The 72,089-nt window shown below is 39.1% G+C and overlaps 3 protein-coding genes across 3 annotated transcripts in view; 2 read left to right on the forward strand and 1 right to left on the reverse strand.

Moving 5' to 3' along the window:
• Window positions 1–406: 406 nt before the first annotated feature.
• On the forward strand, window positions 407–14,959 carry slc30a5 (solute carrier family 30 member 5). The gene is made up of 16 exons (XM_022204026.2): window positions 407–928; window positions 1,405–1,527; window positions 1,644–1,710; window positions 2,336–2,421; window positions 2,547–2,634; window positions 3,620–3,707; window positions 3,825–3,901; window positions 4,008–4,178; window positions 5,809–6,097; window positions 7,341–7,549; window positions 9,186–9,343; window positions 9,421–9,550; window positions 11,567–11,816; window positions 11,894–12,120; window positions 12,731–12,859; window positions 14,675–14,959. Exons 1-16 carry the CDS (start codon window positions 858–860, stop codon window positions 14,843–14,845), a joined length of 2,334 nt encoding a protein of 777 aa, XP_022059718.1. The 5' UTR covers window positions 407–857; the 3' UTR covers window positions 14,846–14,959.
• Window positions 14,960–15,243: 284 nt separating this feature from the next.
• Window positions 15,244–38,317, reverse strand: LOC110957820 (MAM domain-containing protein 2-like). Its single transcript, XM_022204025.2, has 15 exons — window positions 37,808–38,317; window positions 37,587–37,697; window positions 31,310–31,590; window positions 29,361–29,445; window positions 29,070–29,207; window positions 27,907–28,184; window positions 26,320–26,413; window positions 25,808–25,954; window positions 24,023–24,142; window positions 23,722–23,867; window positions 22,186–22,282; window positions 20,570–20,728; window positions 17,893–18,146; window positions 15,662–15,746; window positions 15,244–15,590 (listed from the first exon to the last, which is right to left on the reverse strand). The coding sequence occupies exons 1-15, from the start codon at window positions 37,836–37,838 to the stop codon at window positions 15,544–15,546; spliced, it is 2,073 nt and encodes a 690-aa protein (XP_022059717.2). The 5' UTR covers window positions 37,839–38,317; the 3' UTR covers window positions 15,244–15,543.
• Window positions 38,318–45,884: 7,567 nt separating this feature from the next.
• The window catches only part of LOC110957819 (amyloid-beta A4 precursor protein-binding family A member 1-like), a 32,457-nt gene continuing 6,252 nt past the window's right edge, over window positions 45,885–72,089 (forward strand). The window contains exons 1-9 of the mRNA XM_022204024.2: window positions 45,885–46,193; window positions 52,075–54,122; window positions 56,449–56,901; window positions 58,778–58,817; window positions 59,059–59,204; window positions 68,250–68,282; window positions 68,515–68,601; window positions 69,498–69,698; window positions 71,674–71,853. Of these exons, the coding sequence (XP_022059716.2) occupies window positions 52,155–54,122; window positions 56,449–56,901; window positions 58,778–58,817; window positions 59,059–59,204; window positions 68,250–68,282; window positions 68,515–68,601; window positions 69,498–69,698; window positions 71,674–71,853 (3,108 nt within the window). The 5' untranslated portion in view covers window positions 45,885–46,193; window positions 52,075–52,154. The remainder of the gene's footprint in view (window positions 46,194–52,074; window positions 54,123–56,448; window positions 56,902–58,777; window positions 58,818–59,058; window positions 59,205–68,249; window positions 68,283–68,514; window positions 68,602–69,497; window positions 69,699–71,673; window positions 71,854–72,089) is intronic.

The raw sequence follows: 72,089 nt of genomic DNA on the forward strand, positions 1-72,089 counted from the left end.
ATAAGCATAAACTACTTTTTGTAAGTCTTGCTTTGACATAAAGGGTCTAAGATGATTTGTTAGTATCCAGAATTAGGATTTAGTCACAGTTTTTGTGTGGTTACGTAAATCTAGATCCTCATCCTAAGATTTTTGACCTGGCTAACCCTAACCCTGGCTTAGTTTTCAGTGCCCTGAACTCAAAGGAAGTGTCATTAAATGCGTCAAAAAATAAATAGAAATAGCGAGGTAAAATACAACATTTTAAAATGATAAATGCGTGAAAGATGTTTAGTCGCCATAAACTGCATTTAAAGTCTATTTTAGTTATTTTTCACCGCAGCCATTTTCTTCCTCGTCTGCGCAGAAAACCGAACTGCGCAGGAGCAGCGCTCGCGAACACACGCCAGTGACGTGGACGGTTTACCGTGTCCGGAAGTGCCGTGGCTTCATGGACAGCTCGGGTGCATTATCTCCTCATTCCGGAGTTTTTCCTTCATTTTGATCAAATGAATTTAAACATAGAGATTTTTTTCTGGCTCTGACTAAGCGCCCATATGTTTTTCTTTGAGCCACACCGGATTCGGAGGACTAACGAAGCCGGAAACTTTGGATTTAATCCTAAATGGCATGTTTAGCTAGCCGGCTAACAGGCGAGGAAGGCTAGCAGCTGACTGCAGCTTTCTGATTGTGTCCAGTTTAGTTTAAAGACTAAAATAATCACTACAGGAGGATGAACAAGAGGCAGAATCGGCTTGTTTATATCCTCCAGCGGGGAATAGACTGCGGTTTGTTGTCACTATTTTGGGAATAGTGATGTAAAGGATTCTGGGAGCATAAATACTGTTGCTGGACTTTGAAGTTTTTGGGTCTTGAAAATGGAGGATAAATACAGCAGCAACGTCCTGTCTGGGGGGAAGCTGGGCATGGTGGAAGTGCCTGATTCCAGGTATATCTCTGTTCTCCTTGGATTAAGTTAATCTCATGTGATTGAGTCAGTTAAGTCTTGTCATTGTCGCCGCAGCACCAGCTGGAACTTCTCTGGTGTCACTGCTGAGTGTTTGATCAGTTTGTTGCTTAGTTGTTTGACTGTATAAATGTCCAAACCAGTTAAAATCACAATTACTCAGAGCCCGAGGACTTCATTCAGTTGTTTGTGTCCAATATATGCCATCAATCCTCACATTTGAGAAGCTTGACTGAATGAGTTTAATGATTAGTTTATTATCAGACGTGTCGATCATTATCTATTGACTTGATTAACTGGCTTATTGTCAACCCTTACATTGAAAAATACTGCAGCAGCTGACCTACACACAAATTGGATGCATAACCTTAAATAGGACTGTATGTTAGTATGTTTTTGCCCCTCTATCACCCACACAAGCGCTGATATATTCTTTTATTCTACTTTTTCTTCTGCAGGTTAACCAGGTACATTGTTCTGCTGGTCATCTCGAAGGTCCTCAAGGCTCTTGGGATCTTTGAGTCGTACGATATCCTCAAAGTTGTTCACATAGTTCAGTTCATCTTCATATTAAAATTAGGGTAAGTGCCTTGACTTTTCTTATGTGCAATTATTTAATTTCATCGACTATTTATAGTGATTGTTTTTGGATTTATAAACGTGACAACAAAATGATCCTTATCTCTTTTTTTTATAGGAGCGCTGTTATTCTGCTTTTCTTTCAAAAGCCGTTTTCATCTGGAAAGGTCATCTCAAAAAGACAGGTGTGTTGGATTAGTTTAGTTTGTGAAATTTTAAGCCTCCGTTTTATTTGAGCAAATAAATTCGTTCACTGTCAGGAAAATTCTCCAGTGGAGTCCTGACTTCTCCAAATTAATACTCAGTCGTCTCTCAAGTTAAAGCAAAGTTTTACTTAAGCAAAGAATCAACATGAACAGAGCAGAGTCTGAACAAGTGACTGGCGACGGTGGAAAATAGCAGAGCTTTTATACAGACACATAAACATGAAGTACACATCTTGGTATGTGTTATCTCTACAGACGGGCGGTTAGGACTGGTTTCTTATCCTTCAAACTCCTGTGCGAGCAGCTTGTCCTTGTTCCTCTTTTAGCACACATCACACAGTATTACAATAAATACGAACATTCAGTCATCAAATACAGTCATTTTCATAACATCCACACCTTTATGTGCCAGCTCAGCTTCATTCAACATTAGTGACACGCACGTTTGTTAAATCTAAAGTACGAAGATTGTCGTTCTTTTGCCTTTAGAGTTCAAAATATTTGAGCATTTAACTTTACTAAAGTAAAAGAAAGTGTTTAGTGCATAAACATCAACCTTTATAGTGATTAATCTGATTTATTTTTAATCTGTTTTCCTTTGTAGTGGATAAAATTACTAAAACACGCTGTTTTCAGCTGTGTCATTTCCCTCCTGGGCTTCTTCGGTCTAACTCTCTGTGGACCTCTGAGGTAAATAACTTGATGCTTCCTACAGTCTGAATACAACAACACTGCATGTGAGAATAGTGGTGTGCTTTTGGCTGTGGGTGTTTGTGTTTAGGATGTCATGAACATTCGAATCATGTCTTTCTCAGGACGTTATTGCTTTTTGAGCACAGTGATGTCGTGGTCATCGCTCTGCTTGGTGTTCTGTTCACAAACTCAGGAGGAGGACCTTCCAAGGTACGAGGCCACACACCCACACACCCGGTTTGAAATGATAAAACGATTTTACACTGCACTGTTCATTAAGTTTTTCAGTGTTAATGTAATATTGGCTTTATTAGAGGCATGTATTTACCTCAAAACAGATTTTTTTGCTTCATAAGCTGATGTTTGGAGTAGAGTTGAATGCAGCTTAGTTCACTAAAGCTGTTCCTGTTGTGTGTGCTCTGTGGTAAATTAGAAACCTGTAGTAGTCAGAGTTGGTTTCTATGTATTATAATGACATGTTGCATTTATATTAATCCACAGAGCTGTTTGACTAGAGTATGCAGGTAAAAGAGGTAAAAGTTCATTTTACCGTCATGCAACATGAGGCTACTTTTCTTTGCCCATATTCCTATCAGAACATTGTACTCGTCATTAACCAAATTAATTGATGAGATACTGGAAGATGGTTTCATAACTTAAAAGAAGCCTGACTTAACCGGAAACATGAGTAGTCAGGCAGTCAAAAAGTTTTGTAGACAAACTCGGAGATTAACGAAACGTATTGGAGAAAGGAAAGGAAGGCGAACTTTAAAAGAACAGCTCAAACTGTCAACAGTAAGCACCCACAGTCGTAGCATTTTTAGTGTGTTCTGTTTCAGCTTTAACTCCAAATAGCCCACTTTAGGTGATTTTACTTCCTTATAACCCCTCTGATTGTCAGCAGTTAGTTTGGTGACTAGAAATTCATCAGAAGTTATAGAAATAAGATCAATCCTGAAAGGAAGAAGTTGTAAATAACCAAAATTCTTGTTATTGAGAGCATTTTTTTTGGTTATCTCATGGATGAAAACAGTGTACGGAGGTCAGCCTTATAATTTAAACATTTGAAAGTATTTAAGCAAGAAAGTGGAGGTTACACTGCTTCATTAGGAGGTAATTTTGACCATATCTGGACTGAAGCGACCGTAAAATAACGCTGTGGTTGTTGTTTGTAAAATGCATTTCTGTTGTTTAGACCAGAGGTGCTGCTTTCTTCATCATCGCTGTGATCTGCCTCCTGCTGTTTGACAACGATGACCTGATGGCGAAGATGGCCGAGCACCGTATCCTTTGAGTCTCATAAAAGGCAATACTTTGATCTGTTTTCACTGTTTATTGATGGGATCTGTTTGTGCTGTGTTGTTTGGTTCTGCGTTTGCCTTGACTCATCCTGTAACCAGCTGAAGGACATCATGACAGCGCGCTCACTCACTTCCTCTACACTGCCATCGCATTTTTAGGAGTTGCAGATCACAAAGTAAGCAAAGCCGACACTCCAACTTTACATTTTCTCTTTAATGCTGCCTGCAGGAGCCCAGTAAAGTGTTGCCTGTGCTTTAAATCATTCCTCCCGTGCCTGTCAGGGTGGTGTTGTGCTGCTGGTGGCCTCTTTGTGTCTGAAAGTCGGCTTCCACACGGCGTCCAGGAAACTGTCAGTGGAAATCGGTGGCGCTAAACGTCTCTACGCCCTCGACAACCTGGTTTCTGCGATGGTGCTGCTGCCCTGGGTCATCGTGCTGTCAGCAACCACAGAAGTAAGTGACAACAGACCATGTGACCAAATGAGAAAATACTACATGCCTGTTACACATTTTGTCATTTTGGAGAATTGCTGGGCTCACGGAAGTGTACAAGATGTGAAAAAAAACTCAAATTAGAAAGATATCTGAGACACAAGAAGATGTTTTACGGCTTAAAATGAATCGGGGAGAACTTATTTTCATCAAACAGGATAAAAGACAAACCACAGGCACTGTTTCAAATCAAATTGCTCCATCAGACCTGTTATCTAAATTATTTCCCAGCTGGTGGCAAGATCTATACCTACTGATGCCACTCAGTGTTTTGGTCCTTCCAACACTTCAATATAAAGCAAGATATCATCACAACTACATTTCAACACATTTCCATGTAATTCAATGTCTATAATCCCTAAAAAATGTCTGTCAGTGATTTTAGTGAGCTTCTCCACATTGTGTGTTTACCCTCTGAATCACAAATCCACCTCTGACTGCTTTGAAAAGCTGAGATTTTTCTAAAAATCGACATTTGTCCACCATGTACCAGAGCATGATACGGTAAAAACAGGAAGAATTGTCAGATTTTCAGCTTTCTGCCCATCCTTGAAGGTGTTTCGCTTTCGGTTTTGTCAGATAGACTTCCTGAATCTGGAGTAAAATAAGGAAGATGCTGTTAAAGTCGTTTGTTTTACCTAAATGCTGTTTGCAGCAACCAGATTATGTAAAAGAACACATAATTCTGCGCTACTTGAAAAATTCGAGAAGCAATAAGTGACTGTTATATGACTGAAGTGCAGATTGTGTTTATAAAAAGCAGAGAGGAGACAAGTAGAAACAAACCAAAAGCTGGACACTACTGTTCAATAGTTTGGGTCACCGTCAAACATCCTTATTCTTGAAAGAAAAGGAGTTTTTTTTCATTGAAGATAACATAACAAATGAATCAGAAATCCAGTCTAGACATAGTTAATGTGGTAAATGACTATTCTAGCTGGAAACAGCTGATTTTTAATAGAATATCTCCATAGGGGTACAGAGGAATGTTTCCAACAACCATCACTCCTGTGTTCTAATGCTACATTGTGTTAGCTAATGGTGCTGAAAGGCTCATTGATTAGAAAACCCTTGTGCAGTTATGTTAGCACATGGATAAAAGTGTGAGTTTATGGAAAACATGAAATTGCCTGGGTGAATCCTAAACTTTTGAATGGTAGTGCATGTTGCAAACTATCCACAGTATGTAAAATACAAACTTTTTTCCACTGTTTGTAGCATGTGGGTGCTTTTTAAAAGTTACACATAGTGATTCTAGGTTTTCTTCTATTTTGTTAAATAAATGATAAAAGAAGTTACATTTTCAGATTTCTTTCTTTACAATTCATGGCACTAGAACTGTATGATGAGTTCTTTGTGCTTCTAGTCATGGCTGTTCTGTTTCCATAGAGGTGCAGGACTTTATATTCCAGTGAAAAATGAGGCTATAGTGAGTAAAAGTGTGACAGGAGCAAAAACTCCCACAAACTGCTTGTAGTTTAGAGGGTTAATTGCAAATGTGTGTTCATACTTTCTATATTTTTACTTCTATCTCTTTCACTAGACCTATTAATTTAACCCCAGTCACTGTTTTCCTCTCGTTGTCATCCAGAGTAAAGTAGAATCGTGGTCGTCCCTCGTCCTGCCGTTCGGGATGATCATCTTCTCCGTCATGATCCTGGAGTTTTACGTCGAGGCCGTCTGCTGCGCCAAGATGGAGACGCCGAGATGCGCCCGGTACGGCGCCATCGCCCTTTTCCTGAGCGCTCTGCTGCTGGCAAACTTCTGGACTCATCCGCTGACCGACCAGCTTCGCTCCATAGGAAAACCTCCCCAGCAGGTCAGCACTGAGCATGTGCTGTCTGGAGGAGTGCTGGTCAGCGCCATCTTCTTCATCATGTGTGAGTAACAGCTGTGGGAGTGGGCACAACTTTGGACTCTTTACCATTTGAAATTTAACAGCAAAAATAAAATACAAAGCAAGAACAGAAGGGCTAACATGCATTCATGAAATCAGAACAAACAAATATACGAATACTGTTTAATTAGACTATGATTACAATGGGGAAAATAACCTTAATTTCTGCACACTTTCTGCCTTTCTTCATCTATTTCTGCATCATCCAGTGTTCTCTTTTTTCTTTAATCTTGAAACATTTAACATTGAAGTTAGCTTCTGATAGTAGGGTTTTTTCTCCAGATATTTCCATATTTCTTGCATAATAAATGGTCAGATAAATGGTCAGCGACAGAAAAAGAAAACCAGTGGAACCAGTTTTACGTTTGTCTTGAAGGAGCTTTTCCACCTTGATAAAGATAAACCTTGACAGCTTTATTATCTTGGTTTACACGTGTTTAAGATAAAGGTTGTGCTAAGTTTAAACTTGTGTTATCAGACAGTGAGTAGAACTCAAACCTGTACAAACACAGAGAATACAAGAGCGGTTGTAAACATACACATTCACAGAATCATAATCTTACAGCTTTTTGCCTCAGTTTAGTCCAGCAATAGAGGTCATTTCTACACTTCGCTTGGTGTGGGCGCACTTACAGTATGGCTATCAGACATGACAGTTAACACTAGTAATAATAATAATAATATGACATCTGTCACAAAAAAACTGGACTTTCAGTGACTTCTACATGAAAACACACGATAGCTGTACATAAAAAAGGAATGAAAAGTTGCTATCTAGCACCTTTTATTTAGCATTAATGTAACTGTATGATGAGCAGCTTAAAAATTGACCTTTCTGCATCAATTTCAACCATATTTTTTCTTTTATCCAGTCAAATGGATGCATTTTACTGAAAGAGTCCATATTGTGCTCATTTAGAGGTTAATAATCTTAGTTTTGGAGTCTACTGGAATTATTTACATGCCTTAATCTTCAAAAGAAACATGATTTTACTCATATTGTATACTGCTGTAGCACCATTTTCAACCCAGTTTTAATTTGAATTAAACCCAGAAGAACATGTAACTTCCTGTAGAAGTTGCTACGTTACACATTTCACAGTGTTCTCATGCAATATCATCTCATATCTCTGGCCTCTTTACCCAAGATCAGAGCTAATTTTAAGTCGGTAGATTAGCCTTAATTTCTCTGCCCTTTCTGCCCATCTTCATCTTCATCTCTGCAGCCTCCAGTATTCTCTCGTCTCCATCGAAGAAAGGTCAGAAGGGCACCCTGGTGGGTTATTCCCCTGAAGGGACGCCGCTGTACAACTTCATGGGCGACGCCCTGCAGCACACGTCGCAGTCGCTCCCACGATTCATCAAAGATTCACTGAAGCAGATCCTGGAGGAGTACGACTCCAGACAGATCTTCTACTTCCTCTGTCTCAACCTGGTACGTACGAGTCAGAGGGACGGAGCAGCTCTTACACCAATAAACACGTTACAGAAAAGTAAGCTGCAATGGGGGACATGATTAGCACACTAATATATTTTCCAGAACAAATAATCTGAAATTTATTGATTTGCTTCAGTTTAAAACTGTGCAAAGTACAAAGTAAGAGGAAATTTTCATTGAAAAAACTGCACCATGAATATTGAATGTTTATCAGTTTAGGGGTGAACTTATGTCCCAGTCTGGACAACCTTAGAATGAGCACAGCTATGAAATAGTTTTATAGATTGTTTGTAAAATAGAATCATGTGAAAACAGTGCATTTGTTCTTGGAAGTTTGATGCAAACAGGAAACGGTAAGATATGAGACGTACAGGTATTTAGCAGGTAGAGTTAATAAGTTAAACTCATCCTGTTTGTTTCCAGACATTATTTTAGGTTCTAGATTTGGTTTGGTTGTTTTTTTGTGTGTTTTATTTTCTCTGTTGCCTCTATGATATTGTAGCATGTCTGAAATAAATGAGATCTTCTTATATTGATTTTAAATCCAAATTTTCATGTTAAAACACCACAAATGTATATAACTACAAGACCAACTAATTCTGAGATGTACAAGAATGTGGATGGGACAAAATTACTACTAAGACGACAAAAAAGTACTTTGAGAAACTGCAGTTCTGCTTTAACAAAGTATAAATGTCAGCTATTTAATAGAAACTGAGAATGTATTGCAGGGACTGTCCCATAAAATGTTCCTTCTCTGGTGTAACACCCTAATGATGCTGGTGTTTAAAGATGAAAAACAAAAAAAAGTCAAACCTGCCATTGTGACTATATGTGCTTTGTTTATTATTTCTGGGTAGAAACAGTAGTTTACAGACAGCAATTACACCAAAAATGTGCAGGATGGCTTTTAGAAGATAATGTTTCTGCTATTTTTTAAACATAATTTAAATTTAACATCTTTTGTAAATAAATCAGCGTCAAAATGGCCAATAACAAGACAAAAAAAGTAAGTAACGAAACTACAGTTCCGCTTTTACAAAGTATAAAGGTCAACTATTTAATACAGATTGAGAATGTACTGCAGGAACATTCCTAAAAAAATATTCCTTCTCTACTATAACACCATAATGATGCTGGTGTTTAAAGATAAAAAGAAAAAAAATCGTGTCAGTAGAGGTCAAAACTGCCATTGAGGCTGTGGTTATATTTCTTTTGTTATTTCTAGGTGGAAGAAGTGCTACAGTTACACAAAACATGTGCAGGATGGCTTTTATAAGATAATATTTCTGCTATTTTTTTTTCAAACTATTTCAATTTAAAAGCTTCTGTAAATAAATCAGGGACACAAAATTGAATTAAAATGCAGAAAAGATTAAGTTTATATTCCTTGAGGCATTTGTTCATGGATACATACAGTTATCTATTCTTAAAATACATCTCAACAGATTCAGGCCGACAAATTGCACAATAAAATGTGATTCAGATGATTATATCAGGAGAAAAATAATCAAATGTGATTTCAGTTCGCCTTCCAGATGCTCGTTAGATGTCAGCGTTGGTGAATAGACTTGGATTTGGCCTCATGTGTTCTGTTTTTATTTCATAAATCTCGTTGCCGTGCGTTCTTCAGGCCTTCACCTTCGTGGAGCTGTTTTACGGCGTTTGGACCAACAGTCTGGGATTAATCTCTGACGGCTTCCACATGCTGTTCGACTGCTCCGCTCTCGTCCTCGGCCTGTTCGCTGCCCTCATGACCCGCTGGAAAGCCACCAGGATCTTCTCCTACGGGTAAAATACCCGAAGAATAATGTCATGATAATGTGCTTCAGACTCAGCTGGATGTCTGATAAGTCGCTGTTTTACAGGTACGGTCGAGTTGAAATACTTTCCGGATTCATCAACGGCCTGTTTCTGATGGTCATCGCGTTCTTCGTCTTTATGGAGTCGGTCACGCGTTTGCTGGATCCTCCAAACATAAATACAGACATGCTGACGGTGAGTGAACTGCTTCTAAAACCTGAGATGTTTAATGTTAATATGAACATCCAGTAGGTAATACAGCTGCACGTTTCCTTGTCGGACACATTCCTTCTCCTTAAATGTAAATAAAAGAACAAACTCAACCAGCGGCTCAGTGTGGAAACTGTTGTATAACGTTTCATGTGGAGCTTTTTCCAGCCTGCTAAAAATAAACCTTGCTGTCAGTTTTATCTTGATGTACAAATGTTTAACTGAAAGGCTGTGCTGAGTTTAAAATAGTATATCAGACAGGGAGGATTTAATGGAAAGATGCTATCTGGCACCTTTTATTTAGCGTTATTGGAACTGTACGATCCACCTAAGCATCAGTTTGAACCGTTCTTTTCATCCTCTTTTCTTTCTCATCCAGTCAAATAAATGCTTTGTACCTAAAGAGCCACTATTATTCTCATTTACAGGTTCATTATTTCCGTTTTTGTGATCCACTATATTAAATTTACATGCTTTACTCCTCAAAAGGCGCGTTATTTTTCCCATACCGTATGTTTCCCCTCCTTACTCTCCATCTGAATCACTTTATTTTAGCTCCTGCCTCTTTATGGACTCCAAATAGCCCCGTTTGAACCTCCCAGAACTATTAAAGACTCCTGTAGAAGTTGCTGTGGGACAGAATCCACAATGTTTTCATAAAATGGCATCGTCCAGCATTACTATTTGGACAAAGCTCTGGCCTTGCAAAGCTAATGTTATGTGCTAACAGAAAGGATTTTCCTATTTTTGTGTTTATTTCCAACAAAAATAAAAATAATCCACTGACTTTTGCCAGGAGTGCATGATAGCTCTTGTGTTTGCTCCTGCAGCCGACAGTAGAACATTTGTCATGTTTATGGAGCTTGTAAAGACATTTTCGAGTTAGCAGAATTTGAGGAAATAATGGCAGACATGTCGGACTAGCTTCTATGGAACCGTCATGCAGGTATGTTCAGTGTTGATGTAGAAAAGTAATGGAACAAGAGCCTGGATTCCAAACTAGGTGTTTCACACCGATAAGGTCCTGTGGGAGATCATTTTACGTACACGAAAAGCACCTTAAAACATCTTAAAGGAAGAGGAACTCCCCAAAAAGCATAAAATGGAGAGAAGCACTTTCAGAATAAATTGAGAATTACTTAGATGTTGTTGAAGATCTTCAGCACAACTTAAATTACCCACAGACGTGAAGGAAAGTAGAGGTAACCGTGGAAAACACCAGGTACCATCCTTAGAAGCATAAAGTAACTGTTTGAATTGTGGAATAATTTAAGATTTAAAAAAAATCTTTCATGCTGTAGGCCATAATTATTAAAATTCATATAGAACAATGCTTGAAACTTTTAACTTTGTGTGCATTGAGTCTAGAATATATTAATAATATGGTGATTGTTAGAAAATATTCAACTTCAGTGCAATACATTTACCATGTTGAGATGCACTTATATTTAATGAAGCTTATCTCAAACAAAGAGGGATGTCCGGTACACATTGTCTGGAAAAGCTTAACTTGAAGATGCGATAAATGGAGAATAGAATCTGAAATGCTTTTCATCCTCAGCCTGATTCAAGTCAAATCCTTTAATGGCTCCTACAATAAAAACATTCAAACGCTCCAAAGCATAAACTAATTTAATATGATTTATTGAAAGTGGATATTTGTTCCTTTAAGGTTGCGACTCTACAAAGCAAAATGCCAAAACCAAGTGTAGTTTTTGTTTCTGGTGATATCTAGAAATATGCACTGATTAGTTTTGGTACACATTCCTCAAATTTACCTAGGACAGGCTTAATATTAATACATTTGAGATATTGGTTCATATCAGTAAAATGTCTTTCTGTTAAGTTTTAATCTTATTTCTCATCCTCTATCTTATCTCATTTTATTGTTATTTCAGTTGTGTGAAGGGAACTCACAAAGTAAGAATTTCATCACTCAGGGTGACCACCGTGTTTCTGCTGTGTTTGACAATAAAGTTCTTGAATCTTGAATCTCTGCAGCCGGTGTCTGTGGGAGGTTTACTGGTCAACCTGGTGGGAATCTGCGCCTTCAGTCACGCCCACTCCCACGGCGGCAAAAGCTGCTCGTCACAAGACCACGGTCACTCGCATCACGGCCACTCCCACGGCGAGCACAGCCACGGAGGTCACGGACACTCTCACGGAGGACACGGTCACGGTGGACATGGACACGGAGGACACGGACACTCCCACGGCTCAGGAGGTGGAGGAATGAACGCCAACATGAGAGGTTTGTGTTTTTGAGTCTCGGCACATGAAGTCACAGTTCCAACCCGACGGCATCCTGACGTTTTTTTGTCCTTCCAGGCGTTTTCCTTCACGTCCTCGCCGACACTCTGGGCAGCGTCGGCGTCATCATCTCCACCATCCTCATCCGTCAGTTTGGCTGGCTGATCGCCGACCCCATTTGCTCGCTCTTCATCGCCACGCTCATTTTCCTCAGCGTCATCCCGCTGCTGAAGGACGCCTGCGAGGTTCTTCTTCTACGAACTCCACCAGAACACGAGAAGGACCTGAACACTGCGCTGGAAAAGGTAAATGAGGACAAACTCACTGCAGATTTCTTTAACAGGTCGTGAACTTACTGCTCATTAAAATAACTGCGTATCTGTTACAGAAATATGCAGCCGTTAAGGGAAATGTTTTGTTTTGTACTTGTATTGACTGAATGATGGCAGATTATCCACTGCTGCATATTGATTACATTTAAAATCAGTTGCATGTGATGCTTTTTACCTCCACTGGTGAGATTATGTTATGGAGTCCTGTTTATTTGTTGGCATATTCACTCAAAAACAACACGACAGATGATTTTAATTTGGTTGAAAGTTAAACTATGAGCTAAAGAACAAGTTTCCAGTTCTTTTAAAGCATCTGCTCATAATTGAATAATGATGAGAATTGCGTGAGATTAGTTTCTACATTTTAGAGGTTCTTTTTTCTTGGAGAATATGCTACAAATTACCCACATTCTTAAAAAAAAGGCTAATTTCTTGAGATGGAGTCACTAATGGCATCAGAATGAGGTAACTCGCTCTTGGAAGTCCTTTGACAACCGTCATCTGCAAGACTTAAAACTTTATCACCGCACTGAATTAAAAAAAAAAAAACATTCTCTTGATGTTTATTTCCTTCCTGTTTCAGATAGAGAAGATTGAAGGAGTTTTGTCGTACAGAGACCCTCATTTCTGGAGGCATTCGGCCAACATGATCGCTGGAACCATCCACCTGCAGATCATGTCGGATGTGGTGGAGCAGAGGATCATACAGCAGGTGGGTGTCTTGTTCTGTATTTTGTGACAAGTTCTATGTTTGTTTGTTTTTTTTTTCAAACTGTGGAGTCACTACAGGCTCCAAATCTGAAGAATGTATTTATATAAAAGATGGACAAACCTCCAGAAACCTGTTCCATAAGGTTTTTTTTGCAAATAAACCAGGATTATATCAGTTAACCTGACTTACTTTGAAGTTATTTTAATTCCATAATGCAAATTCATGCTGAGAAACATAAAACACATTGAGAAAAGTAGGGATTACAGTCCAAAACCTGAATTTAATGTACCTAACAAATCATTCAGGGCGAAACTGGTTCCATAAAGGTCAGGTTAAGTTCATGGAGTCAGGCTAATTTAATACAGGTTCAAGCAATTGAGATAATTGTGGACTTTTCTTTAGTATATTTTCTTTAGTTTTAAGTTTTTGAACTTTAAAATATGGCAGCACATCAGAGTCAGCGGTAAAATCTCTTAAACCTTTTAGACTAACTATTGTTAAAATGACAATGAATTTAGCAACTGCACAGCTTATTTGTCACATCAGATGTTTTCAGAAATGTATTTTGCTGAACTATTGCGATAATAAAAGTTTTGGGGCAAGCCACCACGTTGGTCCGGCTTGAAATCCAGGAGCAGACGGCTGTCCGATCGGATGCAGCCAATGTTTGTGTGGCCATAAGTTTGTGAATCCTGTGTTGATTTCTGTTGAAGAGAAGATCATCTATCATGACACTGCCGAGTTGTGCACTCATCAAGTGTCCAGTGTTTTGGCACCATTAGTCAGACTAACTGTAATAAACCAAGGTAATTTAGTTAACTTGCTTTAAGTAACAGACTCCTGGTCTGCAAAGTGAAGCCAATGTGAAAGTGCCTTAAACCTGCATTCTTTCTTATGGCCAGCAGGGGGTGACTCCCTCTGGTTGCAAAGAGGAAATCAATTGTGTACAAGTCTATGAGAAAATGACCCAGCTTCTCACTGAATTTGCTACCTCAGTGAACATTTTCCCGTTAAGTTTATGGTCTCAGTCGCTGGTTTCAAGTCTCCTTTAATACAGAATGATGTTTAGTTTGTAAATTTTGGTCCCATTAAAAGTGAAGTCGACGATAAAGCACTGCATGCTTTAGGTTGTAGCTGCCTGATTAAGGAGTAATCGCTGCCATTTCGTAATGTCCTCAAGTTCTCAGGTGGATCCACTCTACTTGTCACATCTGGTTTTAAAAAGTAAAATGGCGATTCCAGAGGGGGCAAATTCCAATCTTGAGGCTTCAGAATGGTTGTCTACAAACCAATGGGTAACGTTTTGGTGTCTATGATCTAAAGGCTTAGCTTGATAGTAATGAATCATAATGTTTAGTGTCATCCAATCTTTTTTCAACCAAAGATTTTACTGTTTTCAAGAATCAAGGTCTTAATGGGCAGTTTAGGAATGCAGATAAATGCATATTACATGCGTTTAATAACTTATCAAAATACTACTTCAAAGAAAAAAAATTAAGGTTGCCTGCACAATTCCTCAATGCCACAAAAATGTTTTCTTGATCGACAATGTTTCAATCCCACTTAGAACTTCGTCAGGTCCAAGTTGGGGTTAAAATGTCCGTCAATAAAAATGTATTTTGTGCCATTTTATGCATGTAATCCACTACTTTTTATTACTTCTAATGTGCCCCTTGCCATGGAAGTTAACCATTTTTTTAAAAAGGCATTTGATTTCCGTAATCCGTCCAACTTTCTCCGGGGTTGTCAGGTTTGACAGAATGAACAGACCGTTGGCTCTGAGTTGAGTTTGACCATCTTCCTCCTCATTGGTAGGTGACGGCCATTTTGAAAGACGCGGGGGTGAATAATCTGTCGGTCCAGGTGGAGAAGGAGGCGTACTTCCAGCACATGTCTGGACTCAGCACCGGATTTCAAGAGGTTCTGGCAATGACACAGCAGATGGAGTCCATGAAGTATCTGAACGACGGGACGCGCATCATGTAACCCTTCGATCAGTGGGACCAAATGAAACTTTAAGGGCTCAACTCTGAGTCTCTTTTTCATTGAAATGTACAGTGTATGTATGTGGTTTAAATAAATCTGAATATATTGCTTTTATTTTCCTGTCGGCTCCAGTTTTTTTTTTAAATTGTAATTTAAAAATCAGGAAATCACCCTTTTGGTTGGAGCAGATTTTTGTACATTTGTCCAACTCATATTTCTTGGGTCTTGCTCAGTCATACCTGCAATATTGACCTTTTAATACCAATATCAACCTTTATTTTCTAAAAATTTTTTTCTGTTTTTCTAGTATGCTACACTGTATTCCCACTAGGTGACAGCAGTATCAAGTATTTCTTGTGTCCTGCAAATTATGAGTGAAAGAAAAACAAAAAGCCATGTTTGGAAGAACCTTCTCGCTTTATTAGAGCAATGAGCATTAATCTAATGCATATAAATGTTAAGAAAAACACAGTTTAACACGCTCTCTGTTGCTACAGTGCAGAGAGGAATGCCGACATCTGATATGTGCTGCTCCATAAAGAAAAACAAACTACATTAGAAGTTTCCGTTGTCTACATGTTCGGACTGACATGTAGGAGTCAGGAGTCGGCAACGCTTTGAGTTGCCTCTGTTGTGCAAAAACAAATGTAGGGAGGGGGTTCATGCATCCTACGCAGCTGGTTTCCATTCTCCCGTTTCTACTCGATCTCATTGGAGGTTCCCACGCTGGCCATGATCTCCATTTCTGCAGAGGAACAAACAGATCAGGACGCTGCTTTTCTTTAGCAGTGTTTTCAAAAGTAATCATTTGTTTACCTGGGCAGGGTCCACCTTCCAGGATAATGTCATCAATGGCGATGTCACTCCTGACTGAAGAACCCCTGATTGCCTCCAACACGATCTGGGACAGAAACACAAAGTTTTTTTAGCTGCTTAACAGTTTCAAGCCTTTTTGAGGGTGAGGTTAGCCTGAAGGTGGTGCTAAAATAAAAGTTATGCCGTCAAAATGAAGAGATTCGTCCACTTGCAAGCAAGAATGTGGAGAGCAACAGGGCCCTGCCTTATTTCTCAGTTTGTCAATTCCTCTCCTCAACTCTTCTCACTGCATTTAAAGTCCTTGATACCTGACAGATGAAAAGTTAATGAGTGGAGGCAACAGGCTTTTACCAAAATGAGACTCTCATTTTAAAGCAACGTCCTCACTAATGGCTTCTCCGAAAAGCCTCTTCTCTTCTTGAGTTGCATTTCAGGAACTGAGAAACCCTTCAGGGTAGAATGTTGAAATCAATTAGAGGTCATGAGGAGGCTCAGATTAGCAGAGAAGTGAGATGAGCTTTAACTGTGGTAGAACACCTGTAGAAGAGTGAGGTTTGGCCTGGTTGCTTCGCTGGAGGAAAGGTCATAGGGTCAATGAAATTAAAAGATTTGTTTGTTTTAGGAGCATGAATGTGCAGCACAAACTTTGGGTGAGCACACCTAGACAAGTTGTTTGGGAAAGTGACAAATGTTGAGGTACCAAAAGCAGCAATTGTCTTCTCTTAATTTTGCTTCATTTTCCAGCCTGAAATCGGAGAACTTGCTCAGGTTTCCTCACTCATCATCAAAGCAGTAGCTCATTGGACCATGTAAGAAAAGAAGATGACGAAGAGAATGCCACCGTTAAAAGAACCTAATATTAAATCATGATGAGTTCACCAGAAGACGTGTGGAAGAGTCTGAAGTCAACTGGAAGAAGTTTTTTTGGACTGATAAGTTTTTTTTTCAACAGTGTCTTTCTCTTTGTCACTCTCCCATAAAGCTTTGACTGGTGAAGAACAGTTGGTATATGAACAGTCTCTCCCATCTCAGCTGCTGAAGCTTGTAACTCCTTCAGAGGAAGTCATAGGTGTCTTGGTGGATTTACACGTGCCATATTCCTTCCATTTTTAATGACTGACTGAACTGGACACCAAGGAATATTCTGGGACTTGGAAATTTTCATGTGTGCATCCCTTTGGGCGGCATGGCTCAGTTGGTAGAGTGGCTGTCTTGCAATCGAAGGGTTGCCAGTTTGATCCTCGGCTCATCGTGCTCATGTCGAGGTGTCCCTGAGCAAGACACTGAACCCCTAATTGCCCCTGATGGGTTGTGGTTAGCGCCTTGCATGGCAGCTTCCGCCATGCATGGGTGAATGTGATGTATCTTGTAAAGCGCTTTGGGTACCTTGCAGGTATAGTAAAGCGCTATACAAATACAGCCCATTTACCTTGACCTGTGTTATTCAGTAATCTTTTTCACAGAATTATTTGGAGTGATCTTTAGTCTTCATGGTGTCGTTCTGTCCAGGATCCAGGAATGGATCTTCTAGAGACACGAGACATATTCACTGATGTCAGATCATTTCATTCATTGTGTAACTTCTGGCACCAGTTGGCTGCACATGTGCTAAATTAGGTGAGTCACTTTAAAGAAGGTGAATATTTAAACACAAATTTAACATTTTCTGTTTTCACTTTAGCATGAAAGAGTCTCTTTTTTGCAAATTCTTGTAGAAAAACACAAATCAAATGATTCAGTGTTGAAAAGCCATAAAAGGGGAAAACTTCTGAGAGGGTTGAACCCTTTTTATAGGCACTGTATATTTTGTACTCTTAAAAATATAGTTATTTTAAGAGCATGTTATTCATGTGCCATTCATCAATCCTTGCGTCTCTTCGCTACAGTTCGGTCTCTGGACAAAGGATCAGGAGGTCAGAGGATCAAACCCTAAAGCTGCCATTCCAAGGCTGCTGTACCATGGCTGACCCTGCGTTCTGACCCCAAATAGGATATGCAAGAACATTTCACAATGCTGTAAGAAAGTATTTGTGAAATTAAAGGCTTCTTCTTCTCGAGTGTCACGACTGAGGAAAGCGAGGATCCATGTGAGCCAAATGGAACAAACTTCATCAGTTTCCACCATGGGCTGATTGATGAATTTGCATTCTTGAACCTGGAAAGTCTAAAAGTCTAAATATAAACCAGACTATCATTAAAAGCCATGAGGAGAGGCTTCATTCCGCTCTTGCCTGATGCTGGCTGTCGCACTGGTACTCCACTTGGGCCCTCAGCCAGGCGATGCTCTGCTCGCCGCTCCGTTGCCACAGCAACCCGTCCTCTCCATCCTTGTGGATGTGAACTCTGAGCTGGCCTGTTCCCGAGCCGTACATGTGGTAGAAGAACCGGAGACACTGAGGGCCTCTGGTTCCCCTGAGAGGACGAGACAGCAGGCGGGCGTTCTGACCGGGCAGCATGGGGGATGCCTCCATGTACAGGTAGTATCCTGGCAGGTAAGAGGGAGTTTAGTTCAGTTCGGTTTTATTTATATAGCACCAATTACTGGTCAAATTGTCTCAAGATGCTTTACAGAACCCATATGTGTGACCCCCCTGAGCAAGCCCTAAGGCGCCAGTGGCAAGAAAAATACCCTTTTAACAGGGAAAAAACCTTGAGCACAACCTGGCTCTAAATGTATGTTTACAGGTTTATAATGGGCTCATTCCATCTAAAATCAGCAAATTTCTAGAACAATCTCTGCTCTGCCATTTCTGATTTGCCTGGAATTTTTTACAACATACATATTGATATTTAAAAGGATATTTGTGAAATTTTAGCTTGACATACCGTATTTTCACGACTATAAGGCGCACATAAAAGTCTTAGATTTTCTTCAAATTGTGCGGCGCGCCCTATGGTACAGTGCGTCCTGTGTGTGTTGTTGTTGTTGTAAGGCGGACGTAGACCAGGTGGTTTTTTCCACGCATCACCATCGCTGTTGATCTGTGACTCTATGCGTGCCCATCTCACAGCCGATGTGAAAAAACAAGTGAAGCAAATGAACTCTGAGCTTGCTGTCATTCCGGGAGGCCTGACAAAGGAACTCCAACTGCTGGACATCGGTGTGAACCGGCCGTTCAAAGTAAGGCTGCGAGCGGCGTGGGAGCGATGGATGACCGATGGAGACCACAGTTTCACTAAGAGTGGAAGGCAGCGCCGGGCGAGTTACGCCACAGTTTGCCAATGGATTGTAGATGCTCGGGCTAACGTGTCTGCTGGCACTGTTGTTCGAGCTTTCGCAAAAGCCGGCATCATTTCCGAGGCGCCGCACGGCACGGAAAGTGACTCTGACAGTGAAGAAAGTGAGCCTGGCATGTTTGATGGAGGTTTAGCGCAGCTGTTCAATTCAGAAACAGAGGATGAGGACTTCCATGGGTTTGATTGATGACGATTACCGGTAAAAAAAAAAAATGTGAATACCAAACTCAGTTTTGCTCCCGCTCTATTTTTAAATACGCACACTTGTGTGCTTGTTTAATCCGTGTGTTTTACCATGCCCGCGACTATTGATTAAAAAAATGTTAGTACTTTGTAATCAATACTTAAATAAAGCACAACCAAACTCAGTTTTGCTCTCGCTCTATTTTTAAATACGCACACTTGTATGCTTGTGTGTGTGTTGTTGTTGTAAGACCGACGTAGTAGAGGACACTATGAGAACGTTAAAGGGGGAAGTGTGGGCGTGGATTGTATATAAAACCCTCGCCATATAATCAGGTGCGCCTTATGTGTGTGTTAAATACAGTAATGGCACACATAACTGAGACTGCGCCTTTTGGTACAGTGCGCCTTTTGGTCGTGAAAATACGGTAAGTACTTTCAGAGATAATTGCAAAAAAAAAAAAAGCCTGTCAACCCACTTACTGCCCATTTTTTTGCACATTGAAATCTGAGGCTGTTTGATCAACAATATCCCAGGAACTGATAAAAGTGTGACAGTTTAAGTCTTATTCTCATCATGTCATTGATTCAGAATCTAAAATATTGGACAAGTGGATCAACCATCTCTGATTATGGTGAGTTGGAATATGAAAACAAATTGAAGCTGTCATGAGAAGTCCCACCCTTGAGCTCATATTAACAAAACAAAGGATGATCCAGAAATGTGCTAGATCTGGAGTTTTAAAGTTGCTCTCCAAATACAACTAAGAAAACATTCTTTTCAGTATGGATATAGTTGTTATTTCATAATATACTGATGTGACCAAGTCTGCTTATTCTGATGATGACTGTGTTCAGTGTTTGATATATTTTTGCTTGTCAAATGTGCTTAATCTGTTATGAAAGTTAAAGGAAAATAATTTATTTTTCGATTTTTGTGATTTGATATGTTAAAAAAACTAATCTATATGTTTTGTTTTGTGTTACTGTGACACATGGTTCATAAAATATCACTAGCTGATTTCTGCATTATCAATTGTTTTGTTCATGTGAGCTCAGAAATGAGACTTTTTGTGATGGCTTCAATTTTTAAATCTAAGATTACGTGATCTACTTGTCAAATATTGTACATTCTGAGTAAATGACATGATGAGAAATATAACCCAAACTTATATCTTATCTTTTTATCTTATCTAATAGTTCCACAGATATTGTTGTTCAAACAGCCTCAAATTTCAACATGCGAGGCAATTTTAAAAATAGGTTATCTTAGAAAGTATTTGATACATCAAGCTAAAACTTCACAGATAGCATTTTAAATGTTTTTATTTTATGTTTAAAACATTTCAAGCAAATCAGAGAAGGCTGAGTAGAACATCCCTGAGGATCTGAGATGGAATAACCAAACGCTGACTTCCAGTTACGCTGTGATGAACCTTTATGTGTTTTTGTGCTACAGAAGAGATCTGAAGCAGAGTCGACCCTCACCCAGTCCGGTGGTGTGATCTGCTCTGGGTCCGGTGTACGATGTCGGGGTGTTTCCTCTCCTCCACTCCCAGTCACCAGCATCACTCAGCTTATCCTGAGTGTAACCACAAAGTCCTGCTTCAAAGTCACAGTGTCCAGGGAGAGGCGACGACGACGAACCTGCAGGAGGAAAATTATAAAATTAAACGGCAGTTCATTGTGACTGTACAAAGTAAGCAAAAAGTATTTTCTCTTGGTTTTTGGCTGCATCTCTAGATGATATAACCAAATACTGACTTTTTAAATTTCTTGACTGACTGGAAACATCAAGCTGGTGTTGTTTTCTTGGGTTTTATTCTGTTTATTCATGTTTTATTTTGACATTTCCTGTCCTTGTGTGCCTTATTTTGCTTCACTTCCTCCAGTTATCTGTGTTTCCCTCCTCTTTTGATTTCCCTGATTAGTTTCACCTTTATCTTGTCTCCCTAATCAGTTCTTTGTGTATAAATAGTCTTGTCTTCCACAACTGTTTGAATTTCCTTCTCTGTTTCTGGTTTGTGTTTTGGACTTTTCGAGTTTTCTCACCAAGTAATCGTATTTTGCATTTCGACTTTTGGTTTCTCTCAACTTCTGACCTTTGATTCTCATTTGGACGTTTAGTTTGGATTTTTTGCCTGGACTTCCAACTATCTTTTCTTTGTTTTCTCGCCATCCTGTCTTTCAACTTTTTGTGAGTAACTTTTGTTTGATTAGAATTTCTTTTTCCACAGGCTGCCTGCCGTGTTTGGATCCATATCTGAACACTCAATGACAACTTTGTTAATGTTGAATGAGTTTGTCTGTATTTACTCAACGAATAGTCCTTTGCAGCTATCAGCCACCCAAAACAAACAAGTAAGGAGTTTATTTACTCTGCACAAAAGGGTTTTTCTCAGGGCCAATACCTACTGCTTCCTGTGCACTGTAGATCCAGATTCCTGTTATCAAATGTTTAAAGTACAATTATTGTTGCCGAAAATATTAAAGTAGATACTTTATTCACCCACTTAGAGAAACTCAAGGTATCCAGTATTTCACACGTTATATTAAAGAAAATTAAGGAAACCACTGTGCAAAAGAACCTGCAATTAACGTGGAAATCATGCTGGTTGAAGACATAGGGTGGCAAAATTGCTGGTATTTACAATAAAGGTGCAAAATTAATGTGGTTTACCATGAAAAAGACTAGTACAGTATATAAATGTGAAAAAATAGGAAGAAGAATGAAGGACGGGTACTTGGGATTTATGGGTTTTTAGGTTAAAAAAGTAGTTGATATTGTCCTTAAGTGACACAAATTCCCAAATAAATCTTACAGAAACCCATATTGGAAAGTTGAGACTTCTAAACCAGCCTGTGTTTTTCATTAAAAACAGGCTAGACTCTCAGAATGCTTAGTCATTCTCCAAAAAAAAAAATCACATCTGCCGAATTCTTGTGTTTACTTTAATGCAAAATGTAGTGTTGTGGTGACCATGTGGCGCTGTTGGATGTAAGATCTTGAGTGTTTTCCCATTTTAAAGTCAAGTACAACCAGCTTCTACCCTGACAAGCTTCCACATTAAGAGTATTTTTAAAAATGCAGATGTTTAGTTTACCTGCTGTTAGCTCACAGTCCCCGAAGCTCAAACTGATGTCGTCCAACGCCACCGATCCACAATCCCAGAAGCTCCTGCAGGTGCTGACGAAAACCACCTGAACAGTGAGCAGAGACGTCAGCATTACAAAGCCAGTGGAACATTTCCTGTTTTTTATAACCATTAATTGTTTACAGAGCAGTTCCAGAATAGAGCCCAAACCACAGACACTATGTCTGGGTTGTTGTTCGTCAGACTCTTGAATCTTTTGTCAGGATGAAAAGAAACCATCAGTACAGGAACAAAAGACCAATGTGGGGAAGTCCCTTGAGTGTTTTGGCATCTGGATGAAATCAATTCCATCATGCAGAGCCCATCATGATGATAATGGAGTCCTGAAACAGCATTTGTTTGGTAGCCAAAATAAAACTCAGAACCCTGAAGGCTCCAACACCAAAACAAGGTTGTACTTGAGGTTTGTTTCAGTATTTGGTGTTTCCATCTGTTTAGCCTGTTTGCTCATCTCCCTTCACTGTATTCATTCATCTTCTTACTATTTTTTGATGATCCCTCTGATGGTTCATTGAGGTTTAAGTTTCTTAAAGACCTCCTCTGGTGAAAATCCTTTTTTTTTTTACCTTGGCAACATGTCCATGTGGTATTTTGTTTCATAAGATTTTAGAGCAAAACAAGCAGTTGAACATTTCAGAGCGTGGATTTAAACTATCCAGGGATGCCAAACACACTCTAGTATTTTGTTATTAGGGAGATGTATGGAGGAAAATTCTTTTTATATGGAATTCGATTGGCTTGTTTATAAAATATGGGTCTTGTAATGGTTTTAATTGGTCTATCCACACTTTGTACCATGTTAAATTCGCAGGCAAAGTGCTGGTTGCCATATATGATTGTTAATTCTTATATATTGTTGTGTTTTTAGTAGTTGTCAGGCTAGCTGGTGAGTGTTGTTTGGAGATTAAAGTGGTGTTGGCCTTCGATAGCAGCAATGGTTTTTCCATTTGCTGTGATTGGATTTATGTTTTTCTGTTGAAGAACTGGTGTTAGTTTGAGTGTTTTCTGGAACAAAATGTAGAATTAAGTTCATTTTGTACATATTTTTGGTTACTGGTTCTCTGGTAGCACACTTGAATTAGCAGACAACAGAAACACCTCTGGACTTTTAGCATTAGTGACCCTGATTTTCATAAATTAGCCTGTAGTAGTAGTTATTGTGTGGGCACACTAGCTTCCAGTCTTCTTCCAACTTTTTTCCCCTTTTGCACCATTTATCCTTTCCTTTTCTTCCATCCAGCCTTCACATTTCTTTATTTTTCCTTCATTCCACTTGGGCTTGATTATTCCCTTATTCTGCTTGCTCTTACTTTCACTATTTTCTTTCCTCCTTCCTTTTCTTCTTTCATTTTCCTTCCTGTTTCTTCCCTTCATTCACTCTTTCCCCTTTTCTTTCACCCCCCTGTTTATTTTCGCACTCATCCTCCGTTGATTTTCCATCCACATTCAGACTTGAAGCGATATTTCCACTTCTTCTGGTCTAACCTTGGCAGGCTGCGACGTCTGGAAGGTGACGTCTGCCGCGATCCAGATTCCCCTCGACTTCTCGCCCTGAGTCCAGATCTTCTCTTTGCTGTCGCTCTGCTGCAGCAGCAGATAAACAGCCAGAGCCTGGTCCGTCTGGTTGAAGCCTGCAGTGGAAGCCAGGAGTTATTTCTGGTGGGTGAGTCAGTCAGATGCAGTGAAACATTCACACATGGACTCAAACACCACCAAGATCAAACACAGGAAACAAAGAGCGTTGATGATTTTCTATCAGTCTGGCGAGCTGCTGGGTGCCGCTCACCCCTCAGGGAGAAGTAGAATCTGAGGCAGTACTTCATGTTCGCTGGCAGAGTCGGACCAACCAGGCGGCTAACGTAGCCGGAGCGTGGGCCGAGCCGGGAGTGGGCCAACAGGAAAGATCCTGGAAGCAGAAGACATGTTTTGTTTTCTTGCAGAACTCAGTGTCTTCCTCTAAAGCTACTGGCCATTAATGCTTCAGTTTAACTCCCTTTAAACAGTTTATTAGCTGCCTATTTATTTTATCCTCTTTCACATCTGCATCCAGCGGTTTGTTTGTTCTTTAAATCTGCATATGAGTCAATATATAATTGTGGGACTTTCTGTGTCATAGTTGACATTTTTGGTGTTTTCAGACCTAAAATCAACATGGCCGCCTAAAACCAAACACCACGTGGCATTTTTAGAGAACGATTCTTCTAATTATTATAGTATATACAATTGAGTAAAATTGAAAGTTATTTGCAAAGATATTGTAGTAAACCTGTTGACATGCCATAAATCCACACTTGACCCACACACTACTTTATATTAAATAACTCAGAAAGCCTTGGAGTCTTTCAGTCTTTCCTTCAGGAGGAAGTGACATCATGTGGAGCAGGTCATGTGATCTGGAATTAACACACTTCCTTGAGAGGTGTTTTTGTAATGGGGAACTTAGTTGAAAGGGATTTAATTTGTTATTTTCCATATAAAATGTGATATATTGCCAAAAAAGAAATATCTGTCATGATTATCATGATTAATAGAAAGAACACAGTCAAAACAATTACTGAATCAGCTCATTTTATTATTGTTTAGCTAATTAGAAAATGGTTGTTATTAAATTTGAATGGTTATTTAGTTGACATTTCAGTGATATCCAGTCATTTTTTTTATTATTAAATGATTGTTTACATAAAAAAAAATAATTATGGAATTTGTAAAGACATGATCATAATGAACACTGAAAACATTGTTGTTGTTTTTTTTTAACTTTTATTTTAAAAAAATGTATGCAAGATATGTCCCATGGACTTCAAAAGTCCCTCAATTATATATTGACCCATATATGTTTTTTGTTTTGATTGCAAGCTGATTAACACACAGCCAAGACCAAATCACTGGCTTATCAAGTTGTAATGGCTTTCATGTTGGTAAAAAACACACATATCCAGTGTAACCGGTGTTTACAATTAGCTAAAAAAATCCAATATTCTGCAAAATCTGTGGCTGCTCAATGCTCCACTGTGTTCACCAGTTAGTAGTTAACTGAGTCTGTCTGGTAGGAGGTGGAAATGTTTACTGACCCAGACAGTTAATGTGCTGCACAACCAAAGCTATGACTTAAAGGAAGCAGTGAATGAATGATTTCAGCATCTGTCCAGTCATTTGGCTCAGCGATACCTCTTATTTAGCTCTGCACAGCTGTAACTGTGTCAGTCTGTTATGTAACAGAAGCAAAGCTCCTGTTATTATTCCTCTTAGTCTTGTTTCTTGTCAAAACAGGCTGTTTATGACTGAATTCACTCAACTGTGCAGATTCAGACAGTGGCTAATGTAGCCCTGATGCTCTACAGGTCTATGGAGGCCCGGTAGCTCCAGAATTCATAGATTATTTTTTTATTTTCAATCTTGTAGTCCTCTGGAACTACAAAAGGCTTCGTACAGCTTATTTGCACTCGTTGTTGGACTCCCCAAGACCTGCATGCAAATTTCTGAAGTGGAAAATCAGTGCAGTTTCCATTTAGTGAAGGTTTAGGTATTATATGACCTACAAAATCCACACAATCAGCTACTTTGCTCAGACCTGCCCCTGTGGTGTGGTCTCCATTCCTAAATATGTTGGGCTTCACAGACACTCTCCTCCACGATGAACCTAATATCTCATCCTGGATGTAGCGGCAGAAACCGGACTCGAAATCACAGTTGGCGATGGAAAGGTCGAAGGTCGGCTCTGTGGAACAAAAGCACAAAAGCAACAGTTAAATGTGGACAAAAACCACTTCTACTGCTCCTGTTCCACACCTTTAGAAAGATTCACATTGGCATTGCATTTGTTATGGGTATTTACAGATCCCAGAGGAGGAATTTTTCAGTCACCTCAGGACAAACTCGGTATTTTGATCCTTCACTGAATGCAAACCTCTAAAGCTGGATCTGTCAAACATCTCATTGCAGCTTCTATGCAGCTAGTCCTTTTGAAATCCAGATTTATTATTATATAGCTGACTTCCAACGTTGGCCAGAAAGCTTTACCTCATAACTAAGATGTTTTATTAGCGACTTTAACATGGGAACAGTGGTTTGACTTCAGCTCACCGGTGTCTGTGCTGCAAAAGTCTGGAGAAAAGGAAATGTCATCAAGTGCAACACGTCCGCCTCTTTGGCTGTTAAACGCCACTTCAAAGACGACCTGAAGGAAAAGACACACACGGAGACAGAAAGTCATAAACACAGCTGCACGCATGATGTGCACACGGATGCAAACACGTTCAGATTTGCATTTTAAATATTACTGTACAGTTTTGTTCAACTCATTAGTTTGTACAATTATAACTAGCTAACTGAGAAACTCTAAAAACAAATGATGTAGTTGCCACGTTATTAGGCACACCTGTACCATTTATTACAATTCCATACAGTTTATATTTCTGTCATACTGGACCACATTATTTAGATTTTTGTCCGTCTGGTTTCTATACACAAGAAGGGGCCCAATTTTACTTACCTTCTAAAATAAACTACAGTCCAGTCACAACTATGATCTTTAAGCTAAAACATTTAATTTAATTTAATTAACACCATGATGACAATTGCAGGGAAATAGTACAATTATTTTTCCCAGAATGCTCGTCAGTGAATTTTCAGAATGTTAAAAATAGCGTCGAATTTCAGCTATACTCAGTTAAAGAGTGAATACCAATGAAAACCAATACTTTACTGTACTGTAACATGAGATGTGACAATAATGACTATAAAACAAATCTATATGCACAATATTGGGCTGTTCCAACTACACGTGTCTCAGAAAACAACATAAGTAATTTTCTTATATCACAATTTTAAAGCTTCCAAACTGATACTATCACGAGAAATTTACTTGGATTATGTCACTTTCAGTAGCACAATGACCAGCCTGTAGGTGCATAGCATTTACGTCAGCCATCATGTAAAACTGCAGGGGAAATGAAGAAAATTGCAGCCAACAGAATTCAGTGCAGAATGGCTGATGCCACGCCAAATGTGGCACAAGTTGCCATGTTTCATTAACTGTTCACCATTTTACCTTCCTCAAGCACAGTTGAAACTTGATGACCTTTCCAAATGCAAGATTTCCCAGTTTTAATGTTGCCATTGGCTGCAGTGGTTGCAGTAGTTGTTTGTTAGGGACAGGCTTTAACGCAAACCAACTACTGGACTACAAACTTCTGTATGGTAGGTGGCCCCTAAATGTGGGTTATCACTGAAGGTAGACCTGAACATGCTTTTAGCTGAAATCTACAAACTAATCTGCTGTAAAAAGTGACGATCACAAACCATATTTCTTGTGACGGCTCATTTTTTGTGATATCTTGGGTTAGAACAGACCATAAGACTAATAGAGAGTCAGTAAGCTGCCTACACATCAAAATACTACCACAGTATGCTACCTGACACAGGAGTTTCTAACTTAAGTATCTATCTACAAGGGTCTAAATTACATTAGCCACCATGAGCTTCTGGTAATTCCAGACAACTTGAGGCTGCAGTAGGAAAACCTCTAAGTCTATTGAACTGACTTTAGTTACTTACTACAACTGATTCACTGACCTTTACACTTGAAGGAAGGTAAATGTGTTGTCACCGTCTTAAAAAGTCTGTCAGTTTATGAAAAAGTCTTCGCATAAAGCTTCACCATGTACTGACCTGTACTGAGTATGGTGCTTTCAGGTCCAACTGAACAGGTATCCACTCTCCTACAGTCTCGCCCCAGTCATCCTGGTTGTCCTGACCCGCTCTCCACAGCTCCTGGTACTGACCCAGTCGGTCCCGGGTAAAGACGGAGAACAGGTTTCCTCTCTCCTCGCTACGTTGGTACTGGAAACTCAGGCAGCCGGACATTGGCACTGTGGTCATGGGAGTCACCAGTTTAGCCACTTCTTTGAACGTCTCGGCGTAGACGGAGTCCACATACATGAAGTGACCTGAGAAGAGTTCAGAGACTTCAATCCAACAGTCCAGTAAGCATCATCTACCACTACATTGAAGTTTTTAGTTGTCTAGATTGCATAGTTTGGTGTTTTGTGTATTTCACAGCACTTAAATCACCATATTTCATTCTGAAAATGGGTTTAATTACATGTTTACCGTTCTAAAAGTTAGTGTTATCTGTTGGTCTCTACTTTGTAGAGGCATTTAAAATTATGCTGGCTACTTGTATAAAGACAGAAACAAGCAGAGATGGCATCATATTACAAGAGACATATATAGAAATGTGGAAAGTATTGAGAGATAAGCTAATATGTTGTTGGTTCTGACAGAAACTGCCTTCAACCACCACTGACTGCTTGCTCAAAGGGAATCCAATGGCAACTTTCAATTGCTAGGTTCTCTGTTCTTTAGCTAAAATTCGTAAGGTCTTTACCTTACGATGTGAAGTGCTATGAGATGACATATGAAGAGTTCATTTGCAAAAACAGATTACTCCGTTTTGATAAATTTTCAGAAAACCTTTTTTTTATTTTTTACTTGAGACAATATCAATCAAACTGAAGTTGAGTGGATTTGACTCAGTAGAAAATACAAGACAAAATAGAGAAAAAATAAATTATTAGTGTTTTTATTATTATTAAGTAAACAATAAAAAATGAGTTTTCTGAAAACAGAGTTAGCTGTTTTTGCACATCAACTCTTCATATGTTGTGAACGTCGTATAAGTAAAATAAAATCGAATTTTATTGATTTCTGTATTTCCATTACATTTCCTTTAAGGTTGGGAGTAAATGTTGATGAAATACACTTAAATGAAGGCTCATTTAATCTAAAATGAACACCTGATTGGGTATAAATACAGTGGAAATCCCACTCACCTGTCTTGTTGTTGTAAGTGTGATCATTTGGTATGTTGTTGAGAAGCAGCTGGACTCCACCTCCTCCCACATACCAGTTTACGTTGGCGTTCCACTGGTTGCTGTATCCGCACAGGTGAGACTCCTCAAAATCACACTCTAAAAGGAAACCAGCAACAGAACGTCCATTATATGGGTGCGTGCGAAAGGTTTTCATGCATGCAGATGGCTTTTATCCAGACATATGTGGATCTTGTTTTCCTTTTTGTTTAAACAGAAATGTGCGAGTGATGTATGAGTGAAGTCACCGACCAAGGCAGTATCCGGGGCTGATGTGGATCTCAAATATGGCCACGCTACTCCCAGCAGTCGGCCCAGGTTTACCTTCGATAACAACCTAATCAACAACACATGTTCAGTTAATACCCGCAATAAGGAGTGACACCGTAATGACATCATACAGGGTCGAAAACAGTGCACACACGAAACGTACAGAATGTAATTTACTGGTGAAAGTTCTGTTGAGCAGCAGGTTTGATGTGAAAGCAGAGTCGACACACAGGAATACAGAGGTATTTGTTAAAGTATGAGCTCAGGCCCTGTACGTGTGTGAGGTAGAGTCAGTTTGCAGAAAAATTGCTGCTGAGAAGGGAGTTCATGAGAAACTGAACTACATAGTAAATGTGCCGTAAACACCAAAACTATAAGCTAATGGACGCTAAAGAGCACCACAGTACCGTGACCAGTAACACCCTATTTTTCATTGCTGTTGCTTGTCTTTCGTAATATACTGTATATATTAGTATACAGTATCTTAGCTACAGTCTAGTTTCCAAACAAGAATAGTGAACACATAAAACATACAGTATGTAAGCATAACACACATTAACATAAACAAACAATACTATAGCAGGCTATATACTATGCCTGAATACACTATAAACTGCTTTATTTGATCACTAGAAAGTTAAAGTTTCACAAAGACACACCTTTGCTGTTGCCAAAGATGTCCACAAAGTAATGTGTATTTGCACAATATGACTGTCTGATCCATATTAAAGCAGCTGTAGATGTGAAGAAACTCGGTAGTAATCAGGTTTTGGTATGCAACAATCACTTCGAGGTGTCTGAACTTATGCTTGTGAAACTATAAAGCCTGGCTAGCTTTTTCCATCTGTTTCCAGCCTTTATGCTAAGCTAAGCTAACTGCACCCTGACTCCAGCTCTCTGCTAGATCTTGAAAGGAAGCAAATAAACATGTTTTCGAAATGTCAAAGTGTTACTTCTGTAAGAAACACAAAGTGAGTAAAGCTTTTTTAACCAAAATAATGGTAAAAAAGTTATTTTTCTTATGGCCGTTTGAGCTTTGAAAAGCAAACTGTCACTTCTGTGCCAGGTCAAGGCTGTGCGAGTTTGTTGTTTTGAGGAAATGGAAGAACACTTTAGCAGTCAGTGTGAAGTCTAAACCTCTGAAGCATTAATTTATTTCACCATGTTTATGTGCTGAGGGGCCCACACATAGCACAGGTCTGGCTCCAAATCATGTAGGTCGAGACCCCGTCACAGTTAACCCTGCCTCTGCATATGATGTAAACCATCTGCTGTGCTACTCTCACAGTGTTTGGACAATGATTACACACTTCGCATTGGCCTCCATTTGGGTGTACATGCATAATGTCAACCTATATCTGTGGTAGCAACAAGACGCTGAAATGTTTTCTGCATCGCTGCTGTTGTTTTAAGTTAAAGCAGGTCGGAAAATCAGCTGGGATTCTTTTAGTCTTTGACATTCTAAAAACAGATATATAATAATAGTTTGTCTTATTTATGTCTTGTGATCCAATCCAAAAATTTGGTTTTCCATTTCACCTGTTTTGAACTTGTTGTCCTTCACTAAGCAAAATTACAACTTTATTCCCACAATATTGCACCTTTATCTTGCATGACTTCAAATTTATTTCAAAATATTATCAGTTTTTATTTGCTTTTAATCTATAAATGGTGTGGCGATGGGAGTGAGCACTGAGGAGAGCAAAACTGTTGCTTTTAGAACCACTTGAAAGTCTGCTGTTGTACTGTATATGCTAACCTTGTGGCCAGATAGAGGTTTAGTTTACATAATGTAATGGACGCTCTTGACTGAAATGTGCATCCATATTTGAGGATTTTCCATTTTTGACCCTGAAGGACCTTTTTCTCTGCTGTTATCACATTTCCAGCTTGTTAAACAACAATAAATCACTATCTAAAGGTATTTTTACCCTGTAGGGCTCAGTGCTGTTCTGCAGGTCCATGCTTGAGATGACCCAGCTGTCAGACGGTTCCTGGCTGCTCCACAGCGGTTTATCAAAACTCTCTCCGTTGGTGCGTTTCAGAACCTCCAGGCTTCCTGACCCGGTGATCTGGTAGACGAGCCTCATGCAGCTCCACTCGGTGTGCTCCAGAACCGGACTCTGCAGAACCCCTGTGGTCTCCCTCTGTGGTTCTGCACCTGAACCGGCCTCCTGGTCGCTGGTGGCGCCGTCCACTGCAACAAAACGGCCTAAAAAAAGGTGAATCAGATGCATGAAACTGTAAAGCTTTTAACACATATGCAGCATTTGGTTCAGCAAGACATAATGACTACAAATCAGGTTTTCTAAGGGATTTATTAATGTCTTCCAGTCCACTATTGCTTTTCATTACCTCCGCTAAGGAGGTTATGTGACACCAGGCGTTTGTGTGTCTGTCTGTCTGTCTGTTAGCAAGATAACTCAAAAACGCCTGGGCAGATTCACATGAAATTTTGAGGGGATGTAGACTATGGTAAGAGGAAGAGCTGATTTAATTTTGGTGGCAATCTGGAAAGGATCCTGGATTCTGGATCACTTTGAATTTTTTAGTATGTTTTAGTATGTGGTCCAAAATATGACAAAAACATCATAGGTTAGTATGTCGTCCAACAAGTTGGAGCAAGGTGTCCAGATAGCTCAACTGGTTAAGAAGGTGATTCATAAACAGAACTGTGTCAGAGACACAGGTTTGATTCCAGCTCATGATCCTTTACTGCATGGGTTTCCTGTTTTCCTCTCTATCCTTGGCGGAGGTCTGCACTCTTTGAGTGCTTTTCTAGTTTATTACTGCAAACAAAGAAAGCTGCTTAAGACAGTGTTTGCAGGGCCCCATGCTATGTAAAAGTTTAAAACACTGCAAGTAGTATGAAAAGTTGCATAAATATCTGATCTAAGAATCCACAGATTATTACTCCAGCAAGGAATGCGGTGGAGTTATGTGACGATTGGTGTTTATTTGTCTGTCTGTCCATCTGTTAGCAACATTACTCAAAAATGGATTAACGAATTTGGATGAAATTTTAAGGGAAGGTCAGAAATGACACAAGGACCAAGTGATTAGATTTTGGCAGTGATGTGGCTTATAGTCTGGATTCAGAGATTTGTTCAAGATTTCTGTATCATTGTGAGATAGTGGCACGGTGTCACTGTAACCATGACAACAAGTGAACGCTACATCCTCTGTCTGCTGACGATCACATGATTGCGATCCTAGTACAAATCCACCGTTGCAGACTTAACAGGACTTATCCATCAGAAATCATACAAGGAACAACTGATTAAATTGTGGGAGTGTTTCCAAGTCCCATCAATTCCCACCGCCTGCTACATATTTAGGTCACTCGATTCGGTATCCATACATAATATACACATGCATAACACACACCCGTGCTCAGCGCAAGGTCATTTTGTTTGTGGGTGCATCTAAATTAAATGGTCACATTCTATGTTGCCCTGACTTCTGATATCAATAACTAATAAACAAATGCTGCATTTCTACAAAAAAAATGCTGCATTACTGACAATGTCATATGGAGGAATGAGCAGCCTTGGCGGAGTACTGTGCTCTCCGAGTGCTTTTCTTGTTGTGATTGTAGTCATTTTTATGATACCAAATTGTTGTAACAACATAATCCAGGTTTACTGGAACAAAATATACATCTGACACCTTAAAAATATGGAGCGTCCATCCTTGAAAGCAATCTGACAGCCCAATGCAATAACTCTCAGTGCCCAGATTTCACTACAGACTTCAGAGTTATGTATGTTTTTTTTGTTAGTTCCTGCATCATAATGTCATGGAGCGTTTCACCACTGTACTGAAAGCACTTACCAGTTCTTATCAGCTATACACTACAAGGCAGACAGCAGCTTACTTTACGAGATTTTAAAGAAAACAAACCAGACTTAAAGAGATGTGCAAAGAAGAAACAACATATACGAAACGAGGACACATCAACATGACAGAAGAGCTTTAAGTAGCTTATAAACACTGCTAACAGGAATGTAGGTCAACATACGACCCTTTGGTGTCAGTGAAGGTGAATTTCAGATTTTTTTTTTTTTAAATTTAAGTCCATTTTTTGAAAAGAAAATGTGTTAAAACATAAACTTTGGTCTTGTCAAGGTAGAAGCAGATTATAATTGAAATTTCTGGCCATCTTCATGGTTTTTACTTGCCCTATAGAATGCATACACAATCAGCAACACAGACGTTTGGCATGTCATGTAACTTCCAAAAGGAGGTCATGCTATAGTTCCTTATTTACACCATGTTCATAAATAGGAAAGCTAGTTCTGAGTGTTTATGAACTAATCCAAGCAAAGTCATGCAGACAGATGATGTTGGAGAAGCGACTCAACTTTGCCGCCATACAGCAAATAACATTTCTACCGTCATATTACAGCATATTAGTATTCTAACATTTGATTTCTGGCAGTACAAAATTACAACTTGGTCAAAAACCAAAGAATTGCACAGATCTGTCATGGTCTTTTTTTTGTTTTCTGTTTATTTCCTGTTATATTTTGAACATATCTTTCCTTCTGTGTTGTTTTTTTCGTTTCCTCCCTTTGTCTCTGTTTCCCTCCTTTTTTGATTGCCCTCATTGCACATGTGTCATGTGCCAATTCAGTTATCAGTGCATGAAAATTCTCGTTTTTCCCTCTGTTTTTCTCAGTTTGTCCTGTGGGCTACCTGATGTTCACCTGCCTGGTTCTCCCGATGTTCCTCACATGCATCTCAGGTTTGTGAGATGCCCCTGCCGCTTGAGCACACCAGCTCACTTATAACTCTACTAAAACATGACAACTATTCTGCACTACACAATACCAAGTTGTTATAGTGGAGTTTTTCAGTCCTACCCTTCAAGTCGACAGGATTGATTCTTTAGGTTTGTTCTGTACGAAACACCAGAAACCTGAATCTATATTTTTAAGATTATCGTTAGCTGACTGCAGTTTCATGGTGTAAATATTTAGCCATGGTGTTGACTGCTTATTTCGCAAATGGTGTAACTTCTAACATATAAAAAATGCCATGCAGTTTTTTATAGTTTTTTAACAACTATAAAAAAACTGAGATTTTTGCTGAATCTATTCAGAGCTGCAATCTGCTCTTCAGCTGGCTTCTGGTTGAAATAAAATACGTGGCATTGTTGTGAAACTTGTTTGTCCCGGCTCCATCTCGGCAACATACGACATCAATCATTTTCCAAGCAGTTTCTTTTCATATAAAAAGAACAGTACAGAAGGGAATCGTGTTCAAATCTAGATCCTGTTTATATTGGAATCTTTATCAGGAACAAGATCCAGAAAGCTCAACTTACTGAATGGGACATTCTGCATTATGATTTATGTCCAGAGTTGAGACGTAAAATCCACTTCAGCTACTCTTTTTAGCTGCAGGGCGCTCTGAGCTCTCCTCAGCGGTCTGTCATTTATTATTTGTCCCCGTGGAATGCTCTGTTGCCCGGGGCTCCTGTATCCTGACAAACACACTCACTGAGCTCAGGTCACCTTTTGCTTGGAAAATACAATTACTTCTCCTTCTATTTTTGCCAGTAAACAATTGCAATTGTTTGCAAATGTTTGTATTTACACATTTAATCGAATCAAACTTAAGTTGACTGAACAGATTGCACTCAAACTGATGTAAATCTTTATTCAGTCAGTATTGATTTTGGATTTGGAGGAAAATTCAACATAGAAAGTGCTCTGTATTTTTGATATGACTTCACCTCTCTTATGTGCACAGAAGGGAAAGTAATGAGAAGTGAATAAATGAACTGAGCAAACCAACCACAGTGACCTTTTTAACAAGCCGGCGGCAACGAGGATGGAAACAGGAAGAGAGAAAGTAGTTGACGTATCCCAGGGAGAAAAGCGACAAAACAGAAAGCGCTGAACAATTTGCAGACAAGTATGAGCGAGGATTACGGTGGGAAAAATAAAGTCTGAGGGGGTTTTTCCAACTGGGTCTGGGAGCAGGACGTTGCCATAGATGTAGGTTAGAAATAGTTATAAATTATGTTAATTTTCTTATAATTGCAGCTTACAAAATATACAGTTTGTAGAAACCAATGCTTGACTTAGGAAAAAACTGATATATAAATTGATAATCGGCTGTTTTTCTTTCTTCTGTTGCCCTAAAGCTGGTGGGTAAAATGTCTGTATAGCCTAGCTTAGCATTAAAACTGAAAATATGGCAAGAAGACAGGCTAGTCCACTCCAGAGTTAAAAAATATACCTACAGCAGCACTAAAACTCATATTGGCACAATTTTAAAACAAAATTGTATATATACCACTTTTAGAGTGAGGTTTGCATGCAAAACAATTGATCCATCCATCAGTAGGGGCTAGCAAAAATCTTTTGAAATCCTCTGATAGCTACAGCTTTTTGTTTTTGTAGTGGTGTTGTTATTGGATGAGTTGATTCGAAATAAGTACTTTTAAATTTTTTGAAGAGTTTTAACTTAAAATGCTGATGTATAATGCTGCATAATGCTTATCATCATCACAACCTTAGCTTAGCATTTTAGCAAGCAAACATTCCTAACAGTAACAGCATAGGCTACAAGACAAGACAAGATACAACAGTGGCACTGCTGATATGCTAGTTGCAGTTTAGCTGCACTTTTTTCAGTATTTAACAAATATTAGCATGCTAAATGTAGCATGCTAATATTTGTTAAATACTGAAAAAAGTGCAGCTGGCAGGAATTTAGTTTGCCTTTAAGCAAGCAAAAACAAAGTAGTTTTAGCTAAATGCTAATAAGAATGTACCACAATGGTATAGCTAATATTCTAAAAGAATGTGTAGCAGGTGTTTTGGCTTGTTAGCATGCTAATATATTTGTTAATTAATCACAAATAACAGCTGAGGCTAACAAATTGTTGTTGGCTTTGTAGATGTTTGGTCATAAACCAAAGTAGTAGACTTTGACCTGATTTAAAGTTAATTTACATCACTTTAATTCATCCTAAGGGGAAAGTAATGCTTGTCAACATATTTTACTCAAAACCAAAAGTGTCAGCATCAAGCTAACATTTGAAATGACACAAAAATTTATATTTTATCGGCTGGACAGATGCAAGAAATCATTGCATCCACCTTTTGTTGGACAGGAAATAGTTGCAGCATGTAATTAGCTTTTGCTAAGCTAGGCGAATAAACACGCAGTTGTTGTTTCTATTTGTTTGGTTGCCATTGTACATCTGAGTGACTGATTTTGGTATTAGTATAAAGACCAGTCAAGTTAGGCTCTGCAGTCGGTGCACTTTAGTATTTAAGTTAGTTTAATTGTGTTTTAATTCTGACCCACAGAGGACCACTGGGGGTCTATCTCTGCTACTGTGAAGCAAATTGTTTTTGTTATCTCATTCAGATTATTATTGTGCATGGTCCCGTACAAATAAAATAAATGTTCTAGCACATTAGGACCAAATGCCGGAATTTTATGGCCTCCAGATCAGAATTTCATCAGAATTTCCCTAGAAACTTTGTGCAGATGGAGCCAATTTATGCAGGGAATTAAGTCTGGTTGCTGAACATGAACCACCTGTGAGCCAGAACCAGCAGCTGGAATCACACCAGAACTTTTCCTGACTCTGGTGTAATTTTAATTAGGAGTTTGACAGAACTCGTCGGCCACATTGAGTTATTTTTTAGGTTTAGATGAGATTTGGAGACACTTTGGAAGTCTTTTTTAGCATCAACGTAACCTTAAAGTCTTGCTTCCTGTCACAGTTGACATGACAAGATCCTGCTGCTGCTGCTCCAACAAGCTTCAGTGTTTTTTGGCAGCCAGATGCTTCTTAATATTTGTGTGTGGACTTCACTTACCACACATTTGTTTTAAAAGTAATTGGGGGTAATGATGTTCATCAAATCTAATCTCCATTCATCTGCTGCCTTTGATCACTTTAAATCAGTTCACGGGGAAATGACTCAAATATGGGTGTGTGCAGCGCTCATTCATATCAGCTGCACTACCAGCCCGACGAGAATGCTTAAATCTGTTATTTCACTGACTCCAGATGTTCGTGGAATCAATGCGGACCAGATGGGTTCTTTTCACCAGCGTGCTTCAGTGGTACAGCCAAAACAGCACCAAATCTACCACTGTAAGAGCCAGTTAGAAACTTCTAAACTGAAAAAAAGTCAAAGGATCGAAGATGCAGCGTGGCATCTTTTAAAAAAGTACCATCATCGTGCAGCGTCCAGCTCGTAAAGTCTGCGTCTGACGTGTATCCACAGGTGTTGGACTCAAAGTTGCATGAGCCTGGCAGCAGCTGCTTGTGGGCTTGGATGGTGGCTTTTCGAGCGCAGAGAAAATGAGAAAGAGGGAATGGTAAGTATGAATCATAGCAACTGGCATCAACAGAAACATGCCCTCATGCACCAGCACTGGCACAACGTACTCACCAGCTAAAGTTAAGAGGTAGAATGGAAACATTGCAGCTTTCTATGGAAGAAAAACAAACAAAACAAACAAAAAAACACCCTCAGAGGAAATAAGTAAAAAGAAGTTCTTGCATCCAGAGTTGTGGAAAAATCAAAGAAGTTGCAGTAAAGTTTGCTTCTGAAGATTTATCTTGTGTCGGTCGGCTGAGTGTCTCTCCAGCTCTCAGACTGGCAGCACACTGCAGAGTTTCTGCAAGGAGGTGGAGATGTGGGAGTGATGAAGAGGAGGAGGAGGAGAAAAACCAGGGTCAGAGATGAGCTGATGGAAGGTAAAGAAGGAAATGGAGGGAGGAGAAAGAAGTCGGTGGCAGAACAGAGAGAGATGAGAGAGGAGGTGATGAAGGAGGAAAAAGACAGAAAAAGTTGATCAAAATATATAAACAGGAAGAATATTCTGTATTAAAACAAACAGTGATGAGTTTTACACTAAATTAAACTAACTACTGCAGAGTTAGAGGTCCAACACTTTTCTCAAGTGCATTTCAATGAGAGATTTTCAAAGTTATTCAACTCACCTACCAGATTTACTCTGCAGGTCTTAACTTTCGGGTGCTGTCACCTTAATGAGAATGAATGGGACGGTCCTTATCAGATTGTTAATTCGTTTAAACACTTAAATAGGTTTGTATTTACATTTTCTTGACATGTGACCTCTGGTGTTTGTGTGACTGTTATCTAACAGAAAACACTAGTCTCAAAACCTCTTGCACTCTTAGAAGTAGAAAAGCCTTGTGGAACCTTTAAGGGTTTCTCACCATTGCTACTGTAAAGAAACCTGTAAAATTGAAAGTGGTTTCTTGAGGAACCCCTGTAGTGGAGATTCATCAATTTTGATATCTTTAAAAATAATTAAAACATAAATACCAATTTATTTATTTATTTTTCTTTTAACTGTTTATTAGGTTTAGCTAACTATTTAATGCTTTTAGCCAAATATTAATTACTGTTACCCAGCTGTTTGCTATTTGGTGCAAACTATTTGATACTTTTAGCTACCTATTTAGTACTTTTAGCCAACTACTGTATTTGCAACATTTAGCTCAGTATTTGTTACTTTTAGCTAACTATTTACTATATTATTTGTTAACTTTAGCCAACATTTTTCTTTACATTAAGCACACCATTTAATAGTTTTACCTATCTATTTGTTTCTTTTAGCTAGCTATTTCTTAATTTTAGTAAGCTGTTTATTATGTTTAGCTAACTGTTACTTGTAGATATTTATTATTTTTAGCTGTTTATTTCCATTAGCCTACTATTTAATAGTTTTATCTAAAGATTTTAAACTTTTAACCAAATATTTAGCCAACTCTTTATAAGTTTTAGCCAACTATTTACTCCATATAACAAACTATTTATTGCGTTTAGCTAACTATTTATTACACTTAGCCAACTTTTTGTTATGTGTAGCTACTTTTATATTGCCATTAGCTAACTATTTACTACTTCTACCAACTGTTTTATACTTTTAGCTAACTGTTTATTACTTTTAGTCCCCGATTTGTTACTATTGACCATTTTGTCCCTCTGACTTCTAACAACGACCAAAATAATTTACCTTTAACCAAACCTTAAATGTAGGTAGCTGATCAGTCATTTTTAATGATCGTATGTACTGAGAACATATTCTAAATGCACAAAATAAACTACAGAATAAACTTTCTTTCAAATTTTGTCATGTTTTCATCTCTTACAACTGATTACGCCACGAGAATGAGGATTTCTTAGTTCCACTGGAGGAACATTTTAATTTTACAGCACAGGATGATGTTTCAGACAACAGCGCCCCTGTTTTAAAATTTATGGTAACAGTTTGGGGACACCTCTTAGACACCTCTTGTGGACACAAAGCGAGGTCAAATTAAAAAGGTTTGCCCAGTTTTATATGGAGGTGTGGTACCGGCTCGCATAGAACATGACCTCAACCTTAGTTTAACAATTTTAACAAGAACTGAAACTGGGAGCAAATCTTTTAATTCATTTACGTACAATTTTATGTATATGATGCCTGTTCACACAGTAAAGTCAAGACTTTATGATGCTCTAAAGAGAAACCCAACGATTCCCTTTGAGCAAGCACTTGGCGACTTGCTATAGCATCACCCATATGCCAACTGCTCTGAATCATGTTCAGCCATACCATATGCATGTTGAGCGTGAACATACTTTTGGCATATAGTTTATATTCTGCATGTTTTGGGAATGTTATGCTAGAACTGAATGAAAATAAACCTTCCTGCGGTGATATGAAGGCGCTTCGTTGTTTGAGGCGAGGCCTGAATACACAAATGATCTAAGATGTACTTTACGAACTAAAAGAGTCAAAACATTTTGCAACCATTTGAAATATTTCTCCTGGCTTCAGCCTTGAACACCTCGCAGGCTTTGTGTAGCTGTGATCTAGATAAGAAAGAAACCCTGCCTTTATCCTACATGTGTGCTGAACAAAAGTTTGCAGACATTCTTAAGCATTGAAAAACTCTGACACAAAATGAGAAGAACTGTGCTTTTCCCAAATGCAAGAAATGCGACTTTTGGATGAATGATTTGTAGAACAACTGAACTCTTACAGTTCAATGTCCTTGCAGAAGGGTAATAAATTTGAGCGATAGAAGAGGAAAAAATGCAGCAAGCTGGATATGGAAGATTAGACTTAGTTGTGTTTTTTTAGAGGAAGAACTCCCGTCCACATTTGTGTTCCATCTGTCTGACATGCTTTCTCTTCTGCCTCGGTGTTTTTTCTCCTTTTTCTGCCGTTGTCTCGTACATGGTCATCACTCTGCCTTCCTTTCTCCTTTGGTCATCAGCATTTTAACAAAGAACCAAGAGCAGTTTGGGGCCAGATGGGAGATGAATTCTCTCCTGATTATGTAGCCAGAAAATCTGACTGCATCCATCAATTTTCTCTAAGGATCTGACTCATCTCCTGCTGGGTTTTTAAAGAGAAAATGACTCAAAAGAATAATTATTTTTAAATTTAAACGGTGCTAATTATTTTCTCATGAACAATGAGAGGGTTGGAAGCATTCCTCTTTTTGTTTCCACAGATTTCCGCATCAGTCACACAGACAATTGTAATTTTCAACTGCTTTAAATGTTCCCATCTTCCATCAGTCATCATCGTCTCTTTTAATTTCCTGGTTGTCTGCGGAAACAACAAGACGGAGCTTCAATAGATAAGTGAAGGCTGTCAGAATCTGTCATGTGCAAAGGATATTGTTTTCATGATGCTACAGTTGTTACATGTTCTCATCAGTATGTGGTTCGCTGCCAAAGGGATCACCAAGTTATGTCTCCTCTGGCCTCCACCCTACAGCTGGGAACACCCCGGACCACTGCCTCCAACTGAAATAACTGTTATCACAAGAATATTTTTGCGAGAAAAGGTTTGATCTTTATGTAAAGCCCGTAAATGAGAGTCGCCTATAGTGGTTTTGACCACTACAGGCTGTTTTTGCAGAGAAAACCCAACTCGGATGCTATACTTTTACTGAGCCTGTTGGGAACCCTAGTGACCATTTGTAATAATGCCAGGCTCAGTGTTATGAAGTGTTCACTCCTGTTTTATGTAATTCCAGCTGTTTTCTATCTTGCAGTAACATTATGGTCTCTTGCTGGCTTTTCTTAACACCACATTTCAACACAATGACTTGTAGACCACCGAGAAAAACAGGATGGAACAGGCAATAAAGACTCTGCCATGTAATTATAATGGTAAAACAGTTAATGTAAGACAATTAATCTGAATTACACAAAAAGTTAAGATAATTTTGGAACCTTTTATCTTCTCATGCCTTCATTATACTACAAAACAAGACAAATGACAAACCATACACCATAAAAACAACATTTATGTAAGTTGATCATGTCAGAAATGATTTACCATTAGTTTGTGAAGTTTTAACTTGTACAGTAGTTAATGTAGCAGTGGACCGATTGACTTTTAGACTGGTGTTGCCATTCACAGAGCCAATAGCATGACTAAAAAACACATGCACTATACATTTATGGTTGTTAATTAATGTAAAGTTAGTGTTATTTTGGTAGAAATCTGTAATTTGTTTTGCAAACTTACAGTTATACTTATTGGTAACTTATAAATTATGCTAATTAGCTGTCTAGCCAGTCCATGTATGAATTATTAAGCATTTTAATATTCCCCAACAAAACTTAAAATGTGTCAAATTGGATTTTTTTAATATTAATGATTCTGAGTGAGATATACAACCATACACTGTTGTATATCTGGTGTATGCATATAGTTGTAACAGAACATGCCGCATCCATGGTTTGAAATGCACCTTAAGGTAAAATACTACAATTTTGATTCATAGATATCACCCTGAAACTTTCTCAGATGATTACTTACATTAAGAAAAGATTATTATTTATTCTGTCAAAGGAAGTATATATATAAGTATGTCCATCCCTCCATCTAAACTACAGTTTGACAGTAGAAAATAATCCTTTCACTGGCATAAAAAACTGACAAAAGCCACATGGGAGAATGTTGATTAAAATACTTCCTATTCTTGTAGAGTATGTTTGAACAGCTATTCCAAAATATGCCATTTTTGAATACCTGGTGCAATTTTTCAAATATTGATAAAGACAGTGTTTATACAGCAATACAGAGAAATGTTGGCAGTTGACTGTTTCCTGCTGGTTTTAAATAATTATTGTAAATAATGTGGCTTTGATTGAAGTTTGAATAACTGTGGATTCCTCGCATGAAAGGGATAAAGATGACTCTTGTAGGGCATGTAGCCAGAAAATAATTGTATGGGGTAGCTTCTAGGTGAGGAGAAAAATAGGGAATCCTTCCATGATAGATAATGACAAAAAACACATTGAACTGTAACACCATCCTGCCATTGCTCCCCTCCCATCCTGCTGAAGGGCGCCACCTGCAGACCAAGTGAAATACAGGCCCTGAGTGGGTAAACATAGATCCTTTATGGTTGTCTCATGAGCATACTGGCAGCTGGAGTGTGTTGTAAATGGTTTCCACTGGTTTTCTGCGTGATGAACCATGATGAAACATTAATGTGTGGTAATTCCAGTAATGGGTTCAGCCTCTGCTCACCACATGCTATGGACCTGGATAGAACACATACAGTATAACTTCATTTATGTATGTATGCAGAGAAGAGACAGATACAGGAAGGGAGTGAGAGAGAGAAATTATTGATGTCTCTTCTGGAAATAGAACAGCAGTGACCTGGACTCTGAGCATGAAATATAGGCTGTGTGACATGAGTTAATGCCGGCAGCAGAGCGATAACGTGACCTCAGATACTCTCTGATGACCTGATTCTGCACGTTGCACTCTATATTCTGCAGGCCCGTGATTGGCTCAGTTCTTTAAAATGTGTCACACACGCCTCCACGTTCGCCCAAAAGTTCACAGCCTGCGTTTTAGAAAAAAAAGAAAAAGAAGTGTGCAGGCTGTGTTGTTTTTGTGTGGGATCGGAGATGTGAGGCTGCAGAGATGGTAATAACAGATTGGATGCCATGGTTACCACTCGACACCATCGCCATTCTTCATCACGTATTGTTGTCACGGTAACGGGTGCTCCTGCAGAAAAGGTGCACGTGACTAAGGTGAGAATGCTCGACAATATAGACACTGGCTCTATTGATCTGATCCACCGGTGACACCAGAATGTGCCTGGATCATCGTACCAGGAGCAACAACCAGCACTGCTCCCTGTTTCAGACTCTGTTCTGTACATTATATATCAGCCATGATGAATTACTGTATGTTTCATTAAACTTTATGATCATTACATCAAAGCAGGAAAGGTAGCAAAAAAGATGAGAACAGTTCTTCATGAATTTGTCTTTTGTCACCCATTAAAATATACATTAAAATTAAACCGCAAATGTGTTAGATGAAGACAGACGCTTGTAAAATTCAGTGTTATAAACAGATACCCCAATGTGGAAAGAATTTACTAGCAGCTAAATTAAATCAGTGCAATGAAATACGGACATATGCGGGAATACTGCAACAACTGTTTGACTTTTGGCATGATCTATGATCATAAGCTGTAGGTAGTGACCAAAAGAACAATGTTGCAGATACCAGAGGCCACTGTAAGTTTTAAGAGATAACTCAAAGGGGTCGGACATCCAGAGGGTACGAAATACATTTGCTGCTCCTTCATATCGAAAGGAGCCAGCTGAAGTAGTTCTGACATCTAATTAGGATGCCTCCTCGGTGACTTCCTTTGGAGGTTTTCCAGACATGTCCAAATAGGAGGAGAACCCAAGGTAGACCCAGACATTGCTGGAGGGATTACATATCTCATCTGTCCTGGGAACACCCCAAAATCCCCCAACAGAAGCTTGTGGGAAGGACATCTGGAATGACCTGATTCACTTGCTGCTACTGTGACCAAACCCCTGGTAAGCAGAAGCACATGGATGAATGAATGGACAGATGCTTGTAAGGGTCAAAGAGGTATCAGTCTTTCAAATAATTCAAACTTAAAGCTCTCTGTTTTCCAAGTAACAACTATTTTGTTCAAAAAATCAAAGATGACCACTAGTGGTTATTACTTAACACATATTGAAGGTTTAAGGCATTTTGCAGCGCAGCTATTTTAACCAGACCCAAATGTGGAGCCATGGGAACTCTTGCTGAATGCAGTACATGGTTAGTCATTCAGGCAAAGGGGCATTATACAGTGATGAAAATTGTGCTGGGTTTTGGTGCAAAATTGGTCTGTGCAGCTGGTTGGATGCCTCTCATTGCCGCTGGACAAATTCAATCTGTAGTGTAAAGTCCAAGTATCATTACATGAATAGCCAAAACTGGCTGGGGAGGCCAAAGTGGAACACTTAATCCCGCTGCCTGATTCACCATCACTGTAGCCTATTACTACAAGTGGCAGATGACTTTCGAAAAGAAGAGCTTATGCTCAAGTTGTCTATACAGTGAGGTAAGCCATGTGTTTTGTACCTCACTGTTTAAAGACAGAATAGCAACAATTTTCATGCAACAAAATAATGTCATATTTTTGTATGCTTGGGGAAATGCTGGGTCAAATGTCTGTGTAAATGTTCTGCAAAGACATACTTTGCCTCTGCTGTTACCACAAAGTTACATAAAGTTATGTGGATTTGCACATAGTGACTGGTAAAAAGTTGTAAAGTCAGATGTATATAAATAGGTTTGCTAATCAGTTTTTGGCCAGCAGCAAAATGGACACTGACAAAATCTGTATTTTTCAAAAGGTCAAAGAGAGTATAGAATAGATTGATTGTTTGGATACATAATGACATCCCATTAGAAAATAAAGTGGACTTAAGTGGTGAATACTTATTAGATTTTTACAAGCTTAACAATTATAATGCCAGAATGCTGTAAATGTAGAAAAATCCATATTATGTGTATATCAGAGTGTGCAAAATATTCATAAATACCCAGGTTGAATGCTTTCATGTTGCACCATAATGAAATATGTAAGTTCCTCCATGTATGGCCAACTGAAAGACGAAACTTTGGTATGCTATTACAAAATACATGATTAAAAATAAAAATTTTTTATTATTTATAAGCTTTAACAAAACATTCACAGGTATTCTTTGTTGAGTACTTCTGGCCGCCATCTTCGATTAGCAGCCGTTTACTAGCGTTGCACCTTATTAAATTTTAGAGTTAGTAACTAGCTAATTATCTGAACTTGAAAGTCTTGGAATAAAGTTCTTAGAGTTTTTTAACAGCAGTTGGTGATATCCAAGAGCTATGCTATATTTTGCGAAGTTTAATGTTCATTTATCTTAGTGAAAACATTTTTTTTGTCCAAAGTTAGCTAGCTAACTGGCGTTAGCCGGATGTTAGCTAACTTCCTTTTTTAGCAGACAGACCTGTGAAAACAATGTTTGGACAAAAAGGAGAGCTAGTGGGATTTCATTTTTCTACCTGCACAGCTCGTACAGGTGTTTTACAAGGAGCAAGGGCACATTGATTAATCTTGGAAGATCTACAAGCAGATAACAGCGACCCCATTGACGGAGGCTGACAGCCTACGGTGTTGCAGCGCAGCGGCACTCTGCGGGCTGCTGATGGAGGAGGAGGAGGCGGGATGGAGCCGCACTCGGGGCCGTAAAGAACCGCCTGTGTCTGCACCACCGGCATCAGCAGTGTTTATAAAGGCGCTTTGTGCATCGCTAATCCGCTCTGATGTCACGGTGCAGAAGGAGGGGCTGAGCTCTCCGCTTTAATCCCAGCGAGTTGTCAGGAGGGACAAACCGAGCCGAGCCAGGCGAGAGCGCACAGGGAAAGGGGTGATGTGTACTCCAGCAGCCGGAGCCGGGCCTGTCCTCCACTGACATGCAGGTAAATGAGTGAATGTCATGTCCGACAGACGGTCAGCTAACGGGGAGACCCGGGTTTTTAGCGTGTTTATGAGTGGACCAGGAACGAGAAATGTGTTCGGGTTGTTTCCACTGATGGCGGATCCGACACCTGCCGAGGTTTAATCCGGACCGTCATAGAAAAGAGAAGGAGGCTTTTAGACAGATGGCAGTTTGCTGCACATTTATCTTTTAACCAAAAACACATGTCAGGCATTTGACAACTCGGGATACAGTGAAGGACAGTGTGTTTAATTCACAAGAAATGCGCATCTTCTCCTAAACAGATCATTTAGGAACTGGACAACATGTTTAGAGAGTTGGATCACTAATTGATAATGAGCACCCTTCCCAAAAGTCAGGCTTGTGGCCTTTTAACATATTAAACCCGTTCAGATCCATGGGAGGGGATTTAAGGAGCCCAGTAAGCCTTCAAAATAAAAGCACTTGCCAGTTTGGCTCCTGTTCAATGATTAATCTTCTCCCTCCAGAGCAAGAGAGTAGTCTACTTGTAACACAATGCAAGTAATGTGGCTGTTGATGCATCTCAACATGGGCCATATGCTTGCTGAGTGAGTGTATTCTGTCACGATGTGGTGTTGTGTTTGTGTGCACGGGAGGGAGGAAGAATGGTGTTGCCAAGAATAGAGATGAGGACAGGTGTACCTCACGACTGGTGTCATTATTAATTGATCTGCCAGTTATTTTCTTAATTACTTGTGCTTTAGAAAACTTATTTGCGATGGCCACAGTCCAAATCCCTATAGGTGCTTGGTTTACTTCTATGTTACATAAGGCAAAGAAAACGCTAATCGTCACAACCTAGAACCTTTCAGTCCTTTTTTTTTAACTTGAAATATGCAAAACCATCATTAAAATTGCTTTTCTAATTTGCTGCCAATTAATCAACCAGAAAAGTCTGGATTTTAGGACAGAGCAGAGACTTAATTTTAAGGTTAGTGCAGCATTGGGATATGGTTTTAAACTCATGATTAAATGTGTTGATACAATCTCATAATGTGGTATCAGGCTAGATGCCCCCTGTGTGACCTTCGTTATTAATTTTATGGATGTATCTTAAATCTCACCTTTTTCTCTCCCACTGCAGTCTGAAAGGGAGATAAATTTAGGATATTGTGTATGAAAATCTGCCTCAGCAATGTTCAGGATGGTTTTTTAGCCCTCGGCTATTTTATATTTAATAAACAGGAACTGTAAAAAAAATAATCAGAAATCAGAAAGGCTTTATTGCCAGGTAGGTTTTCACATAGAAAGAACTGGCATTCTAGTGGATAACAGTTAACAATAAAACATAGATTAAAAAGTGTTGCTAGTCAGTAGGCGGCAGTAGGTACTGCCAGTAAACAGATAAATATAGAATTTTGTGAAGTGACTGTTTGATAGTCTTACAGTCAATTCTTTTTCAGTAAGTACATTTGTGCCAGTACCTCAACAGATCACAAATAATATTGTGAGTCAGTAAATGCCCTCATCTGGGGAATTGTGTGGTCATTTTTCATAATTCCCTGACATTTTATATACTAGACGATTAATCTGTTAATTAACCAAACAATGATAGGTACCTGATTGTCATATTTGGTTTTCGTGATGGTTGAGTCCTGTTTTCAGGCATGTCGTGACGAAGGTTAAATGCTCGCGAGCGGATGTAAACATTCAAGGTTCTTGCAAGTTCGTGCGGCACACGTGTGTCGTTGTCAGTGTTTGTTTGTCAGTGTAAGATCAGCGAGTTAATGGGCTAGTAAATCCCCCCACCCGGCAGCTTTCACTGAAGCCTGACAGATGGAGGCGCAGCGCTCAGCTCACAGCTCCTCAGGCCCGGTCCGACTATCCGCCGCCGCTGCCAGGGCCATCTGTGACCCCGCAACCCCTCCTCCCCGACCGCCCCCGTCGAGTCGCCCAGCCGCCGCCATCCGGGCCTAAAAACCAGAACGAGAGGGGCATTAGCCGCTCTGGGAGTCCACCCTCACTCCTGCTGTGTCCCATCATGTTCCCTCCCTAGCAGTTGGGCTCAGTGCTCAGATTACAGGATCTACATTAACCTTTGCCCTCTGTGTCTCATCTGTGAACAGCACTTTCAATTCTTATATTTCCAAATTATTCACCTGCAAATATAAGACAGAAGCCAGTATCAAACATGTTGATTGGTAACAGCTCACAAGAGGTACTGCTAATTCACTTAGGTAGATTTAATCGAGCAAATAGAGTGGAAGTAAACTTATTATGAAGGTGAAAGCAAGAATTTGGAGTGCAAATGACTCCATATTTGTTTATAATATGCTAATAATCTTAACTTTTTTCCATTTGCTGACATTTTCCTTCATTAAAAAAAATGCATAAATTCAGATTAAGCCAATTCATCCATCCATCCATTCTCTATACACCGCCTTATCCTCACTAGGGTTGCGGGAGTGCTGGAGTCTATCCCAGATGACTCGGGCGAAGGCAGGGGACACCCTGGACAGGTCTCCAGTCTGTCACAGGGCTACATACACAGACAAACAATCACACTCACATTCACACCTACAGGCAATTTAAACTAATCAATTAACCTCAGCATGTTTTTGGACTGTGGGAGGAAGCCGGAGTGCCCAGAGAAAACCCACGCATGCACAGGGAGAACATGCAAACTCCATGTAGAAAGATCCCAGGGCCACCCCGGGAATCGAACCGGGGATCTTCTTGCAGCAAGGTGAAAGTGCTAACCACTACTCCACTGCCACTGTGCAGCCCTTAAGCCAATTCTTCTAACTAAATTATGTTGCATTCTTAAACATGTTTCAGTGATTACGGTACCATGAAAGTAGCTATTATCAATATTTTCACAATACTAATGCCTCAAATGACAACAGTGCGACGGCGGGAAAGTGGATAGTGATAAACCCCAAGAGAATTATCACCGGAATCTTCAGCTCTCCTTGGCTTTACTCTGACCTAATAGTGTCTTTGTCTCTGTTTTGGCCTGCAAGGTAACTCTTTTGATAGGCAGCTGTTATTAGAGAAGAAGCTCTCAATCCGGTGTTAATTATCTGCCCAGCAACAACTGAAAGACACAACAACTAGCTAGTGAAGTGTTAAGCATCTGCAGAAACAGATATTCCCCTTAGGATTTGTTGGAGACCAACAACGAGCAAAATTAAAGTGAATGTTGGATTTCAGTTACTCAGGTGGCCAAAAACAAGAATAGTTCTGTTGCCTTTTAACTGTTTAATTATTAGTAAATAAGCTCACCAATTTGCCACCAATCTTGTTAATGACACTTCTTTCTTTCCAGTTGTCGCGGGTTCAAAGTTAAAGTTAGAAGAACGTGCTAAAAGTTAACACTTGATTTTGCTCCTTGGCTCAGCCTGGTCTCACTTTTTTTGCAAAATTTTAAACAATAATAATGGAATATTGCGCTCTTTTACCTTATCTTACCTCCTCTCGATAAAAAGACCTTTGATTGGCTAAAATCTCCACGGTCAGACCTTGTAAAGCCTGAAAATGGAGCCGAGAAAGTGCAGAAGTAGTATGCTCTTACACCACGTGAATTACAATTGGCTTAAAGGTTAGGAGGGAATGGAGCCAAGGAGACGGTGTAAAAGTCTAATTTTCTTGGACACCACTTTCTGTAAAGGTTAGTGTGGAATTTTTGTTCAATGATGACCGATAATACGACCTACCTGAGCATAAAGTGCAATACTGATGCAAGAAATCTTAAATCCTGAAGGTCTTTTATATACAGTCGATGTTGAAGTTTAAGGATAACACTAGACTTCTTTCCTCAGACTGGTTTGGCTCACCTTTTTCCCAGATTTTTGCTGTGTGTTTGCAATAATCTCAATATAAAAACCACATTAATGATCTAAATTCCTCTTCAGATCGTTTAACAAGCAGGCATGTACAGAAAACATCAAGTACAGGGTTGAATAAAGGATTCTAAAAGAGAACATTTCTTCTGTATGTGATCATACATTTTTTATTCTTCAGATGATTAAGGTTGGATAAATAATTCATGAGTAAAATCTGTGTTGTAGAAACAATGGGAGATGCTTTTAAGTTTTCATGTAGCTCTTCATAAACAAGCCTTTTTTCTTCCTTTAAATCAGCAGTTTTCCCCATCAACGACCTTTTCTTGAAGCACTTTATTGTTCCTGAAGCATCTAGCAGGGTTACGTCCTCGTGTCCTTTCTCAGCTTGTTGACCTCGGACATGGCAAGGCGTGGAGAAAACCGATGGATACCCCGATAGCCTCGTCAGATTAAATAAATATCAAAACTGGGCTTCTCGTTCGCATGGGCCATTTATTATTCAGATCGCTGGCCTATCCATTCCTCTCTGTCAGGTCTTATCAGATGTCAGATAAAGGTCCCTCCTTGTCCTCTTGCCCTCCTCCTCATCCTTTACTCTCCCATCCTTTTGCCATCTGCCAGCTGCTGGTGGACGGATGAATGTGGCGCGGATTAAAGTGCGCTGTATCCCAGAGGATTTAGATTTTTTGCTATTAGCAGTATAGAGAGGGGTAGTTCCTGATGTTTTTCAGCTATCACTGCAGTATTTCCTTTCTTTGACAGATGCTCATTAGCCATGGTAGCATGTAAACTCGCAAAAAGGAAGGACCTGCATATGTACACTTGATTTATGTGATTTAAGTTAACTGTCAATGTCAGGACAGACTTACTGAAAGGGAGGTAATTAAGATATTGGAGCTGGTCAGTGGTGGAGGCAGATTACAGTAATAAATCAGTCTAGATAGAAGGGGAATGGCCTTGAGTTTCTTTGGCTTGTAAGTAGGGTTGTTTCAAACAGCCATACGCATTTTTTTTTAACTTAATTAGTTGATTAAACGCCTCAGTATGTTTCAAATGTCATCTAACCTAATCTAAAGGCAAAAGTGTCGGTACATGTCGTTCCACTCAATACGTTAGCTGAATCATAGTACTTTCCTGATTTAGCTCAAAGAATTCCGTCTTTAGTAGCTTTAAATCCCATTTACACGGTCAGTTATTCCAATGGGGACCTCTGACAAGCAGTTGTGTGAATAATGACTAAAGAGACCTTCAGATTCGGCCCACTTCCACACCTCTGCTGATAACTGTGATTCCACTGTTGTAAAGGGAGTTTTAGTCCAACAAGGACACTGTTTAGTACATGCTGTGGCCTCAGCAGTATATTTTATAAAATGTCATTAGAAAGTGTGAAACAAAGGTCACCACATTCACTTTGGTGATATCTTCTTATTACCTAGTTTGTGACCGACAGTTCAGAAACTCAAAGAGAATGAATTTGCAGTGATATAAAGCAGTAAGGAGCTGAAAATGGGATTTTTATTCACCTACAAAATATTTGATTTTATTGAAAAAGTTTATGTACAAGCTTGTTGCTTTGCATGAAATTCGGTCAGAAAGTATGCTTTGAAAGTAAAAAAGATAAAAAGTTAGTATAAATGAGCTTTCAGTGCCACTTTCCAATACACCCGTTTTCAGAAAGTGTTGACATTTAATATTCACCCCGATGACGCTTGTTTTACATTTAACCTTTAAACATTCCTTGAACCTATTGTTTCTGTTGACTATTTATTTCTTGACATTTCTTGTTGATAACCTGTGTCTGTCTTTGAGCTGTTGTGCTGTGAAAAAAAAAACACAGAAAAAATGTATTAATTTACATTTTGTCACATAGAACCAAATATGTAAATACTATTCACATGAAAAATCTGCATTTTTATAGTCATTTGTTCTTTTACAGAGTGTTGCTTTTTTACTGGATTTAAATCAGCAAAAAAAGAATATTATTTTGCCGATATTTGCTGTTGTTTCAAAGAAAGATTGCATATATCAGGATTTCTCTGTTCTTTTTCATTACAGATAATATCCAGAAAAATCACAGTTTCCCTGGAGACACGATGAGCATGTTTTGAAAACTGGAGTCAAATCACACCCCAGCCATGAGCCACAAGTATCAGGGAGAGGTGACGGGTGAAGCAGGCGAGGACCACAAGGCGGCGGCGGTGCCCCAGAGGAGCAGGCAGCCCAACGGGACCTCCGGTGATCCTCCTGTACGTCGGTCCTGGAGGCCGTGTCAGATGCTCAACCAGGACGGGGAACTGGATCCCCATCATCACCACCATCATCACCATCATCACCCTCCTCACCACCACCACCACCATGGACACGCAGGTCGTGGACCCCCTCGGCACCGCCGGCGGCCTCCGTCAGGTCAGGGCCACAGCCAGGCTCAGAGTCCTGGTGCGGGTCCAGCGGCGGTGGTCCCATCGAGGCCAGACGGAGGCGAGAGTCCGGATGCTCAACCTCGTCCCGTCCAGCAGCACCGCCCTGCTGTCACCCGCTACCGTCGCCATGGTGACCCTAACCCAAGACTTAGAAATCACCGACAGCAGCAGCCGTTCAGAGAGGTCCAGGACTCTTCACCTGGTGTTGAGGACAGAGAAAGTCCAGCAGAGGTTCAGCAGCGCTCATCAGCTGATCCCGTAGTGGATCGATCACAGGGGACAGGATCTCCTCACCAGACTCCTGTTGCTGTTGTTACCCCGACTCCCCTCTCACCTGCTACCGCAACCAACAACGATCAGCTTCACCCCCAACATGATGCTCCTGCTGCAGAAGAAGACCTGCAGGAGCATAAAGTGGAGCATGAAGAGGAAGCTGAGGAAGTTAAAGAAGATGTGGAACAAGAGCAGGTGGTGGATGAAGCAGATTGTTCAGCCATAGATCCCTCCAGCTGCAACCGTGATAAAGAATTGGAAGAATTTACCGAAAAGGTGGAGGAGGATCAGCAGGAAGTGAGGGACAACGTGAAGGAGGATCAGCAGAAAGTGATAGACAACGTGGAGGAGGATCAGGAAGAGGTGAGGGACAACGTGGAGGAGGATCAGGAAGAGGTGAGGGACAACGTGGAGGAGGATCCTGCAGCTCAGGGAAGTGAAATCACAGATCTCTGCTCTGACACTGAGAGCGCCGCCTCGCTCAGCATGGACGGACCTCTCCACAGCCCACCGCCGCTCCAATCACCGACTCCTCCTTCCTCCCCAGATGTTCCACCTTTCCCACAGCTGGATCACTTCAGCGAGGAGCCCAGCATGAGCCCCATACCTGACAACGACCTGCTACCTGAAGAAGAAGAAGAAGAGGATGATGAGGATGAGGACTGCTCTGAATCTTGCTCGCTGTCCCATTCTACTTCCTGCTCTGAATCTTATCCAAAAACCTATGCAGACTTTTATACAGAGTCCCACCAAAAGTCTTACTCAAAGCCGGTTTACGAGTCGTACTCAGAGCCGAAACCACATCCCAACTCTTTCCCCGAACCCTTGAAGACCTCCTACCCTGAGCTGCACAGAGAACCTCGCAGGCAATCTGGTCGGAGGTCCGAGGCCCCGCAGGAGCCCCCTACCAGCCATAGACAGGAGAATGTACATAGAGGGGCTCCACACTCCCCCAACAAGGGCTCCCATCACGCCCCAAGGCAGGGCAGGGACCGCGGGTCGCATCACTCCCCTCTGGACCGCTCTGTCGGCTGCCGGCTACACCACTACGATGGCCAGTCGGACGGCGAGGGGAGCAGCGCCGATCAGAGCCCCGTTCCCAAAAGTCGAAGGCAGACACCGAAGCAAACGGAAACCCAAGCCAGGACCTCGACGTTCGGGCAGAGCAGTTCAGGTGAGGCCCACGATGAGCGACACGTGGTGGGTTTCTCTGGAGAGGAAGGTCCGAAGGGCTCAGGAGATGCCATCAGCCTGGCGATTAAAGACATCAAGGAGGCGATCGAAGGGGTGAAGACGAAGACGGTGCGCTCCCCGTATACACCGGACCAGCCTGTGGAGCCGATCTGGGTGATGAGGCAGGAGGTCAGCCCCACGGAGGATTCATACCCTCTGCAAACTCCAACCGGCCATGTTAGTATGACTTATTACGAGTGCTTTCTCTTAGGATGATTTGTACCAACTGGTTGTGAGCAGTTAAGGCTTCGTCTTGTGTTGGCGGCAGCTAAAAATAAGATTCATCAAACACGAACTGAGCAGAAAGGCTGAATCGCTGCTGATGCTGCCGTAAACAGCCAGCAGCCCTCATAGTAATTATTAAACAGCTGAATGTTTGTGCTGTTAAGAAAAAATCTTTTCTATCTGATATATTCAGAATAAATTCCCATAAAATTCCAGGTTTGAAAAAAAAACACCAAACACTCAAAGGCACATGATGCAAGAATTGGAGGAACAGTTCAACATTTTGGAAAATATGCAGATTTCTTTCTTTCTGAAACTGCATTTAAAAGATAAATATCAGTATTTAGTAATTGAGTCAGATTGTGTCTTTTTCTAGCTTTGCATGACAAGCGTAGGCAGGTGAATAAAGAAGGCTGTCTGCAGAGAAAAAATGCATATACAGACAAATCTAAAGCCATATTTATCTTTTTTAATTTTGTTTGTTAAAGAAACACATTAGTCATGTGATTACTCTTTTATTACCTCCGCCAAGGAGGTTATGTGACACCCGGCGTCTGTCCGTCTGTCTGTCTGTCTGTCTGTCTGTCTGTCTTTTAGCAAGATAACTCAACAATGCCTGGGCAGATTCACATGAAATTTTGAGGGGATGTAGACTATGGTAAGAGGAAGAGCTGATTTAATTTTGGTAGCAATCCGGAACGGATCCTGGATTCTGGATCACTTTGAATTTTTTAGTATGTTTTAGTATGTGGTCCAAAATATGACAAAAACATCATAGGTTAGTATGTCGTCCAACAAGTTGGAGCAAGGTGTCTAGATAGCTCAACTGGTTAAGAAGGTGATTCATAAACAGAACTGTGTCAGAGATGCAGGTTTGATTCCAGCTCATGATCATTTACTGCATGGGTTTCCTGTTTTCCTCTCTTCTTGGCGGAGGTCTGCACTCTCTGAGTGCTTTTCTAGTTTTAAGGTTATTTTTCACATTTCTTTTAGGTTTAAATTTTATTTCCTAAAGTGTTTAGGTTTAGGCAGTGATTATTATTAATATATTATTTTTTATCTTTTGAATGTTTTTGCTAAACAAACTCACTAGAGAAGGCATTTTAGTGTCACATTTTAGGATTATTCTTCACATTTGCTTAGGTTTTGCCTGATATTATTTAATTAGTTTAGTCTGCAGTGCTGCAAAAATTGTATTTTTAATTCTTTGAGTCTTCTTTGCAGAACAAACACATTATAGATTTGATTTTAGTGTTACGTTTTAGGATTACTTCTCATATATATTTATAGTTATAAGTAATGATTTTACACATTTTGAATGATGTTGCCCAGTGAGTTTTGTCTGCAGTTTTACAATCATTATTTTATTTTGAACTTTTAAGTCTTTTCTTGGTGAACAGTCACACTAGAAATGTAATTTTAGCTTTACATTTTCATGATTTTTTTTTTTCACATTTCTTTTAGTTTTTGGCATTTCATTTCCAAAATGTTGACGTTTTGACTGATTTTTCCCAATACGTTTGCTCTGCATTGTTGCAATGATTGTATAGTTTTTATCTCTTTAAATCTTGTTTGTCAAGTTTATTTCTTGACTGTTGTTTGCTAAATAAACACATTAAAGACGTGAGTGTAGGGTTAACTTTTAGGATTATTTATCATTTTAGTTGTAGGTATTTATTTCATAAATGAAGGTTGCCCAGTGAGTTCATTCTGCAGTATTTCAATAATTCGCTTTTTTTTCTCTTAGTTCTTGTTTGCCAAACAAACACATTACAGATGTGATTTGACTGTTACAGTTTAGGATTATTTTCCATATTTCTGCTAGCTAAAGGTGTTTATTTCCTATAATATGTGTATTTTGCCTCATGTTGCCCAATTTGTTTAGTCTGCAGTGTTGCAATGATTCAATTCTTTTCATGTCTTTAATCCTTGCTCCTGAAAGAAACACATGAGAGATGTGATTTTAGTGATACGTTGTAGGATTTTTTTTCACATTTCTTTTAATTATTGTATTGATTTCCCTGAATGTTTAGGTTTTGCCTGACTTTGCCCAGTGAGTTTGGTCTGCAGCGTTGCAATGATTAAATTATTTCATACCTTCTGGGAAGTTGAACAACAAGATTTACATCCCTGGCTCTCATTCCATTTAATGATACTTGGATTGAAGCCCAAACACTGACGCATGTATTGTCTGAACAAGGTGCCCGCGTGAGTAGCTCTAGATGGATTACAGTTTTCAAGGTTTTTCACATCTTTTTTCTCTTTCTCCTTCTCCCAGTCTTCTCCTCACTCCCCCTCCCAGTCAGCTTCCGAGTCTCCGTCCCGCTACGCCTCCCAGCCGGTTCGGGATCCGGTCAGTCCTCTGAGAGCCGAGTCCTCCAGAGCTGTGAACCACCAACATTATCACCAACAGCAGCCCCAAAACAACCACCACCACCAGAGGGAGGTCGCCAGGCCGCCGCAGACGTACGCTCAGCAGCAGCCGTATCCACACCTGCCGCCGAATCAGCATCCGCAGTGTCAACATCAGCAGCAGCACCAACAGCAGCAGCACCTTCCCCCTCAGCAGCACCAACAGCAGCAGCACCGTCCCCCTCAGCAGCACCAACAGCAGCAGCATCTTCCTCCTCAGCAGCACCAACAGCAGCACCAACAGCATCTTCCTCCTCAGCAGCAGCCGCGAACACAAGTTCAGCCACAGTCGCCCCCTCAGAAACCGTCAGTCCAGGAGGTGAGAGTTTAACCTCCCAGTGTCCATACCAACATATTGCACTGAAAAAAAATCAATTTTAAAACAGTTTTTAGCTGTATTCTTTTAACAGCCTACTTTTAGTTTGCCCTGTTTTGCTAAATGACACATCATAAGTAGCAGGATTACAGAAAAGCTAACTATTAATGTACATGTTAACTGTGAAAACAAAAGCCAAGACTGCAAATAATGTCCACATCAAATGATAATTTGTTTTACTTAATTTAAATCAGCAAGAAAATAACAGAATTTTGGAGATATTTGCTTTTATTTGAAAAAAAATGTCTGTTGAGGATTGAAAATTTGTAGACAATTATGTTGGTGTTATTTTACAGGCTTTACCATATGATATGTAGAAAAATCCCAGAAAATATAGTATTAATTTACTTGAGTGCAAAATAAGAACAAAAAAATGCACGTCCAAACTGAACTACTCACTTTAAACATGTCTGTTTTCATAAATAAAATAGTGTATAACATAAAAATATGTTTTCTTTACCCTATTTCATTCAGATATTTCCTGTTGTTTGAAAGGAGAAATCATGTGTGTAATGCATTGAAAAATGGTTTAAAAAATAGTAAAAGACTTTTTTTAAAAATTACAGCTCATATTTAAGAACATTACAGAAAAAATGTTCTTGACATGTTGACTGTAAAAACAACTATCTAAAACTGTAAATATTGTCCACATTACAATCTGTATTTTCACAAATAGTAATTAGTTTTATAACTGTAAAATTATAATTTTTACTGTATTTACAAGAGCATCATTATTTGACAGATATTTGGTGTTATTTTCTTCTTTTTTCCACAATTTTTAATATATGTTTTTTTTTTTGCATCTTTGCTGCCAGATTTTCATTAATTTCTTACAGGATTTTTATTTTGCAGTTTGGCTTTGACTTGTGATATTCTTTATTAAACACTGATTGCATCAGTATGTAAAGTCCATTTTTCCAATCTTTTAAGAAATTTTGAAGTGCTGATATCTATTGTTAAATTTATTGTTATGATTACAAATAGCATTATGTTCCAGATATTTGTCATTTATACCAAAAAACATATGCATATAAAGGATTGAAAAATGGTAAATATTGTGAAGCTGTATTAACTACAGCTTCACAATATTTACCATCTCTTTTACAATCTCTTTTTGTTAAATTACAGATATTGAGCATTATTTACAGGTTGTCTTAAAAACACACAAAGTCTATAAAAAATATCCACATTAAAATCTGTATTTTTCCAAATAGTATTTTTTTTCAATTTTTAATTTTAATGATTTGCTGTATTCAAATCAGCTGAAAATGTTATTATTTCACAGATTTTTGGTATTATTCTCACAGATTTTTTTCGTGTTTGAAAGTCCCAATTTTTAAACAGATTTTCTGGAGTCAGACTTTCTCTTATTTCTTACAGGATTTTTATTTTACAGTCTGGCTTTGATTTTCTTTGTAAGTCTAGTCCAATTTTCCATTTTAAGAGGTTTTAAAGTTCTGACATCTATTTTTTTTTTAGATATAGATCATGATATGGCAGTGAAATAAATCTTAAAGTTACCACTTGCCAAGTTTTGCTAATTTATGGCTTTTAGAAATAATCCTCTGACCTTCAGCCCCATGAAAATCATTCCAAATCTTGATAAATTTTTAAAAAACAATGGTTGGGGTGTGTAAAACTGAGACTGAAGTATGACGATAAATCTTGCACAGGCAGGAATCTTTTATAAGGTGTTAATCTGCCAGCAGCTAAATGGCTGACAGCAGTAAAAGTCCTGCAGAATTTCAATGAGTTCATGGAGTCCCGCAGTATGTGAGTAGAAATAGTAAGGATGTTTTTCTTTTTTGTGCCTCCTCAGATTCGCAGATCTCTGCCCCCCTTTCCCACATTTGTTGACGGTGAGTGGATTCCCATGTGAAAGTCACGCTTTCATTCTCAGCTCCACCTCTCTTCTTTTTATCTCAGATCAAGACGAATACTTGAATAGTTTGGAACCTGTGCAGGTTTTGTTTATTGTCTGTGCACGATTGCAGATGTTGAGTGTAGTTTCACTAGATCGTATCTTTAATCTACATCTGTAGTGTTTGCGTGCTAGCATACATGTGTGTGGCTAACTCGGCTAACATCTGGTCTCTGCAGTGCCGGGGCCATGTGACCCAGAAGACCTGATCGACGGCATCATCTTTGCAGCGACCTACCTGGGCTGCACCCACCTGCTGTCGGAGAGGACGCCCACGAAGAGCGCCCGCATGCAGCAGGCTCAAGAGGCCATGAGCCGAGTCCGGGTGAGTGTAGTTTATACAGCTTTCATTTCATTCTGTGTTCATATCTTGCCGACAGAGGAAAGACGGGAGGATGTGTGGCTTTTCATGATGCATTTATTCATTATTTCTTATAAAATACACAATTGTCTAATTTAAAGTAGACAGTGAAATGTGATTTTAGTCACATATCAGTCTTCATTATTTTCCTCCATCATGAGTAGTTCTATCGTCTTTTCCTGAAACATCTCCCTGGTGCATTTACTCGCTATTAATTATATAGTAAACACTGTTTTTTACTCTAAAGTAAAGAGTACAGTCCTCATTGTTTTTAAACCATCACTGATAGTTGTAGAGACTTATTCTGAATAATCTCCCTGATATATTTCCTTTATATTCCTTATAAAGTAAATACTGAACTGTAAAGTCTCAAATAAACTGTAAAATATGATTTTAGATACATAACAGTCGTCATTATTTTCCACCATCAATGATAGTCGTAAAGAACATTTTATTAAATGTCTCCCTCATGCGTTTACTCTGTTCTTTATATGAAAACACTGAGTTGTCTTCTCTAAACTAAACAGTAAAATGTAATTTTAGAGCGATATCACTCTTCATTATTTTCCTCCGTTGTGAGTCTTTTTCTGAATAACCTCCCTGGAGCATTTACTCGCTATTATTTATAAAGTAAACACAGATTTATTTATTTTTTTACTCTAAAGTACACAGTAAAATATGATTTTGGACAGCTCTCACTTTTAATTATTTTCTAGCATCCATCATCTGTAATGTTTTCATCTCTAAAATACACTTTATTGTTTTGTAGAATATTAAAATATCAAGAAGACTTAATTTTTCATTCCATTTTAAGGATATATGAGGACAAAATATCGTAGAAAATTTCTTTAACTGCAAACTTTAAGGGATGATGCCAATATTTTAAACATGGATCCAATTTTTAGATTTTTTTTTGGTGTAAATGATTAAAAAGGACAAAAATGTTTTGAATCAGTCCAGTATGGAGCGTTATAGATGCGTCAAGTCTGAGTGCATTTGTCCATTTCAAAGTCAGACTGCTTGCATTTAACAGAAGTGTCGCTCTGAAACCTTGTGAGTGAGTTGTTGCATTTAGACAACAGTGTAGACATGACAAAGAACAGCGTTGTACAGTTCAAGTACTGAAATCTTAGCTAGCGCTTATCTTAAAATTTGAAGAAAGCAAGTGAATGTTTGGGTTTGTGAGTTTCTGTAGTGTGGTGATAAAAAGACGCCACACTCACTTTCACAGACGACCTTTAGGGGACAAAAACATGCTGAAGTTGTGCTACAAATGGATAAAAACACTTCAGTCTGTGCACTGACAGTGACCATTTTGAACGGGATGACTACTGCCAGTCAAATAGGAGAAGAAATCCTTTAAAAACAAAAGCACTTATTTGTCGAGGAAAAGCTCTTTTCCAAGAGTAGAGAGGATCTGCTGGAGGCAGAGTGGAGGCATTGTTATGAGTTATATTTATTCAGTTGACCTGGCGTCAGTGCACAAGAAAGTACGGCAGAAATAAGACCAAAAAAATTTACCTAATAAGCCAGTAGTGTGTAGAAATGCTCTGTAGTTGCATTGCAGTTGTTTTGTTATCGATTGTAGCTTTCCTGACTCTATATCAGGCTGGTTCCAAACATTTTTATGCTTATTAATTAATCACTTGCACTATAAAATATAGGAAAATAAAGCCAAGGTTTAATGATCCTAAATGTTTGCACGTTGCACAGGGCGGCATGGCTCAGTGGGTAGAGTGGCTGTCTTGCAACTGGAAGGTTGCCGGTTTGATCCTCGGCCCGTCAAGCTCATGTTGAGGTGTCCCTGAGCAAGACACCTAACCCCTAATTGCTCCTGGTGGGTTGTGGTTAGCGCCTTGCATGGCAGCTTCTGACATCAGTGTGTGTGAATGGGTAAATGTGACATATCATGTAAAGCGCTTTGGATAAAAGTGCTATATAAATACAACCATTTAAAAAGAGAGCTTACAGCACCTACACAACATCCTGTACATTTTCACTGACATACCATCAGTGATGTTACTCACGTTCGCTTCGTATTCGGGTCTTTTAAAGTCAGAAAGCCTCAGCAGACGACACAGCTGGCGGGCGAACATCCCCGGGTTTATGCGCAGTGCATCATCCACAGATCACTGCTTCTGATCCGGAGTCACACAGGATTTTCTCCTCAGCTCCACTGGACGTTATATAAACCGCCGTAGGAGGCAGAGACTGTACTTTTTTCTCCGGTCACAGTATATAAACTCAAACACACATCACGCAAAGGCAGGAAATACTTTTGACTTCAGTAATCAACTGGAGCGAATCAATGTCGCTGGTATCAGATAGGATTTCTTGTGGTTTTGTGTTTGTTTGCTAACATGAGAAGAAAGATCCGGAGAGGATACTAGTTTGAGGCAGCAGCGCCAGTGAGGGTGAGGGAGCGAGTTAGGGCTCTTACAGTCACTTTTCAAATGTAGAATTATTCAAGTACAAAGAGACAAGCAGCGAGATGCTTTGTTGGAGAGACGAGTGGAGAAAGTCAGGAGGAGGACGGGAGCCGAGCCAGACTCTGATTTCTGGATGGTTGACTGACAGTTCCAGGACATCGCCTCCGTTAAGGTCTGACAAACCTATAGAGGAGGGAGAAGGTTAGAGACTGTATAGAGATGAGAGGGATGTATAAGTTGTTTTTTTAATCATTTTTTTTAACTGGCACAAACAGAGAAGCGGAATCCAGGGCTGTGAGTCAGGATGCTGCGTTTTATTGCCTGGTTTAAAATCTGTAAAGCTCTCAGTGTGGAATGGATTCATTAGCATCCTTCTGTGTGGAGCTGCAGTCACATCCACACACTAGGCTCTGTGTCTCATAAAGTGGTTTTATTGCACCACTTGTGCAGTAAGTGTTGACTTAGTATCAGCGATGGTTTTATGCATTTATGTTGCTCATGGTGGAAAATTAACAGATCAGTACTGAAAACTGTATTTACAGTAGCTCAGCTGTGTCTGGCTGCTTCCAGGTCAGTTTAATACTTTTAGCATCAGTACCAACATGGAGAAAAATCACATAAGTGAATATTTAGTGACACTGTGTTGGACAAATATGTTGCATTTTATTATTTTCAGTGCAGGAAGTGGTGATTATCTGCAGTAAATTATCTGTCCCCATGTCAAAAAATTCCATCAGACTGTCATATAAACTGTGCCGTGCCTGACAGACAATAGCCATAAGGGGAAAACATTTTAAAAGATTGTTTTCAACATTGCAAAAGTAACATTATGGAAAACATTCAGTGTAAAACTGCATCTTAAAATAGCATTTCTTATGTCAGTGACAGGAGTGTTGCACAAATATTGACCAAACTGTCAAAAATGAATACTGTTGATAAAGGTTAAACCTCACATTCTGATTTCATTAGCACCTCAGAGAGTGTCTGGAGTGTCTTAAAGGGGGAAAATAATGAAATAAACTTCAAGAAAAGCAACTGAGGGGCTTTTTTTTCAGATGGATAGACATGTAGTGGAGCCGTCATCCGTACAGAAAAGTGACAAAAGGTTAAGAGTGTAAACATAAAGGAGGAATCTACTTTTTAATGACCTCCACAAAACCTCAGAACTGTCCATTACAACTGTAAAGCTATAAATATGTGACGTGAATTGATATTTTCTCACATTTCTGATCATTTCTCTTGCTTTTATAATATTTATTCAACAGTGCATCATAAAAGTAATGCATGAGTACGTTTAAAAAGCCACAAACAGAAGAAAAACAACATTTTTTTCCTTTGTAACCATCAATACTCAAGCGATTTAAATGAAGTAAATAGCCAATATCTACATTGTAGATTTAAAAACTATTTGCTGTTTTTGATGGACCAACAAGGGTTAGCTATAAATACAGTTAAAATATCCATCTTGGATGTCAAAATAGTTCAGACAAGTTGAGAATTCAGTCACAAACTGGCATAAATATGTAGAAAATGAACACATCAGAGCTGAAAACTGTACTTTCTACAGCTCAGGTTGACACCAGATCAGCTTGATCAGTTTATTATCAGTGCCAACGTGGATAGAATTCACCTAAATGACTATTTTATTGTTTTCAAAGCAGGAAGTGATTTATTTCTTGGGTAAATTATCTGTCTCTGTCAGGAAATGGCATCAGGCTGTCTTACAATCTGTGCAGCCTCTAGAGTGTCTTACAAGGGAAAAAGTAGTGGAAAAAAGGCTAGGAAAAGCAACCGAGATGCTTTTTTTAGATGGATAGACATGCAATAGATACGTCATGTGTACAGAAAAGCAAAAATAGATTTACAGTGCGAATATAGAGAAAGAGTCAGTGTTTAAGTGTCAACAACCAGCCTCCATCGAACATTAGAAACAGTATATTTCTGTCTATCCAGTCCTCCTTAATCAGAAATCTAAATACAAAGGCATAGATATGTGCATGGAACTGATCTTTTCTCACATTTCTGCTTGTAGTATAATAGTTATTTTACAGTACATCATAAAAGTAATGCATGAATACATTTAAAAACACAGAAGCAGAAGAAAAACAGCATTTCTCTTAATCATCCATGCTTTAAAGTAAATTGCTGACATCTATAATCTATACTTAAAGAAAAATTTCTTTTTAAAAGGCCAACAAGGATTAGATACAAACACAGTTAAAATATTCATCTTGGATGTTAAAATGGTGTAGACAAGCTGATGTTAAAAACGAACAAATCAGAGCTGAAAACTGTATTTTTAGTTGTTCGTCCTGATTCCAGGTCAGTTTAATAAGTTTAGTATTTGTGACAACATTGATTAAATGAACCTAAGTGAGTATTTAGTGGTTGGACCACCAATCAATGGGCTGCACAGTGGCGTAAGTAGTTAGCACTTCACCTTGCAGCAAGAAGATCCCTGGTTCGAATCCTGGGGTGGGCCTGGGATCTGTCTGCATGGAGTTTGCATGTTCTCCCTGTGCATGAGTGGGTTTTCTCTGGGCACTCCAGCTTCCTCCCACAGTCCAAAAATATGCTGAGGTTGATTGATGACTCTAAATTGCCTGTAGGTGTGAATGTGAGTGTGATTGTTTGTCTGTATATGTAGCCCTGTGACAGACTGGTGACCTGTCCAGGGTGTCCCCTGCCTTCACCTGAGTCAGCTGGGATAGGCTCCAGCACCCCCCGCGACCCTAATGAGGATAAAGCGGTGTATAGAGGATGGATGGATGGACCACCAATCATATCTAATCCTTAACCCATTAAAGATTAGATATAATTACAGCCAAAATATCCATCTTGGATGTCAAAGTAGTCCAGACAAGTTTAGAATTCAGTCACAAACTGACAGTAATAAGTTACTCAGTGTAGAAAATGAACAAATCAGAACTGAGAAGATACTGTATGTTTTCAGTGGCTGAGGTTGATACCAGGTTAGTTTGATAAGTTTAATGTCTGTGTTCTGTGTCCCAGTATCACAAGTATGTAATCTGTGCAGCTACTACAGTGTCTTAAAAGGGAAAAGTAACGGAATAAACATCAGAAAAAGCAAATGAAGTGCTTTTTTCAGGTGGACAGACATGTAATAGATATATTACAGGTACAGAAAAGTGACACAAGATTTGCATTGTGGACGTACAGGAGGAGTCAACTTCCATGTGTCGCCACAAAACACCAAAAAATCCTCTATTAAACTCTCCTTCATCTCCAATCTGAGGATAAAGATAAATATAAATATGTGCAGTGAACTGATAATAGCTCATATTTCTGATCATTTGTCTTCCTTGCATGGTAATGGTTTTTCAACAGTACATCATAAATTTCAAAGAGCCGCAGCCAGAAGAAAAGCACAATTTTTGTAATCTTTGTAATCATCAGTGCTTCTGCAGTTTAAATATATTAAATTGCCAATATCTATAAGATATATTACATAAACATTTGTTATTTTTCAATGATTAAATATAAAATAAATAAAAAGTCCATCAAGCTGACATAATGCAGACTGAAAGCAGCAACATACAGTCAATAAACAAAATGAAACTCTATAAACGTATGTTTAGTGATAAGTGACTCCAGCAGCCTGCAACGATGGACGCTGATTGTTATCCGAGTTGTCTGCCGACTGAAACATGAAACAGTGACGGTGACGTGACGCTCTGAGCAGAGATGAAAGTTGACGTCGGCCAGAGGTCAGGAGTCAGACTCCATCGAGTGACGAAGATGACGATGATGACGCTCAGCCTGCAGAGCTGCTGGACTAACAGACGTGTTTTCTACTGACTCACAGCAGCACCCGGGAGTGTTTACACAAAATAGTTCTCCCCAGTCAGAAAAATCAGCTTCAGCCAAAATCTGATATTCACCATCTATAGAAGTGAGTTTTACAGGCAGCATGAGGTCAGATTTCACAGCAGGAACGAGCTGCCATTCACAGAAACGTGAAGAAAAAGTAAAATAATCTCTAAGAAATTACGACTGCTTTTAAATATCTGATATAAAAGATAATTTAGCTGCTCTAAATACAATTCAACTTGCATGTTTCTGCACAGAGAATTCATTTTTAATCATCATTTTACAGCATTTACCAGGTTTCTGCCGGTTACATAACCTTCATCCATCGCTAACATTTGAGCAGCACAGTCTCTAATCAGGAAACGTAAACAAGATTAAAAAACAAATAAAATGCACTGTGAGGAAAATGTGATTTGGTGACACTTGACTGACCCTTTAAAAGGCTGGTTTGTTGCTTCTGCTTCTGTATTTATAATGTTTAGCTTCTCCTAATATAATGAGCATCAAATATCCCATTACAATAGTGACTTTAATTGTGATTAAATTCTTTAAATTCCAGATTTTTTGTTGACTGAAATGTAATAAAAGCTCATAGCAGTCAGTTATAGTCATTTCATCCCAATTTATTCTCTTTCTACAGCAGCTCATTTCGCTTTTTAATGCTTAATAACTTTAAATCACACAAAAAGCGCTCAATTTCTTCTAATATAATTTATTAATCTACATGAATATGCAGTGAATTGTGTTTTATTTTACGGTTGGCACGCTAAAATAGATATTTTAAAACTTAAATGTTTCGTGTTTAATGGTTGCAGAAAGTGTTGATTGGCCACAAATATACCAAACACACCATGCACTTCTTCATAGTGAAGATAAAAGGCTTGGCAAAGACTTTATTCATAAAAGAACAGCCATGCCACATGTTTATAGCTGATAAGTTGGTAATATTTTGAGACCCACATCATTATACAAGCAATAATTCAGATTAATTAAACTGGTTTAGTCATTTATTCATGAACAGAATCTTTACTCTGTCACTGAAGAGTTGCAGAATTCATTCTTTTAAACAAACTTATCAGGCTGATTGAAGTAGTACAAATACTAGAATGCCCAGAGCAGATAACCACGAAAACAGCCGAGAGTTTTACCTTTTATGGGTTTAGAACCACAACTAATTATTATTTCCGTTATTGATTAATCTACAGATCATTGTCTCAAGTAAATTATTATTTTTTTAACTTAGTAAATGTGAGAAAACATTTTAAAAGGCACATTTTAGGAAGTAATTTGATCAACCTGTTATTAGTAAGACAAATGTTGACTTTGGTGTAAAATCTGCCTCTCTGTGGTTTTGTTTCTTTTTTAGACTGAAATATTTCCTTTAAACACCTCTGAATTAGCTTTTTTTGTTTGAAATATTCAAACTCTGTCTAACTTCTCTGTGGAATCGTGGCTACAGTTGTCCAGTTTTTTGAACTGTAATAGTTTTTAAACAGTACATCATAAAAGTACATTTAAAAAGCCAGAAGCAGAGAAAAAAAAACAATATTCTACTGAGTAATCCTTAATGCTTATGCAGTTTAAATATATTAAATTGCCAATATCCATGATATATATTTTAAAAAACGTGTATTATTTTTAAATGGCCAACAAGGATTAGATATAAATGCAGCAAAAATATCAAAATAGTCCAGACCAGCTGAGATATCAGTCACAATCTGCATAAATATGTAGAAAATGAACATATCAAGACTAAGAAAATGTATTTTCAGTGGCTCTGGGTGATACCAGGTTACTTTAATATCTGTGCTCTGTGTCCCGATGTCACAAATTTGCAGTATGTGCAGCTACTACAGTGTCTTTTAAGGAAAAAATAATGGAGTAAACTTCAGAAAAAACAAGTGAAGTTCTTTCAGTTTTCATCTCTGGCAAACCAGTATTGCTTGTTTGTGTAAACTGCATCAATTCTGGTGCAAAAGTGGAGAAATTTATCCACAAACACCAGATTTAAAGCCCAGTTATTCTGTTAAATACACAGAAATTTACCTGCAGCTTGTAGACTTCATCAGCACTGCAATAGATGTTCATTTATGTGTAAAAGTCCTGCTCTAAAACTTTAGCATCAACAGTAAATCACTACAACAGACTGATCTTCTCATATTCTATTAAAAGATGTGATTTTAGTCCTTCTAAATAATTTTACTTCAATATAACCTAAACTGTACAATAATACCAGTGCGACCTCAGTTGTTTTTACTAAAATAAACCGTAGTTTGAATCCACGTTGAGGCTCTAATCCCTCCGATATCACAGATTAAATCCCCTTTAATCACATCTGTTCAATTGGACAGGTTTGTATTTTTAACTTTGATTTTAAAGAACAAATTGGTGGCACGATTCAGTCCAGCATTAGGAAACTGTGAGTTGCGGCGAGGCCAAAAACACACCAGAGTGGCCGTCCATGTCTTCGGGGTCGTTTGTGTCACATCGATGAAGGGGAGACTTTTAAAACGTTCGCTGCCAAGGCCTCTGGCAGGCTGCTGTTGTCAGAAGTGATAGACGGCAGCATCACTGTCCTCCCACACACACAACACGAACCTTTCAGGGGTTTATTTTGTTCCTTAATTTGGCATTTGGGATGGAGACAGCGAACGAGGCGATTTGGTTTGCGTCCATCCGCCCAAAAAGCTAATTACTGTCTTTGATTTGTTGTTTTCTGAGTGTGTGTTCTGCTTTCTGACCTCTGCAGGCTGCTCAGAAACAGGCGAAGAACAGGAAAAAGGTGAGTTTGATCGTTTTATTGCAAAGTATCATGCGAAAGACAATTTATTTGTGCAGAAATTTACGGTTAAACGATGATATTGGAGGACAGATTCATGTTTTTGTTACTGCCTGTGTGATTTTTCTTGCTTGTTGTTTACAGATTGCATGAGAGGCTTTTATTAGAATCTTATGAGCAGCTGCTCGACCTGTTGCTTCTTCTGTTTAATTCTCGTCTCGTTGTTTCCCTGCAGAGCCCCGACGGCGAGGTTCCGTCCACCGCTGAGGTCGATCTGTTCATGTCCACGCAGAGGATCAAAGTCCTGAATGCCGACACTCAGGTATAAACATAACACCAACAAAAACCACTTCAAACACTAAAAGCTTCCCCATTTGGTAGATTTGCGTGCAAGTTTTCTTTTTAACTTAAAAACTAAAACGTCATTGTGCATTTGCAGCTACAGAAAGAGCAGCTAGAAAACACATAAAACCTCAAAAAGCAACATTTGGGCTCTTTAATACATGAAGTCACATAAAAATGGAGCATTTTCCTTCACTTTAAGGCAAACTCTGCTGATTCCTGAATGCAAACACCTATATTTTCCACTTTTGGCAGAGGCTAGCAGTTTCTACCCGCTTCCAGTGTTTGTGCTAAGCTAGGCTAAACTTTCCTCTCTCTATACTGAATGCACACAGTTTAAATATTTATATTCTTCTACCGAGATGGAGACAAATTCAAGTATTTCCCCTAATAAAAGTCAACTGTGAGTGGTTTCTGTTCACTAAACCCACATCTGCGCACTTATATTAACTTTATTTGTAAAGTTTGAGCAACCTGAATTTGCTAAACCTCTCTATTTATACACTACCGTTCAAAAGTATTGGGTCATCCAGACAATTTCATGTTTTCAGTGAAAACTCCACTTTTATTCATGTGCTAACATAACTGCACAAGGGTTTTCTAATCATCAATGAGCCTTTCAACACCATTAGCTAACACAATGTAGCATTAGAACACAGGAGTGATGGTTGCTGGAAATGTTCCTCTGTACCCCTATGGAGATATTCCATTGAAAGTCAGACGTTTCCAGCTAGAATAGTCATTTACCACATTAACAATGTCTAGACTGGATTTCTGATTAATTTAATGTTATCGTCATTGACAAAAACTGCTTTTATTTCAAAAATAAGAACATTTCTATATGACCTCAAACATCTGCGGTGTTACTGCCACCAGGAGTCTCTGATGGACCTGCCGCTGAGGACGATCTCCTACATCGCCGACATCGGGAACATGGTGGTCCTGATGGCCCGGGGGAAGATGGTCCGGTCCCGCAGTGCCCAGGAGAACCTGGACCACACGGCGGAGCAGACCACTATGAACCACGACGACAGGAGGCTGTACAGGATGATCTGCCACGTGTTCAAGTCCGAGGATGTGAGTTACCGATCAGGTTGGCTCAGATCGGGCCTTTAGTGGGCAACTATATATGAACATAAGCATAAATAACTCACAGCTAGTAATAACAATTATTGTAGATCTCCTAAATTGACAGAAATCTGCATTTTCCAGTTTTATGATAATTTGATTACAAAAATGCCTATTATGGATGAATAAATGAAACGCCAAATAACAAAACTGGTTAAAAAATCACTACAAAATGTCAGTTTTTAGGATTTTGGTGCAGACTAAAACTTGTTTAGGAGGTGCTAAAAAATTCCTCTGTGTTGGAAAAACCTTGCTGCTGTCAATTAAGTGTGAGTAAGGTGATATATTTAATCGACTACAGGATAAATCCAGTTGTTGTAAAGTCTATAAAAGAATCAGGTTTAGTTTCTGTACATCAGATTTTAAAGTTTGCAAAATTTGTGGAAATCTGATTAATTATATCATCAGAAATTATTGTTCTATACCGATCAGAAATACTAAAAATGTGACATTTAAATCCTGAAGTATTCAAGGTTTTGCTTTATCTGCTGGTTTTCCATCAAGCTTTCATACTTTGGGTTGTGTCAGCAGCAGTGTTACTTAAGCAACGGTCTTAAAAGTTCTTCAAAAGTCTAATTTTACTTAGTTTTTATAATGTTAATTGATGTGAAGCTTTATTTTAGTTCATAAAATTCAATTTGCTCAAAGTGTAAATAAAGTTGGCTGTATATGATACGGTTATGGGAGAGGTGAGTTTAGTGAACAGAAACCACTTATAGTGGACTTCTTTCACAGAAATACTTCAGCTTGTCTCTATCTCAGTCGGAGAATATGAATATTTAAACTGTGTGCATTCAGTATGGAGGGAGGAAAGTTTAGCCTAGCTTAGCACAAACACTGGAAGCAGGGGGAACTGCTAGCCTCTGCCAAAATTGGGGGAAAATGTTTTTTTTTCATGTTGTTCACATTCAAGAATCAGCTTGTCCCAAATTTAATTTTTTGGTTCTTCTTTTACTTTAGTTTGTTTTGTAGCTGCTTATTGTGCCATAAATGCTCAAAAACTAACAAGCTTGCAAAGAAAAACTTGAATGCAAACTTAGAAAACTCAAGTCTACCACAAATTGAGTGTTTTTCTCTCCTACAGAAAACATCTCTGCCAGAACGCCTCGTTTAAAGTCGAGGCTTTTCTTATCTGCATCACCGTGCAGCACATTTGCATAACGCCTGAATAGCAGCTCGTTTGGCACGAATGAAGAAGGAGCAGCTTCTTTGCATTATTTCCTCACTGAGCTGCTTCTGTTAGAGTTGCATTCCTGTACACGACCTGAATTACCACGTAAAACAGAGCATTACAGACAGGCTACAACAAATAATAGCAAACAAATTAGAACAGAATTTAATCTTTTATTGTTCACACCAACAGTTGTCTTAATGTCTTTTTTCTGATATGCATGAGAAGATATTAAAGGTGATAAATGAAGTATAATCTGACCTAGTATGAGAAAGGCATATGCATATATTATCATTAACACTAAAATATGAAATTATAAACCTGTAAATGTGAGGAATTCCTTTAAATATGAGTCGTGCTTCCTTAACTGACATTAAGGTTCAGTTTTTGTGTGAAAACAAATACAGTGTTTACAGAGTGTCAGAGTATTCTCTTAATACCTTCCAACAAAAAAGGAAAATTCAACTGCTCATGCTGTAAGTCACGATGGATTTAAACAATTCATGTTGTATTCTGAGAGAAAACTTCAAAGTTGTAATCTTGAATGTTTTTGGATTTATTTTCAGGGTAAAAAAGGGGCAAAAATTACGTTTACGGTCCCCACAAGTCTAGCGGTTTAAAGCATGTGTTTCCCTCTAAATGGGATGTAAATAATCCTTTCAAACTTGAGGTCTGTGCTCAGTTTTCCTGCTGACAGATTTCCCAAAAGGCTGCTGGAATCCGTTCAGTCTGATGTGTGTCTGTGTGCTTCAGGCCCAGCTCATCGCTCAGTCCATCGGCCAGTCGTTCAGCGTCGCCTATCAGGAGTTCCTCCGAGCCAACGGCATCGACCCCGAGGACCTGAGCCAGAGGGAGTACAGCGACCTGCTCAACACTCAGGACATGTACAACGACGACCTCATCCACTTCTCCAAGTCCGAGAACTGCAGAGACGTGAGTCGGCCAGCAGGGGGCAGCAAACGGCAGAGATTTTAACCCTCATGTCGTCCTGTGGTTCAGATTTACCCGTTTTAAAGTTTGAAAATGTGGGAGAAAAAATATTTTCACAGTGAAGCTTCTGATGTCCACATTTTCAACATTTTTGAATTTTTTTGGTGGAAAAAATGAAATGTTAAAAATGTTTCTTTAAGAACATTCACAGAAAAATCAACCAAAATCCAGTGAAATTC

This window comes from Acanthochromis polyacanthus, chromosome 18, assembly GCF_021347895.1.
Source record: "Acanthochromis polyacanthus isolate Apoly-LR-REF ecotype Palm Island chromosome 18, KAUST_Apoly_ChrSc, whole genome shotgun sequence".
Lineage (NCBI taxonomy): Eukaryota > Metazoa > Chordata > Actinopteri > Pomacentridae > Acanthochromis > Acanthochromis polyacanthus.

Bases quoted from the DNA above. Each gene is read 5' to 3' on its own strand.
- LOC110957820 (XM_022204025.2), bottom strand. From the start codon at position 37,838: ATGTTTCCATTCTACCTCTTAACTTTAGCTG. The intron at 25,955-26,319 runs GTGAGCTGAAGT...TTTGTTCCACAG, and splicing joins CTTTTGCAGCACAGACACCG to AGCCGACCTTCGACCTTTCC. The intron at 23,868-24,022 runs GTGAGCGGCACC...CTTCCACTGCAG, and splicing joins ATTCTACTTCTCCCTGAGGG to GCTTCAACCAGACGGACCAG.
- slc30a5 (XM_022204026.2), top strand. From the start codon at position 858: ATGGAGGATAAATACAGCAGCAACGTCCTGTCTGGGGGGAAGCTGGGC. The intron at 9,344-9,420 runs GTAAAATACCCG...GCTGTTTTACAG, and splicing joins ACCAGGATCTTCTCCTACGG to GTACGGTCGAGTTGAAATAC. The intron at 9,551-11,566 runs GTGAGTGAACTG...GAATCTCTGCAG, and splicing joins TAAATACAGACATGCTGACG to CCGGTGTCTGTGGGAGGTTT.